Source organism: Procambarus clarkii, chromosome 57, assembly GCF_040958095.1.
Source record: "Procambarus clarkii isolate CNS0578487 chromosome 57, FALCON_Pclarkii_2.0, whole genome shotgun sequence".
NCBI lineage: Eukaryota > Metazoa > Arthropoda > Malacostraca > Decapoda > Cambaridae > Procambarus > Procambarus clarkii.
In genome coordinates this window covers 18,598,279-18,670,367 of record NC_091206.1, presented here as the reverse complement: position 1 = coordinate 18,670,367, position 72,089 = coordinate 18,598,279, and the positions used below count along the sequence as shown (strand labels likewise).

The window sequence follows — 72,089 nt, the reverse complement described above, 5'->3', positions numbered from 1 at the left end:
CCGAACACCAACGCTTTACCGTTACAATATATATATATATATATATATATATATATATATATATATATATATATATATCATTGTGTAAATGACAGTGTTTGTGTGTGTGTAAATATTTACCTATGTGGTGAGTACTTACACACTCTTCTCAGCTTACGGTTTATTTTCATATATATTACGCATCCTTTACCAACAAAATAAGGATAACAATTGGCCCCTCGTCAAAGTTATCGTTTCCCACGGCCCAAGTGGCGTGAAACAGGTCTTGGCCCTGGAAGTACAGCTCCTTAAGGTCCAGTGGTTCCTGGAAGTTACCTCAGGCACCTTGAACCTGTTTGCGGCCGATCAGCTGATGTACGAGCAACTGAGAAGGGGAGCAGTGAAACTGACTTGAAGTGAAAATAAAGATGAAAGTTTCATCTTAAAATAGAAAATGGAAGTATCGCACTAATAATTGGGATGAGCAATTTATACGAGAGAAAGAGACAGACAGACAGACAGAGAGAGACATAAAATGGACGTTGAAAAATATATCAAACAAAAAACAGTTACATATTAAATAGGAATTTCATTAAAGATAATTTTAATTATTTCATTAAAAAATAATTAAAAATGATTTCATTAAAATAATAATTATTTAAAAAAGCCATTCTACCAGTAATCATAAACACACAGGAAAAAAAATAGTTCCCATCAAAAAAGGCGAAGAAGCTCCTTGGAGCCCGTAATGAACTCTGCGAAAATGCTAATCTCTTTGGCTGCCTCAGCACACATTAAAAAAAAACATGTTTAGATGAGATTTAATGAGGTGTTAAGACAAGAGCTCTCTCTCTAGTCTGATTAACTTGCATAATTAAATGGTCTCAAGGAGGCTTACACCCTCCTTTTCATTAGCTGTAACTTACTAAGGTGTGTATTGCTGAGGAGTAGCTGCTCCTGTGTAGTGAACTAGTAGCTCATGTGTACGGAATTATAGCTGCTCCTATTGCCTGAGGTAGATACTCCTGTGTATAGAAGTAGGTGATCATGTGAACAGAAGTAGGTGAGAACTGTGTGATCCTGTGCAGAGAAGTACTTGATCCTGTGCAGAGAAGTACTTGATCCTGTGCAGAGAAGTACTTGATCCTGTGCAGAGAAGTACTTGATCCTGTGCAGAGAAGTACTTGATCCTGTGCAGAGAAGTACCTGATCCTGTGTACAGAAGTGGCTGATCCTGGGTTCAAAAAGAATAGCACGGAAGACACAGCACAACTCTCAAGGTTGTGGTATTTGTCTGCTTATATTCTTTTTGATTACTTAATAGGAACCTCCAAGGATGTTGACCTTTCTGCAAGGGATAAATTCCTGTGTTTGGAGAATTATTTCACAGAATAAATTCAAGCTTTGCAAAAACAGACGCAGACACACACACACACACACACACACACACACACACACACACACACACACACACACACACACACACACACACACACACAAACACACACACACACACACACACACACACACACACACACACACACACACACACACACACACACACACACACACACACTCTCACACACACACACACACTCACACACGCGTATGTAAAATATATACACAATAATAATCTTAGTGCTTTCTCCAAACAGTATAGGCTTATAATCAATTTATAATCCACTATTTTAAACTATATATTATATATATGTTTTGTTTTTATCTGGATCCTTCACCAACGAGCAACGACCAAATCATGATCACTCCTCATATTTTTAACCTTACCTTTGAAGCAAGAAAAACTCTATAAGGTCAGAAAACCGAGCTCCTCATTACAGACAAGATCATATATTCTATATATTTTTTTTTAAATTTAGGTGCTGATTGCTACCTCGCGCGGACTTTGACCTGGGATATCCCCCTGCACGAGGGGTCAGAGGTCAATTTCCGTCACTTTTGAGTCATTTCCTGAGCGAGTTTTTCCTTGCCTGCATGACGCGAAGTCCAGGATTCACGATTCTTTGCCGTTTGGGTTGAGTCGAGAATGAAACAGAAACAATGACTACGTTTTCTCTGTGAATCTTAAGTAGCAAAAATGTTTGGGGATCAAAAAATATAGAAAACATTATAGAAATAGATATATTTAGTATAGAAGATCAAAACATATATAAATGTTTAAATATATAAACTAGTTTTAATATTTATATGGTTTCTGATTAGTTTTAAATAAATATTTTTTAATAGATATTTTCGATAAAATAAATGTTTTAAAGTAGAAAGTTATTTAGTTAAATATGTAAAAATCAATACTGTTAGAAGTTTCTAAATTCCAGCTTAAAACTATAATTTATGGGCATATAAACAATGGAGCCTCTGTTTCCTCGCGTAATGAGGCTCCATAATACGCCAACCCTCTTGTTTGTTGTGGTGCCGAAAGCCTGAGGAATAATTATTTTTAATAATATTCCTATATACTCTTCTGTAATATTTCATGCAGTTAGTCAAATTGGCTTTACATAATTATAGTAGAATGATCAAGTAAAGTTTAATTAACTTTTTTTTATTTTATGGATTAATTATTCAAAGGTTTTGCAACAGTTAAATGCAAATGAGATTATTATTCTAATATTCCATTGGTAAAACAAATGAGACTTTGTTATTGCGTTATGATCAAATGAGAGATGAGATTATACCGCTGCGAGATCCAGCATCTTGACATCTTTTTCTGCACTAACATCTCTCCATCTCTCTCCCTAACTTACGCAACTCTCCTCTCTCGTCTCACTCTCTCCCCTCTCTCGTCTCTCTCCCCCCCCCCCCTCTCTCGTCTCTCTCCCCCCCCCCCCCCTCTCTCTCTCTCTCTCTCTCTCTCTCTCTCTCTCTCTCTCTCTCTCTCTCTCTCTCTCTCTCTCTCTCTCTCTCTCTCTCTCTCTCTCCCTCTCTCTCATATATATATATATATATATATATATATATATATATATATATATATATATATATATATATATATATATATATATATATATATATATATATATATATATATATATACATATGTTTCAAGACATTCTTAAGAGTAACAGCGTCAAGACGAGTAAAAAACACGTTTTATACATCATTACGTTTACCGTAAGACTCTTTACCGTTTAGGTCACCATTTATAGGTCAGCGTCTGACGTCACCTTCTGACGTCATAATGTATAAAATGTGGGGCTCGTTGTCCCCCTAGAGGAAGCCCCCATCAATCGCAACTCTGTAATATTCCTCCATGATTGAGCTCGCAAAAGACCTCCTGAAGTGAGGTAGCAATGACCCTCAAACTACCAAGCAATTTGGGGAATCATGCAGGAATTACCAACATTTGGAACTGAAAAATGCTCACAAAATCATTTTTCTCTCCCTTCAATTTGTGACCTATATTTTCTCTTCTACTTTATCCTTAAGCTTTTTCTCCCTCTATAGAGATTGAGCCAAAGTGCTACTCTGCATATGGTGCTTTGTCTCATTATCTGTAGACATTATACCTGCAATTGCTGTCGTTAACTATTATGAAATAATTATCGTTAATTATTATGTAATTATTGCTTATTATTATGTAATTATTGCGTATTATTATGTAATTTTTGTCGTTAATTATGTAATTATTGCCGTTAATGATGTCATTATTAGCGTTAATGTTGATAATTATAATGATATGCTGCAATATATTATAATTGTCGTCATAATTTACTGTTATTATAATTTATTTCAGTTATTATAAGTATTTATTATCGTTGTTAGGAGGATATGTGTGCAGGGTGGGTATACTCGTCTCTCACTGTATGTGCATTGAAAGTATACTCGTCCCTCGCTGTACATGCATTGAGATTATACTTGAGTCCTAGACGCTATTCAGGACTGAAGTATACCTTATGGCTGGCTAGTATAAGGTTCAGGGTAACACCCCCTCACAACCTTTCACCAGGTGATTAGATTCGAACCTCATACCAAGCTATTAATTTATTTCCCTAATCATTATAAATGAAAGTTAATCACTATTACCCGATATATTAATGACTGTCGCACCGTACCTTTCCATTAGCATAATTTTAAAATTATGATCACTATAACTATTCACATGATTAATCCCTATTGACTATCATCATTATTTTCATAATTATAATTGAACATATTGGTCGTCATTATGATAAAAAGTCTAGGTTGTCTAGCCAGCGTCAAGGTGACAGCGTGTCATCCAATTCCAGCTTAACATTTCAGCCACTGGCAATTCCAGCCACAATATTTGTCGAATTGCAGAGAATAATGGCATCCTGAGCCTCGTGGATTTTATTAGATCATAAAAGTTTTAAAGAGAAAGTGAGAGAGAAGGCCTCTACTGCCCTGGAGGATTGGGGGGAGGATGGAGGGTGCTGTCTGGAGGGTTGGAGGGGGGTTGTCAAGTGGAGGGTGGAGGGTGTTGTCAAGAGAGGTATGTGTTGACAGGAGTGTGTGGGGGTGGGGGAGATGCTGACAAGAGGCTAAGTTATTGTACAAATTGGGATGATTATATGAGAGCTAGGATTATGGTAGGTGTATATGTGGCATGTTAGCAAGAGACTGAAGATGTTGGAAGGAGCATGTGGATGTTGGCTGGAGCATGTGGAAGTGGGCTGGAGCATGTGGATGTTGGTAGGAGCATGTAGATGATGGTAGAAGCTTGTGAATGTTGGTAGGAGCATGTGGATGTTGGTATGAGCATGTGGATGTTGGTATGTGCATGTAGATGTTGGTAGGAGCATGTGGATGTTGCCAGGAACATGGGGATGTTTGTAGGAGCATGTGGATGTTGCCAGGAGCATGTGGATGTTGGCAGGAGTATAAGGACGTTGACAGGAGCATTAGCATCGGGGTGCTATGTTGGCACAAAGAAAGGAATTTCGGAAAGATTGTTGCCATGTTGAGAATAAAGTCGAGTGTCTGAAAGATGGAAAGAAATTGGGTTTTAAAAGAATGAAGACGTAAATATAAAATAGGAGGTAAACAAAGCGGAAGAAGGAACAAGTGAGAGGGGAGAAGAGACAGGGGGGGGGGGGGGAGTTATGTGGCGTGTGAAGGTGATGGGGCTGTTGTGTGTACTTGTGTCTGAAGCAGTTGTGTAAAGAAGGCTTGTACCGGCATTGCATGAAGATATTAAATCAAAGTTACCAATACTTTAATGTCTGTACAACTTATGGTTGTGGGATTAACTATACTGACTTCTTCGCCTCATTCAAGCATTGATCCTCCTGAACAAACACTGTTGTTGATACTCCTGCCAGGCAGGAGTGCCTCGGCCAGGCCGGAGTGCCTCGGCCAGGCCGGAGTGCCTCGACCAGACCGGAGGGCCTCGACCATGCCGGAGTTCCTCGCCAGACTAAAAGAACACTACACATTTTACCCTGTCAAGCCCAAAATAAAAACTCACTGTTGAATGACACGTTAAAAGCTATAATTTTATTGCTTTTAATAATTTTATACCTTCGGAAACAGCAAAGCGAAGTTAAAGCGAACGAACGTGAGGTTTCGTCTTGTAGCATTGACAACAACTTTTTTTTTCCTCGTCCTGCTGGTATTCTTTCTTCAATTTAAATTAATCATTGCATCATTCAGTCGATTGGAATCATCTTTCCCCTGAAAGGCATTCACGTTCCCTGTCAGTCACTCACAAGTCATGATAGGTTTCAATGCCAGACGAAAGAAACTTTGATCTTTCAACTCCATCTTATAACAAAAAATAGTTTTTTTTTCTCCTTTGAACATTTAACGCTTCCGCGAGCTTTTATTTAAAACAGTCAATTCTTTATTGACTTTTTCTTTTACTTCCAGACTGACAGAGACCTGGGGCCAGATTCACGAAGCAGTTACGCATGCACTTACGAACATGTTCATATTCTCTCAATCTTCGGCGGCTTTGTTTACAATTATTAAACAGTTAATGAGCTCCGAAGCACCAGGAGGCTGTTTATAACAATAACAACAGTTGAATGGGAAGTTTCATGCTCTTAAACTGTTTAATAAATGTAATCAAAGCCGTCAAAGATTGAGGAAAGATGTACACGTTCGTAAGTACTTGCGTAACTGCTTCGTGAATCTGATCCCAAGAGTCAAGAGAATGACACATCTCTGATATACTGTTGCCACCTGTTTCGTCAGACGAACTTGTTCCTTAGAGTGAGCACATGTTCCGTTGTTTGAGCCTGTTTCATCAGATGAGCCTGTTCTGTTAAATGAGCCTCTTCCGTCAGGTGAACGTGCTCCGTCAGGTGAACCTGTTCCATAAACTGCCCCTGTTCCGTCAACTTTCCCTCACTGGTAGCGCCAGGATCTACCGTTACCCGTCTCATAAAGACCTTTTGTGCCCTCTGTAATGCTTTTGCACTACCGCTCACAAGATGAGTATGGGGTGCACAATAAACTAGCCGCCTTCGGCGGCAACAATAAAAAAATCAAACCGTCTCATCTACAACATACTCGCTTGATGTTCACATTTCAATAATTATAAACACAACAATAATCATCATCTATTGCTTCCTGCAGCCAATAATTAGCATCCAGATTGCAACATTTTGTTCAGATATAACGCCTCCCCACCAGCTGAAATCACTAAGCTGCGATATTATATATATTGCTATTAGAATATCGTCTGCGCTCACGTGGATGGATTGGGATAGTGGTATGGGATAGAGGGGGGAAGGGCTGGGATTGGTTAAGCATTTTTAGAGGTGAAGGGGTAATGGGAGAAGGGAGAGGGTAAGGGTGGTGGATAGAAACGGGGGGGGGGGAGGGGGAAGGGGTTGAGTGATACGGACTTCATCAAAGCGCTTTGGTGCGTTCATGTGCGAATTTGTAATTAAGTGTCAGAAACAAATGACTGGTGTGTGTGTGTATGTGTGTGTGAAAAAAAGTTATGTATGTTGTCGATGGTGTCTGTGTGCAGGCTGGGAGTGCTTTGCTATACACTTGAATTATTGATGGTGGGATTGAATTTGCTATCATTATATTTTTGTTTCCGTGTTTGTGGAGGGGAGGCGGAGAGCACGGGGGGGGGGGGGTAGGGTAAGAGAGTGATATGTTCAAGTTTTTCTCATCTTTTTCTGATAGAAAAATAAAAAACTGTGTTTTGCTGATAGATTTGTCTCGTAAGAGAGAGAGGCATGAACTATGGTAACTGATTGAGGGAGATGAAAGATGACTCGGCGGGGACATATCCCAGACATACTAAATACATGTTCAAAATATTTTTAAAATACGCACGCCTACAAACAAGAGGAATGTCTTGAAGGACGTCTTAAACGTATTTATGAGATAATTAGCAAATATATAAAACTTCAAATGGGTCTGGAGTCACTACATTAGACTTACATACGGGATGGCGAAGCAGGTTAGGTGTTCATACATGCAGACATTGACAGTTATCAACTGTTAGAAATGTACATTTTCTACATTACATTACATTTTCATGGGTAGATAAGGCTCGATCACCATGCCTCCCTATTCGTGATAAGGTACATGATATCCGTTTCAATCTCTATAACTTCCATGCCCACCAAGATTCAGCAAGCATATTATCATTAGAAGGAAAGAGGTTTGTTTACATGCCTGTCAGGATGAGGCTCTAAGCCAGAGGCTGGAAGCCAGAGGCTGGGGGCCACCCATGATTGCTGGGGAAATATGTTGGATGTCCCGTTTTGGTCTGGAAGATGGCGGCGCTTTCCTGTGTTGGCTGGCCCTTGACAGATGGCTGGGCTGGCCCTTGACAGGTGGCTGGGCTGGTTCTTGACAGGTGGCTGGGCTGGTTCTTGACAGGTGGCTGGGCTGGCTCTTGACAGGTGGCTGGGCTGGCTCTTGACAGGTGGCTGGGCTGGCTCTTGACAGGTGGCTGGGCTGGCCCTTGACAGGTGGCTGGGCTGGCTCTTGACAGGTGGCTGGGCTGGCTCTTGACAGGTGGCTGGGCTGGCCCTTGACAGGTGGCTGGGCTGGCTCTTGACAGGTGGCTGGACTGGCTCTTGACAGGTGGCTGGGCTGGCTCTTGACAGGTGGCTGGGCTGGCCCTTGACAGGTGGCTGGGCTGGCTCTTGACAGGTGGCTGGGCTGGCTCTTGACAGATGGCTGGGCTGGCCCTTGACAGGTGGCTGGACTGGCTCTTGACAAGTGGCTGGGTTGGCTCTTGACAGGTGGCTGGACTGGCTCTTGACAAGTGGCTGGACTGGCTCTTGACAAGTGGCTGGGTTGGCTCTTGACAGGTGTCTGGGCTGGCTCTTGACAGGAGGCTGGGTTTGTTTGATGTGCGGTGCCTCACTGATGCCCAGTCTTTTATTGTCGTTGTATCTCATGCATATTTTAGTGTTGTTTGTTTGGATATCTCTGCTTGATGATCTGGTTGTGTGTAGAGACAATATGCACCTTGATTGGGCTTTGCTGTTTGTGCAGGGCCACATCAAGATGGCACATCCTAAATGTGACCTCATTGAATAATGAGAGATTGCTTAACGCTGCAGTGGGTCTATGGGCCCCAAGTAACGCTCGGGGACTATATTCGGTTGCTTCACTTTATATTTACTTTCACTCTTCCCTTGAAAAATGTTAACCGGGTCAACAAAACGCATCCCTTAGCGTTAGGTCTTAAACAAAAAACTGTAAAATTAACATTGGAAAGTAAATTTTTCAGCTTCCTTCTCGTGAAGAAAAACACAAGAAAATGGAAAAGATTCGTTTTAGAATAACTGAGCACATCTTTTCTGTCATGTTCAATAACATAAAAGAAATGCTAATAATATGTATATGTGCGTATATATATATATATATATATATATATATATATATATATATATATATATATATATATATATATATATATATATATATATATATATATATATATATATATATATATATATATATATATAATTACACACAAACAGCAGGAGGAATGATTCACTTCATGACTAACAAAACTCGACTTGTCTCAGCAGCAATAACAACTTCGGGTTAAGAAACAGGTAATAAAGTCAAGAAGCTATGCAGGTCGCAAGCGTCGCTGCCAGATTGAACCCAGTTTCTCATCCTCCTGCAATTGGAAGACGCCGCCATCAACATATTTACCACCCATTGTTTTATTGAGCTCGTGAGTGCTCTCACCTTTCATAAGTGTTTGTGTCTGTGGCAATTACTCTCTTTGTTTTTCTAGCTGGAAACCTAAGGTTCAGTGGCGTTAAAAAGGTTGTTTCTAAATCGATACTCTAACCTGAAGGATATTTAATAAATGAGTTAATTTGATGCTAAATTCTTGGAACTGATACATTTATTATTATACTATTTTTGAATTAGTTGCGTGTGTGTGTGTTATTTGATGCTAAGCAATAGTCATATTAACGAACAGTTCGTTGTTCTCGAGAATGGTAGAACAGAGCCAAGATGCTACAGTTTGAACGTCTTGTGTTGTGGTTTATGTTTTCTTCGTCCATGATGTTAGGCTTGGTGGGGAGCCATCAGACCCTGATAATTCCCTCCCTCCCTTCCTTTGAACCGTGGAAACTGCCGAGTTATGAGTATCTGCCAATAATAGATTTAGATATTTAAATATATGTATTACAGGCGGAGTGGACATTGTACAAAGTCTGCAACCATATGAGTTCGACCCTCGAAATAACTATATAATATATATAAAATAGGGGTACCACCTCTGGTGCAATTGTAAGGACCCATAGCCTCGAAGAAGAAAATAAAGAGTACTCAGAGAAGACCTTGTGGATTCTCACTGAACACTTTAATCCTTTCTTCTACCACCCCTATTATATATATATATATATATATATATATATATATATATATATATATATATATATATATATATATATATATATATATATATATATATATATATATATATATATATATATATATATATATATATATATATATATATATATATATATACCTCACCGGCTTTCAATAGAAAGACCGCCAATTAACACACATCCTGATATATGAGACAGATTCTTTCCTATCGCTCTCCGTCGGCAATTACCGTAGAAGCTGCCCTTTATGTACTATTCAACTTAATGTGGGAATTGTGCAGCTGGTCATTACTCAAGCATCCATAGCTTACATTTTAATTAAATTCATTTAAAATCTTTAAAAACTGATTTTGCGTTTGTAATTGACTGTTTATTAAATATTAAGTGCATTATTCATTTATTCCAAAAACCGGGTTAAAATAACCACCTCTCACATACCATCATAATTATAAATAATATATATTGGTTAATATAAAAGCGGGAAGGCCATAAATAAAGAGAAAACAAGATACAAATAATAAAAAATATAACCTAACGCATTAAAGTATAACAAAATAAAGGTGTAAGAGAGGTAGCCAAGTCTTTTAAGAAATTAATAAAAAAAATATAAAAAATATCTCCCTGGTACGAAAAACTCGACACTGCCCAAACACTCGAGCAACTGTGTCGTCACATCTTTGGATACTTTCTGGGGCGACACAATAGGCGGCAAAGAATACTTGCAGATTTTTCAAGTCGTGGAGCAATATACAAAGATCTTGAAGACTTCGGGATGAAAGAGTGGAGAAAGTTTTCGGCCTTGATATTAAAATTTATCCACTTGACTCGGTATATTCTCTCGGTGCATTTGTGTATTGTATCCACTTATACAGTTTCTTCACTTAGAGCGTCCACTTTTAATCTACTCTTGTGCACTGTCCACTTGAACTGTTTCTTAAAGTTCTGGGATTTACTGAACAATCAACCACAGAAGGTGATTGTAGTGCTTTTCAAATGCTAATCTAACTTATATACATAAATACATAGATACAGATTTACGTCTGCCCTACATAAAGTGTTCGATGAGTCTTTTACATAGTGTCATTAATGTAGGACTTAAGGATACATCATACAGCTTGCTGCATACACTAGTGCTGACTCTAAAAGGTAAAGCATTTCACTAATACTCATACACAGTAGCAATCATCAACTACAATAAACAAGAAGGTTTCAATAACTTGAAATGTAAATTATACTGAGTAGCAGTATGATTATGCGATTGTCGTGTAAATGTGGTACACATTATATATATATATATATATATATATATATATATATATATATATATATATATATATATATATATATATATATATATATATGGCATATGTATTTAGAGTCAAAATTGGTCTCTGTATGCTCTTCATTCCTTCTCTGAGGTTATGGGTCCTCACAATTGCCCCAGAGGTGTTATCCCTATATGTATAATAATCATCCCCCCTCCTTTCAACCACACCAAAACCCTCTTTCCCCCCCCCCCCCCCCCCCCCACAACTAAGCTACAACCTCCTCGACATTCAATTAAACCACAACCTCTGCCTTTCCTAACCAAACCACATCCTACCCCCTCACAACCAAACCACAACCTCCCCCCCTCACAACTAAATCACAACCACCTAACCAAAGCCTATTCTCTAAACAACCCCAGCAGAAGACTGTCCTCCAGAGTCCTACCCCCACCCCCACCCCCACACACACACAGAACACAGTCCCCCACACAACCCCCCCCCCCCTCCGTCCCTCTGCCCATTTTGATAAGCCTAACAGGAAAGAGAGAAGAATGAATGTTTAAAATGCAAAGTTCTCTTATCATGGGCAAAATCTTAATCAAATTACCATAGAAATGCGTGTACCATAAAATTGTGAGTCTCCTGCTGGGAATCTTCCGTCTTGGATGATATTTATAAATTTAACTTTTTATTTTTTTGAGGTGGGGTGGAAGGGGGGGAGGTAAGATTCGTTCACTAAAGACAGAAACATTTTTTTGGTAAATATCCACGTATAATGTTATGTATCTATATGTTTGACATTTATTGGTTTTCTAGTATATATATTTCAGATATTTATTGCTATTGTGTTATTTTAAGTTTTAATTATATTATTATTATTATTATTTATTATCATTATTATTATTAAAGTTTTATTTTATTATTTTATTAATACTACAGCCTAGATTGTTTTGTAGCAGAGAGCGAGATTTTTCAAACTATTAATAATATATTATTATATTGCAATTTACACATGCTTCCTGACACAGCGAAATTTGCCCGCAATCTAAATATATTCAAATGTAAACAAATGCCCAAAATCGCGAGTGTGTGTCTGAGTATGCCACATAACGAATAGGGCTGTTCAATCGGCACTTTCTTCAATGGTCCCAGGTTTGTTTCTCGGGTAGGATGAGAAGTCTGGACACGTTTTATTACGCCTGGTGCTTTTTTTTTGGGGGGGGGGGGAGTAAGGCACCTGTTTTAGGTTGCACCTTGGGAAAGGTCAGTTATGTATATGGAAAACCATATACAATGCAAACATTGCTTGTAATTTTTACAATGTATTTCGAATACTCCAGTAAAGGGATAAGTGAAAATATAAAAGAAACTTTATGTTTAAAAATATTAACAGATTAAAAAAAGAATATTATGAATGTTGCTGATTTAAGCACCTCAGTGCACACCAAAAATTAACATTACAAATCTCTGATGAAGTGAAATGACTCAAAAACTACACTCTTTTTGCAATGAGTTTTTTCAAGCTTTTCATAGACTAAACAGATGTAATTCTTTTTATTTCTATGATTAATCTTTTTATGAATATGTATTATTTATTTATTTTAGCTGCTTAGAGAACTGCAAATGCAAAAAATTTATTTAATGATTGCATAAATGGAAATTTAGCAAGCTCAAAGGATTGACGAGAGACTTACATTGTTTTTTTGGTTATGTGTCGATTCGCAAATCTTATCTAATAGGTAGATGAACGTTGATTTAAATCGTCAGCAGTGACCTTGTTATAACGACAGCATACATTTTATGAATAAATAATCGTAAATTGAATGTAGTGTGGATGTTGACCACAATAGTGGAGGATGAGGTGGAGGGTTGTGTGGATGTTGAACAAACTAGTGGAAGAATCGGTTGAAGGCAGCTGGGTGGTTGGAAAAGAGTGGGATACACTAGTGGAGAAGGGTTTGTGGGAGCAGAAAACACAAACACACACACACACACACACACACACACACACACACACACACACACACACACACACACACACACACACACACATGCTGTAAACAACCGATGGCTCGAAAGGCAGGATCCTAGAGTCAATGCTCGATCCTGCAGACACAAATAAGTGAGTACAAATAGGTGAGTACATACACGCACATAAGTACACACACACACACACACACACACGCACACACACACACACACACACACACACACACACACACACACACACACACACACAGTCACACAACAGTAAACGCTCACAGACAAAGTACACACACCAACAAACACGCCAACCAACACATCTAAATACCTAAAACTTCACTCACCAATAAAACACACACAAACACGAACAAGCACCCACACACCAAACACACTTACACCAAACACACTTACACACCAAACACATTCACACACTCACACACACAACACAAGCACCAAATACACTCACACCAAACGCAAGCACACGCCTGCAAACACATTGACACACCAACAAACACGAGCACACACACATGAATAAAAATAAACAGCTATATGGTTATATATATAAAGCCTCGACTGTGTTCCATGTAATGATGAATGGTTTGCCCAAATTTACACAAATTGCAAGCAATTTACTTTAAATTCTTCACGCTCAAGAAATAATGTATTTTTGGATACCGGAATCGTTGGTTTCACTCAGGATTTTCTCTTTTATTTATTTTGCCTTTATTCTTTCACACTCTGAAGCCATATTTTACCCAATTTTACCTCCCTAATAAATCTAATACTAAATTGCTCTTTATGACTCAAAAATGAAGATGTTTGGCCACACGAGACGCATTTTCGCTAATAAAAATATTTTGATCAAAGAAAATAAAGCATTTTATTCAACTTTATCTTATGTAAAGTTTTTTAACACAAAGAATTTATCTTTTACTTCTGTGTTCGTTGGCATTGTCCGGGTAGTAAGCGGCTCCCGGGATTGGGTCAAATTGCTTCTGACTCGAATGGCTGAAACCCCACGTTTAACTGCCGTATTACTCGCTGTTGATATTCTACTATGCAGTAAACGGTGAAGGAAAAATAAGTTTCACATAATCGACTTAAATAATGTTTTTTAATATGTGGTCTCTTTCTCGCAAGCACGTGTGTTCTCCACGTCCTCCCCCTCTCTCTCTCTCTCTCTCTCTCTCTCTCTCTCTCTCTCTCTCTCTCTCTCTCTCTCTCTCTCCCTCTCTCTCTCTCTCTCTCTCTCTTTCTTTCTCTCTCTCTCTTAAAGTGAGTGAGAAGCAGCCCCAGAGCGAGTAACATCAGCAGGTGAAGTAGTAGTATTAGCAGCCCTAGTTCGCTGAACCTGAAGCTGCAATACAGCGACAGCAACAACCTCATCACCATCAACAACAACAGCAAAATCTGCAACATCAGCAGCATCAACAACAACAGCATCAAGAACACTGACGAACAAAAGCATTGCAAACCATTCTTCCTCCAGCTCTCAGTTCCACGGTGTCTCATTATTCAGAGGATTGCTTTATTTACAGATTGTTGGGCTTCGTGACCTGTGCTTCCGAATTGCAGTCCCCGGCTTTTCTCCGGTCTGGCTTCAACTCTCCCTCAGCACATCTATCCCGGGTAAATGAAACCTGGGATACAGATGAAAATCAAGTTGGTAAAAATCCTCTAGCACATTGAGGAGGGATGGAGGGGGGAAAGGTGAGAGGGCTTATCTTGAGGTCATCTTGAGGTTATCTTGAGGTTATCTTGAGGTTTTCATGAAGTTTTCTTGAGAGGATTTCGGGGCTTAGCGTCCCCGCGGACCGGTTCTCGACCAGGCCTCTATTTTGTTACACACATCCCCCAGGAAGATACCCGTAGCAGCTGTCTAACTCCCAGGTACCTATTTACTGCTAGGTAACAGGAGCATCAGGGTGATAGAAACTCTCCCCATTGGTTTCCGCCTCCACCGGGGATCGAACCCGGAACCTCAGGCTTCGACAAGCCGCCGGCTTCCTGTCCCCGTTCAGGCCACTAGAGAGAGAGAGAGAGAGATGGTAGCTCGCAGGTAAATTCTGGTAAATACAATGATCTACCGTTTTCAATGTCAGTGATTAATAGTGTCGGAACTTTCGAAAAAAAACCTTTTGTGTTTTGTTAGGCGAACACGTTGAGTAGAGAGATTGGAAGACAGGAAGGAAGACAGAGAGAGAGAGAGAGAGAGAGAGAGAGAGAGAGAGAGAGAGAGAGAGAGAGAGAGAGAGAGAGAGAGAGAGAGAGAGAGAGAGAGAAGAGCTCTACTTAATAATGCTTAGAAACAAGCATTACAAATCCTGCTGCCCAACAATGAGCAGGAACTAGGGATGTGGATTAAGTTGTAGCGCAACGCGACAGCGACGTACCAGCGGGAGGGATTAGGGAGCTGTGAGGTGCGTCAGCCAGGGACCAGCGGAAAGGATTAGGGTGAAGTTGCGAGCGACCGCGAGGGACAGAGAGGAAGGATTAGGGTGTAGTTGGGTGCGACAGTAAACGACTCGAAGTGGTGCGACAGTGAAGGTCTAGCAGAGAAGGATTAGGCGTCAGCCAGAAGCGACAGCGGGAAAGATTAATTTGTATAGAAATGCGACAGCGGATGTGATTATGCTGCAGCAGGGTGCGACAGCAGAATGGATTAGGATGCAGAAGGGTGCGACAGAACAGAGGGAGAAGGTATGAATATTGTGTATGAAAAAATAGAAAAAAATTTACTTTCAACAAGATATCGAGAGACATGACGGAACTGTAGTATGATAGTAATATTCTAGCCTGAAGATACTAAAAACACGAAAACACAAGGTTTGTGTCAGATAGACAGAGAGAAAGGAAGCTCGCTTGGCAGAATGTGTGCTACAGAATGTGTCCAAAACCTTACTGCATCACATTAGCATAATACAAATGTCCGAAGGGAGTTCTTGGAAGCATCTTGGTGGATATCAAGATGTTGTTATAACACCTAGATCGAAAGAGGATGATAATACCAAAGCCGTATTATGCCAATTTGCCGAAGGGCAACGATGTCTAAACAGCCGTACATCCCAATCACCACGTTACCAAAATCGCAACTCATTATAAAACGTGACTTTAACATGTGGAGTCCTTGCCAGTGCCGTTATGCGAACACATCTGGGAGTCAAACGAGTGCATATTACGTTTGAAGCGTCAATGACAATCGCTTCACATTACGACACTGATTGGTCACGGTATTAGGGTGAAGTATTAGGGTCAGTATTAGGGTCACAGTATCTGTCATTATCAGTCCTAAGAACACAAATGGAGATAAAACTCATCTCAAATATAACTGCATCTCATAAAGATCAACAATGCATTGGGTCAATCTATATCTGTTCTTGTTTACAAACCTCTAAAAAACACCAAGTACACAAAATCATTTGCAAATTCCTTGTTGAATTGGTCCGTCCAGGACCAATTCAACAATGGTCCGGGACGGATCGAAACCTCGTAGTTTCTCCTTTTTCTGATGTGTGGTTTGGTCATTATATCTTCAGCCACGTTATTGTGACTCATCGTCTGCAAGTTCTCAGCAACGAGAGTCATATATAGCTACACTTATTTCTCAAACAACAAAGCGCTCTCGTTACCAAACGCCGGTATAACACATTTACAACAAGGGAGCGTTCCCAAAGCATCAGCAGACACGCTCAAGACTCATTAACAACAAAAACAACGACAGGTATATTCCCATGGTCGATGACGCACAGGTGTAACAGCAGGGACTCCTCAACGATTTCCTAACTAGATGAGGGTGAAGTGAGTTGAGTCATTACGTACGAGACTGTGTCTGGTAACCGTACCTGTGAGTGAATTACCAAGGGAGAGCGCCAAGGTAATAATAGCACTTCGAAGTGATCAGGATAAGGATTTTGGATGGGACGTGGGGGAGAAAGGAATAGTTCCCAACCACTTCGACGATCGGGAATTGAACGCCGACTTGTATGAAGCGAGACCGTCGCTCTACCGTCCAGCCCAAGTAGTTGGGCTGTCGTACCTGTGAGTTTCTTGAGGTTTTTCTGCTTCCTGACGCTTCCGGGAACGGCACTCTGAAGCTCGTCCCATGCATACCATATTGTGCTCGCTAAAGTAGACGTTGTTATTTGCAGAAGTGCTTGACCACGTGCACAAACTTTCGTCGTGACGACTAAAATAACAAATTTAGATCAAACGTTACCATGTATTAGCCCGCGTATACATATATACATACGTACATACATACTCACGCACATGGATAGATACAGACATACACACAATGAGGGTTCGCCCGTGGGCTAGTGATGAACGTCTTCATATCACGACTAAGACACCAAGGCAGAGACAGAAACTATTTGGTCAGTGTATCCGTCCACCTGATACTTCTGTTCACCTGTCTGTAAATGGATACCTTGAAGCTAGACAGCTGTTGTGGGTTGCATCCTGGAGATATGAGTGTACTCACCTAGTCACGTGTGTGTGTGTTCTTACACATACTTATCTAGTTCTTACCTAGTTGTGCTTGCGAGGGCTGAGCTCTGGCTCTTTGGTCCTGCCTCTCAACTGTCAATCAACTGGTGTACAGATTCCTGAGCAGCAGATTCCGCTCGCAGCCTTCAGGCTGCGAGCAGCCGCGTCCAACAGCCTGGTTGATCAGTCCGGCAACCAGGAGGCCTGGTCGACGACCGGGCCGCGGGGACGCTAAGCCCCGGAAGCACCTCAAGGTAACCTCAAGGTAACCACCACATACATCACTTCCTAGTGCATTCCATTTGTCTACTACTCTGACACTGAAAATATTCTTTCTAACGTCCCTGTGGCTCATTTGGGCACACAGTTTCCACCTGTGTCCTCTAGTGCGTGTGCCGCTTGTGTTAAATAGTCTGCCTTTATCTAAAAAATATATTTCAGTACATTTCATCATCAACCCGTCCTCAGTCAACCAGTCCTCCAAATAAAGACCCAAAGTCCATTCCATGAACCCGGCAAACCCCCTGTTTATGAATGAAAAGCTTTTTACACACGATTTACAAATGATGACGTTCGAACACTTCCGGAACAAGTGATTCATTGACGAATTTTGTTCAAACCACAACGTTGTAAATGCTTCACACACGTACTACAAATACAAATAAACGCCAACAGAAACTAAACTCTTAACCTAACCAGTGCTTAAATATGTACAATATGGTAATATAAAATAATATTAATTTATATTTGAGAAATTTCCTATTTTGAATGAACAGCATGTTAAAATTGATGATTGCGTCCTTGGGGTCGACTACTGGATGGAATAGACTTGGTCTGAAGACGGGTTGCCTCAATCTATTTTCATTCCATCCAGCGGTCGACCCCAAAGACGCATTCATAGATTTTAACATGCTGTTCAGTCAAAATAGAAATTTTCTCATATATAAATTAATATTTTATATTAGCATATTGTGCATATTTAGTCAATGGTGAGGTTATGTGTTCAGCCTTTGTTGGCGATTATTTGTATTTGTGAAGTTGAGGTTCGAATAGAGGTCGTCAGCGAAGCTTTGTTCGAGAAATGTTCAAACGTTATTAGTTGTGAGTCGAGTGTAAACCGCTTTTCATTTATAAACAAGAGGTTTGGCGGCTGCACGAATAGGACTTTGGCCTTTATTTATGAGGACGGGCTGTTTATCATACATTTACTGGAAAGGATTTCCGACATTTCCAAGTTTTTTTTTTTTTTTGTTGAGAGGGGAGGGTAGTGGAACAAATGATTTTGTACATGTAAATAGTATTTGTATTCGGTCGGTAGTGGATGAAAATTATGCATTCTATCCGCCGGTAAATACGTTATTCAGTGATAAGTACAGGTTAAAATACAGAAGGTGTATTATACAGACAGAAAAAATTATGTGCATAAAAAATATAAAAAAATATATTGTATAAGAATACAGACAGTTGCCGTCCCAAGAGCACAACCAAAATTTACAATCATTACAATTTCTAGGAAAATGCGAGAACAGGTGTTCCATTTAAAGTAACAAATACTCTTAAATCCAGAAAGTCATAGTTTTAACTGGAAAACATTGTCGATTGAAGTCAATCTCAGTAGAGCCTGGGCGGTTGTGGCCTTGATCCGTCCAGAACTGACAATAATATATGGCAGTTAGGGCTATTAGGGCAATTACTCCCAGTCCAAATTGTTGAGTCCCTTGCAGAGAGTCCTGACAGGGGTGGTGATGGCGGGGTCTCGGTTGCATGGAGACTCACACCTTGATAGTTCCTCACTAAGGCTCCTGACAGGGAAGGGGGTAAGCGATGGTGGCCGGGTACATGGAGAGATACCTCGGGTCCTGAGGCTAGATTCACGAAGTAGTCACTTAAGAACCTGTACATCTTTTCTCAATCTTTGGCGGCTTTATTTAGAATTATTAAACAGTTAATGAGCTCCGAAGCACCAGGAGGCTGTTTATAACAATAACAGCAGTTGATTGGGAAGTTTTCCTGCTTGTAAACTGTTTAATAAATGTAACCAAAGCCGTCATAGATTGAGGAAAGATGTACACGTTCGTAAGTGCTTGTATATCTGCTTCGTGAATCTGGGCCCAGGTGAATTACCCACGTTCCTAAGGCGACGAGGAATCTTGTTGACGGGTTTGGCATATTTTGGAATTGTTTCTTACTTTTAGGTCGTTTACTTCATTTGTGTCTTCTGTTTCCCCAATGATATCAGAGTTCAATGATTTTTTGGAAGTATTCTTTGATTTATGTGATATGGAGTCAAGCTTGCAGTAATTAGACCATTAATTATTCACTGATTATCTGTCTAATTATGTCCTCAAACGAGTTTGTATAATTTACTAAATTTTTTTTTATTTTTATGGGCAATTTGATTTGGCTTCGTTTTACAAAAAACAAATACATGTTATTTTTGTTACCAACTTCAGGGACCATCAGGCGACTGATCTCGGTGTTGTCAACCATTGGTTTTATTAAAGGTTTTCTTGTTGTTTGTATTATGTTGCTCTCGAGAGAATAATAGTTAATGTTGTATTTTTCTCGGTTTTGTGTGGGCCCGATGGCTACCTTATATTGGTTCTCAAGTTGTTATTATTCCTGTTTTTCTCTTCATGATCATTAAGGAGTAACTACCAAATCTCTGTCATGTCTGTATGAGTGTTATTTAGTTGATAATTGCTGCTGTATTTTCCGACATGACCGTACTCACTTATTTGTGGCTGCGGGATCAAGCTCTTAGCTCCTGGATCCAGACTCTTTAGTGGTTGATTGTTTAATATACTGTCTACCGACATAGTTTCTCATATCAACTATATATGGCTTTTTTCTCTCGGAGCGCACACATCACCAGGACGCAGCCCACAAAAGCTGTCTAGCTCAAAGGTATCCAATTTACTGTCAGGTGAACAGCGGTATCAGTAGGAAGTAAGCGATTCCCAAATTATTTTTGTTCCGCCTGGAGACTTAATCCAGGGGTCTTGATCGTGAATCTACGACATTCATCACAGCAGCCCTCGTCTGTATCTGTGTGTATTCACCTATTTGTACATGCGGGGGTTGAGCTCTGCTCTTTCGGCCCGCCTCTAAACTGTCAATCAACTGTTACTAACTACTAACTTTTTTCAAACACACACACACCTCTTGGAAGCAGCCCGTAACCGCTGTCTAACTCCCAGGTACCTATTTACTTCTTGGTAACAGGGGCATCAGAGTGAAAGAAACTCTGCCCATTTTGTTTCTCGCCGGCGCCGGGAATCGAACCCGGGCCACAGGATTACGTGCCCAGCGTGCAATCCACACAGCCACCGGCGCCCCATTTTGATGTGTGTGTGTGTGTGTGTGTGTGTGTGTGTGTGTGTGTGTGTGTGTGTGTGTGTGTTCTTCTACTCACTTGTGTGTCTTGTATTTATCTGCAGTAGCACTAAACTTTGCCTAAGACAAGTTTTATTACATATGTTCATCGGAGAAGCTGAAGTTGAACTTTTTTTTTCTCTCACAAAGTCCTTCTTTTAATAATTCGTACTTCGCTTCACCAGTGACTCTAAAGCAAACTAGCCTTTAATTCCTCGTGTGTCGTTACTTTTAAGGATAACCTCTGTCTTTACTTCAGAAGACATCCTAAGAAATAAATCCTAATTTTGCTTGTCCATATTAGAACCTGTAATTACATCTATTATGAATAAACCTGTGAGGCAGTAACACTAGAAAATTCAGTTTAGAAATATTGTCAATTAAATGATATAGAAGATCTGATTTGTTTGATAAATGAAGAGATGTGACTGTTCAAAGCTGTAATTTAGACCCTTTGGCTTATGTATGATGTTCTGTCCAATGAGAGTGAATGTGAGCAGTGTCCTTACTGCTCTGTTTGGTTTTTATTATAAACTGAATATTTACTGTCTTGTGTGGCAGTGAATTTGTGCAACATCCTCACTTACCTGTATATTAGCGGTATGTATATTATTCTGATAATATAACAGCGTATATTTACCAGTATGTGTGATAGATGTTGTACGAGCAGCATTCTCGCTACAATGACTCTTATTAGGCAAAACTCCACAAAAAAAATCTTGGAAATTAATGTTACAATCTGCACAATGACAAGAACTCACTGCTGGTAACTTGTTCATCCAGTTTGAGTAGTGTATCGACCTTCACTAAGATTGATAATTGCTTCTAGAGAAGCAAGCAAGAAGAAATCCCACGGTGCTTCTCTCCGTGGGATTCGATGATCTCTGTGATGCTGACAAGATTAATTTGAGTATGAGCATGAGAAATAGTATCGTTCACATTTAAAGTCCTCTGTAAATTATTGAATTTTAACATCAATCTGATCTAAGAGTTTGTCTAAACCTTTCGATTATGAAACAAAAAATTGCGCTAAATCCATTTTTCTTTTACTATTACCTAAGTGCTGTACTGAATGTAAATTAGCAAATTATAGTCACCTAAGAATAACTATTTCGTTCCGAATCTATATTTTAAGAGAATTTCCATAGTTTGTAAGTCCAAGGTTCGTGACCAAACAAGTAAATAAACATGAAGCATGTTTATTTATTTATTTATTTATTTATTTATTTATTTATTTATTTATTTATTTATTTATTTATTTATTTATTTATTTATTATATATACAGGAGTTCTTTTGTTGGGTAGGAAAGGTTCATAGGCCAGTCAGGGTTGGGTTAAGCTCCACAAAATTAAAAACAAAAAAACGGAATCATTTCTTTCTTCCCTTTGCGATTTTCGTGAATTCTAGTCGAAAATATTGGCTGTGTTGTCCGCGAACTTATTTCAATTTTTCGTTATATATTTTTTCTGAGAAATAAAGGAAAGTGAATGGTTAGTGAGGAAATTATAAGGGTAAAGGGAGTGGATAGTAGAAGGGAGGGAAGAAGAGAGGGGGGAGGAAGGTGAAGAGGGAATAGAGAGAGAGGTGATACGAGAGAGAGGGAGGAAATTTTGATGAGAAAGGGGGAGAAAGGTGAAGAGAGTAGGATTGTGGAAGTTTGGAAGATATGATGGAGAGGAAAGGAAAAGCGTGCAGAGGATAGAAGAGGAGAAAGAGGAAACAAGAGTGGGAGTGAGGGGGTGGGGTTATTGGGGAGAAAAATAGGGAGGAGAGAGGGAGAGGGGAGACAGAGTAAGATAGATGAGAGAGAGAGGAGAATGGAAAAGAGTGGAAGGGAGAGAGAAAGAGAGAGAGACCTAGATACAGCCAGGTTCCCACTCACGTTTTCTGTATCATATTGTGCATCCTCTTATCCGATCAGCGAAGCTAAGCAACACTGGGTTTGGTTAGTACTTGGGTGGGTGACCGCCTGGGAACACCAAATGCTGTTGGTGACAATGTTTTGCTTTTGTGTAATATAGATCTTTTAAAGAAAGGGTTGATATCTTCCGCATAGTCGTAGCTTAAAGGCAAACCGTTTGCATTTGGAGTCAAAGGTTCCATTTAATTAAGATCCTATTTTTCCGTGACGCCTCTGGTCTTACTTAACTTAAAAAATATATCAGCATGCATAAGCTAGAATTGCCTAAGCAGGAATGAACTTAGGAAATTTAGCTCGACAACTTTTCCGTGTGTGTGTATGTATATGTATATATATATATATATATATATATATATATATATATATATATATATATATATATATATATATATATATATATATATATATATATATATATATATATATATATATATATATATATCTCGCCTCTGTAATACAGGAATATTACTCATCTATACGTTATGTAACGTACTCACTTTAGTAGATGAATTAACACAGAGATAAACCCACAATCTGACAACGCGAGTAGACGCGTTCTTATTTTGTTCATTGATGTTCGTTAACTATTACTAAGTGAAAGACATAATGAACATTTTGTTTTATTAACTCTCACTGACTATTTCTTAGTGGAAGGAATCGTTGACATAAGATACACACACACCATTTCCTCACTATACTGCGTAATTAACGTGTGTCTATAAACAAATCCTCAACTAACTGACTTTGGAGAGAACCCTTATGCTTCCACCGTCCCCAGGTGCTGCCAAAGCGGTTTGTCTCTCTTGCGTGATCGTCATCTTTAAGAAGGATAGCGGAGTGGGATAGCCAAGCGAACTATCATACTCATAATGACTCAGAAGGTTCCCACGCCTCTAATAATACCACATATAAATCACCATTATACCTATTTATAGCTAACAACCAGACATAGGCGCCAGTGTTTTGGGGAAAAATGGCGATCCGGGAAACTCATGTTGCTTAGGATGTTATCAAACTGTTCCCGTATACCTCAGTGTTTTCCAGGCAAGTTCTCTATCTCTAGAAAGATATGTTATCCTCCCTGGGGCCAAATTCACGAAGCAGTTACGCAATTACTTACGAACGTGTACATCTTTCCTCAATCTTTGACGGCTTTGGTTACATTATTTAAACAGTTTACAAACATGGAAACTGGCCAATCAACTGTTCTTGTTGTTATAAACAGCCTCCTGGTGCTTCGGAGCACATTAACTATTTAATAATTGTAAACAAAGCCGCCAAAGATTGAGAAAAGATATACAGGTTCGTAAGTACTTGCTAACTGCTTCGTGAATCTGGCCCTTGATGATTATCGTCTTGCATGTTCTCTTCATGCCTTTACTCTCCTGCGCATCCTTTTGATGATTATGGCCTCTTGTATATGTCAAGACATTATGGCCCTCTTCTGATATCTAAGGCATCCAACATGTCTTCCTGAGGACTATGTCCTTATGATTGTAGTGTCATGTACGTCCTCATGATTGTGGCATTGTGTGTGTCCTCTGTGAACGTAAAAACCATGCTCACATCTTTTATTTATGATGAGTACTTAAGGCCTTCAACTCCTAGAAAGAATATTAGCTTGACTTGCGTCTTCTTTGTTGGCCAGGTCCGATTAACACAAATACTTGATGTTTTGGCTTGGCTGAAACTTGGCTAACCCACTGCACAATATGTAGGGGAAACTGATGTTCAACCCAGCTTACGTAAGACAGACTAGAAAGTTGACCACACACTAGAAGGTGAAGGGACGACGACGTTTCGGTCCGTCCTGAACCATTCTCAAGTCGATTCAAGTCGATCGACGGACCAAAACGTCGTTGTCCCTTCATCTTCTAGTGTGTGGTCTGGTCAACATTCTTCAGCCACGTTATTGTGACTCATCGCCTACAGACTAGAATGTATGTATGATGGTTAGCACTGTTAAAGGACTGGAATCACCCTCCCTGGTTGAGTGTTCTGTGTCTCGTTACGCTACATAATATATCCAACCCTATCCATGGAGGATAGAAGAAAATGTAGTATGCTGGTTGGAATTATATAAATGAATAGCCATAACGGTGGTAGAAATGAACCTAAACTTCGTTAATCTGACGTAATTAATGTTCACTCTCCATGAGAACAAAAAATTATAATAAAGTTAGCTGTGAACGGAGCGTCTGATGTTCAACCACCGACCGATCCGCGAATATAGTTGGTTAATAAATTGGCGAATTATCACTATTATTTTCCCATTACATAATGTTTTATACGTCTTACGGCGAAAGTCTTTTCGTAAGTCAGACATCAAGGCGCAGCAGGATTATCTATGTTCGTCCAGGAAAAGAAATTATCCTCTGCGCCCGACGTTGGCACAAAAGAAATTAGTCTCGGAGACCGTTCTAAATGTAAATGTTGAAAAAAAGGAAAGTTTTAATTGTGGTTTGGGCACACGTATGTGGGGGTCGTCCTCTGAATGAGCAGTGCTACTACGCAGCCTTCAATCATAACGTCTCCTCCGCCTTCTTTGTCAGTCATGCCTACCTGCAAGGGTGAGAATAAACAGTCATTCTCGCCCTCAAGGTAAAGGATTTTCATACTCAGTCGTAAGGAAGAAGTTAAGTAGTCATACTTTCCTTCACGGAAGCAGATGAGTAATTATACACGTCAAAAGAGCAACGTGAGGAGGCATAGGAATCTCATGGGATGGTTACCTTGAGGTTACCATGAGGTCCTTCCGGGGCTTAGCGTCCCCGCGGCCCGGTCGTCGACCAGGCCTCCTGGTTGCTGGACTGATCAACCAGGCTGTTGGACGCGGCTGCTCGCAGCCTGACGTATGAGTCACAGCCTGGTTGATCAGGTATCCTTTGGAGGTGCTTATCCAGTTCTCTCTTGAACACTGTGAGGGGTCGGCCAGTTATGCCCCTTATGTGGATGGGTGCATGAAAATTCAGAAAAATGATTTAAAGCTTTATATGCAACAAATCTGTACACTTGAGTGATAACTAAAAGGCATTATTATTATTGTAATATTATTATTTAAATATTATCATCATTATTTCTATATCACCAGTGTTAATATTATTTTATTTGAATTATTTGTGCAATTATTATTTTTGTTTGCCAGTCGGTGAAACTTACAAATGTTTATTATTATTATTATTATTATTATTATTATTATTATTATTATTATTATTATTATTATTATTATTATTATTATTATTAAATTATTAACTTTCATGATTTTATGATTATTATTCAATTTTATGATAGTTAAGACACACAGAATACTTACCACTTAACTCTGGATCATGTATACGAAGTTTCTCCCATGACTTCTCGTCATTTTTGCAAAGTATATCTGGAGTTTGATCTTGTTAAACAGAATTCCTAATGGCATTCCTCCAGTCAAGGTATGGATTCGTGAATCATTAATTGGCATTTCGACAATCATGTGCAGATCGACTACTCTCACGATACACTGTTTTGCAAAAAAAAAAAAAAATAAATAAAAAAAGTGTGAAAAACAAAGTGATGAAAATTATGTTAAAGTTATTCAACGCTGCCTGATATGTATATCTATATATATATATATATATATATATATATATATATATATATATATATATATATATATATATATATATATATATATATATATATATATATATATATCTATATATATCTATATATATAATATATATATATATATATATATATATATATATATATATATATATATATATATATATATATATATATATATATATATTAATAATAATATGTCGAACTTAATGACATGAATACAACTTAAAAACGAATAATCAAATTTTGTATTAATTTGTGCAAGGAATTATTTACAGGTCTAAATTGGCATCTTCCTATCACTGAACTAAGCAAACCAAAATTAATTAGAAATTAAAGTAATTCTCGTTTCATTAGGTGAAAGCCTAAAGAAAAAGATGTAATTGCTAGACAAATATCATCATTTTGTTCTACTACGTTGATGGAGGTCAACATCGGCTTTCGTTGCTGTAATGAGTGGAGATCTCCGTTGTCCACCGCGGTTCATTATGGATGTCCCTTTCGTCCTTTGTGGGGCCTGCCCTCTAGTGGGGGACCCCACCAACCTCGATCCCTCGCGTGAATTGCTGGAATTATTCCTGGTCTGGGTCCAAAACTTGCGTGCGAATACGAGGCTGAGGTCCTGGGGCTTCGAATCCCGCGAGTTGTATCATATAATTCCCGGTTTGTGGAGCATATTTTCAGTCTAACCTCCATGTCGGGTTCACTATGTACAAGTACTAAACATGAATTTTCTCTTCGGGGATTGAAGCCAGTGATCATGTTTGGGCACCAAAGAAATTCTTAATACTTTTTACTAGCTTTCATCGCCATTATATTGGTAAATAATACTGTAATCGTGCTTCATTTACAACCATTCGATGACATCACCGAAATAAATCTAAGTAAACCGCGTAATCTAATCTAGGCCCCTTGTACGGAACACATCAAAATTTTACCATAACAATTAATGGGACGAACTTCACTTCATATTTCATATTTTACCAATATTTGCTTTTCCGAAAGACAATATCTGGGCCTCTATATATATATATATATATATATATATATATATATATATATATATATATATATGTATATATATATATATATATATATATATATATATATATATATATATATATATATATATATATATATATATGTATGTGTGTGTGTGTGTTTGTGTGTGTGTTTGTGTGTGTGTGTGTGTGTGTGTGTGTGTGTGTGTGTGTGTGTGTGTGTGTGTGTGTGTGTGTGTGTGTGTGTGTGTGTGTGTGTGTGTGTGTGTGTGTAAGTGTGTGTGTGTGTGTGCACATGCGTAAATGTCTACATGGCAAAATAAGAAACATTTTCCAGAGGATAAGAGAGTGAAGGTCGCAATAATATAGAACGTCATTGTCACGGTGTCTTGTTGTGTGTTCCCAGACAATTGAGTGACGATCATGGTATTTAATCAAGGAGACCAACGAGGCCACGCCGAGGCGCTGAGTCGTGGCTACCTGAGTGAGTCAATGTTTGAGTGAATGAGTCAGTGTTTGAGTGAGTCAGTGTTTGAGTGAGTGTGCGTTTCAATGAGTGAGTCAGCGTTTGATTGTGACGGTGTTTGGGTGAATGAGTCTGTGCCAGCAGCCTGTCCACATCAACATAGCCCAAATGAGTGAGTGCATCTGTGAAATAATCCAGAAAGTGATTAGAAGTGTAGGAAGTCGAGTTCGTGTTGAATATATCCTCAGTAGGAACCAAGATGCCAGTACTATTATCTTCAAGAGCCAGCATATATACCAACACGTCTGTCCGCTATATCTCACGATTTACTTACATTTGGAAGTAGAGAATTCATTCTCATTATTGCATTATGTGTCTGAAACTGAAAGTGGATTATTATCAGCACTAGAAGTTCCGTCTGTAGCAGTGGAGCATTCTCAGCTTTGTACGGTTATTTTGGAGCATAATGGACCTCCCTAAAGGTCAGTTTGTAAATGTAATGGAGCATTATCGGCCTTGTAAGGTTGGTCCAGAACATTGTCGAACATTATCAGCCTTATAAGGTCAGTTTGGAGTATAGTGGAGCATTACTAGCTGGAGAAAAGTTCAATCTGGAGTTTTAAAAGAGCATTTTTAACCTCTAATGAAATATCAGAAGCGAAAAATTAAACATGTTTGAATATTATTTTTCTTCTGCGATTTATGTTTACATTTTCTTCTATCTGAGTTTTTTCTTGCACTGGACTATTTGTGTACACTTGACTATCGGACTCACTATAGTTTGCAAATGAGTTTTCTTTGCGTGTCTTCTCATATAAATTCTCTATATAATGAGTTCTGAATCGTTCGTCCTTGAATTGCAAAACGGACTGCCTAGCTCCTGGCTTGGTTTCCGGTCGTGTGAGATTTTTGGAGCACTGGTTAGTGAGATTGATGTGAAAAAGGAATATTTTTCTACCACATTAATTTATAATACTAACCAGCACATGTGCATTTTCTTTTGTACTCCATGGACAAGTTAGAAATCTGTAAGACTTCATGTTTTGTGAGTTGTTGAACACTGCTTACATAAATGTTAGTCTGTTATACACAGGCAGAATTATAATTTCACTAAGTACAGAGTAGAAGGTGACTATTGTGCATAAGAGCAGTCTTGCAATATCATTCATATGTTCTCTTACAGGCCTCGAGCGCATATTTTAATATGGTAGTATGCGCTGAACTGTCATCTAGTTAATTATAATGCCAGTTTGTCGCTAAATATAATGAAAAAACTTTGTCCGATTAGTCAGATTTTCTCCACTAAATATATACAATTGCCAACTAAATCCACACAAAAGACATACACACATGCAAACACCAACACCGAGGTAAATACACGCAGAGAGATGCACTACACTTCCACAAAAATGGTAAAATATATACACTCACAGGAATCAAATTTATTCCCACGTACGTGCTATCAGACAAAAATTTTGTTATATCATGTATTTTTATTTGTTGAATATGACTAATGTTTTCAGCAGCAGTATGATATTAGGTTTTAACAACATTATTTGTTAATTTACATTAAACGTTGAGTAATTTGGTAAAATAATAAGGCAGGTGCACAGTGTAATAATAAATAATAGTAATTATTAAATTTAATATTAAACTATAATTAAAAAAGATTTTGCATTATTTCGGACTCATTAATATCCATATCTTGTTTAGAGATGCGTAGATAATTGCAAATGGAGATAACAGTAGAATTTCTCAAGTCTAGGATACATATTGAATACGAAGGTGATGTGTATTTGTGTATACAGAGTTGAGATACAATTGTGTGTGTGTATATATATATATATATATATATATATATATATATATATATATATATATATATATATATATATATATATATATATATATATATATATATATATATATATATATATATATATACACATATATATATATATATATATATATATATATATATATATATATATATATATATATATATATATATATATAATATATACGAGCAAGGCATATGTGATACAGATGTTTATTTCCAAAACCAAGAGACTTGCTGCAATGTAGGTCGTCTTGCGATGTAACTAGAGTCAAAGGATTGTTATTTGCTTAGCTAGACGAACTAGAGGGTTCAGTTCCTGAACTGATTATGTGCCTCTGTAATCCTTGTCGATGTCTTTATAACGCTGAAAACAGAGTAGCTGCATTCTGCCATAGTGTGGCAATCAGGTGAGTTGTTAGAAACCGCTAACTTATCAAATGATCTGAGTTATCACATCACCGCAATTGTCACTGTCTACAAAATTTAAATTTTTTTAAATTTTGCCCCGAGGGGCGAGTTTATTGGGCAGCGCCACTCATCTTGTGAGTGAACATACCGCCATAGCAGAATGTACAACACTCCCCAATAGGAAGAAAACCCGCTGGGTTGTTCATCCTGTCACTTGTACCCAGACACAGCTGGGACTTGCTTAACTGTCTCAAGTGAACAGCTCCTCAAACAAGAAGATTAACATTTATCAACCCTTAAAAGCTTACGTTATCTTGCGGGTGCAAAATGGGGAAATCTTTTAAGAACAGTATCAATATTTGACAAATAGTGTTTTCCTAACTCAAACAATGTGGGGTTTATTATTCTACAGTTATTCCTAATGTCTCTCAGGTGTTCACATTCACGTAGATAGTGGTCAAGGCGGTGTCCATCACTCTCACCACAGATTCTGCAACTTCGCTGATCAACTGTTGTTTCCATTCCAAATCTCCATGGATATTTGTATCCAAGACGGATTCTCGCTATTACAGATTCTCTCACTCGTCGTCCTCCTCTTCGGCCATACTGATTGGGATTGCCAGCTGCAACCATGTTGTACCATCGTACAGATTCACTGGTTTGTGCTTCTATCCTCCTTTCCTCAGTTACCTTGTCACGGTGATGTTGCCTGATAATACCTCTAATTTGTAGTTGAGTCTTGGGTATGAAGTATTCAATATGGTCTCCTTCAGCGCCTTCAGCAGCCAGCACATCTGCTCGTTCATTCCCACATATTCCAACATGGGAGGGGATCCACAGAAACTTGATGACTCTTCCCTGATTGGTAAGTACTCTCACAGCTCTCTTGATTTCAGCGACTATTGCAAGATTTTCTGCCTGATTTTTACTTAGGCTTTGCAGTGCTGCTTTTGAATCGGTGCAAATCACTGCACCATTAGTGTTCCGTTCAAGAAACCTTAACGCCATAACAATGGCAGTTAGCTCTGCTTGCGTTGAAGAGGCATAGTTCTCAATACGTGCTTTTTCTTCATTTCTGCGTTGGAAGGTATTATCCTTGATTACCGTGTATGCTGCACCAGCCCTGCCATTGATAGGATTAGATGACCCGTCAGTGTAGATTTGATCTAGTTCATCTCCGGCTTCTTTATAAATGTCCTCGAGATACTTGTGCCTCATTTTTTGTGGTATCATGTTGGATTTTTTCATTGCCATTTCATTGATGATGATCTTGCATGAGTCATCCTCCCAGGGAGGTAACCTCTCTACAGGCAGGAGCTCACGGGCTTGCTCAAGCAGGTGAAGCTCTTCAAGGTAGCAGACTGCTCTGTGATGCCATTTTTTGCTTCTCCTGTTTCCCCCTGAAAGTAGCACAGAGCTCAGTTTTTTCTTGGCAATATCATTGTAATGGGGATCTCTGGCTATCCTAATTGCAAGCTTAGCATTCAGCTCCTGAATTCTGCTTTTAATACTGGGAAGGGACAACTCCTCTCGTAGATTAGACGTTTTGGCAGTTCTTGGGACTCCAAGAATGATTGTCATGGCTTCATTTTGAATGCTTTCAAGCCTTTTCATATCGGTTTGGGAGTAGGTGCACAGTACTGGTGCGGCATAGTCTATGACGGAGCGCACATAGGCTGTGTACATCATTTTGAGCACAGTACAAAAAAATAGAGTATTTTAAACACAATGGAAGTCTTTTGTTAACTGAAGAAATATCTCAGTAAATTTGACGAATTAGTTGCAAATGTAATTTATTTCAGAGAAATTAAAATTTGCAAGTTTAATATAAAATTTCAACTTTACATATTAGGTCAATAACTGGTAAATTTGATTGCAAAAGGGCATCTGGTGTTGAGTATTTGTTGAAATCTAATATACGCAACAAGAATGATAGGATGCTGTATATCGAGAATCGTAAGCAAAAAGAATACTAATCCTAGTTTGTAACATTACCTTCTGCTAATGAGACCTAATTTCAGCTATGTTGCTCAGTTTTGGTCACTACTACAAAGAATAGACGTGAATCATTTTGGTAATATACAACGAAGAATAACAAAGTTAATAATGAGCACTAGGACCCATGCCTGTCTCTTGAATTGGTAGTAAGATTATCTTGAATGAAGTAAAATTATATTGAATGAAGAAGCAAGGAGGCAATATGAACGAAACGTACACATGATGGAAATATAAATAAGACATGTAAACGTGTTTTAATCATCAAATCATGAAGTTAAAAAAACAGATTTATACTTAAAAACATTTAAATAATTACTCGTAATCAACTAAATATAAATATTCTTTAGCAGATAAATTTTTGGGGAGTAAATGGTATATGCCTTCCAAGAGTCATTAGGCCTCTTTCATTGCTTCTGCGTCGTATAAGCCACTAGGCCTACCCCAACCTACTGTCTCCTGAGCCAATAGATCCAGTACAAAGTTTCTGCTTAGAATGACCCAGTAGGCTTACTGCCGCGTTTTTACCTCGCATGGGCCAGTAGGCCTACAGCAACGATCATGCCCCGCACGAACAGGCAAAACGGCCTATCGCCATTTTTTATATATAACGCTCCTATGTCATATTGATAGGAATTTCTCATAGCCTTTAATAATATAGTAAGTGTTCCAACTTTTGCTGTTAAGAGTTAGTAAAACAGCGACCTTGACATAACATTACGTGTAAAGGAAGTTAAGCAGATTTGGCACAAGGGTGACACAGGACTGCATACAAGTGTCATACAGGTGCCATACAGGGGCCATAAATCGTCTACTATCCATTCAAACTACATTTTGGACATTGTAACCCTGATGGAGAGTCGACCTAATTCAAGAGACGGCAAGATATAGCCAGGTTGCAACATAATCTCATTTTGCCCTTCCATTGTGTTTCTTTCTAATCCTTCCTTTCTCTCTCCTCTAATTGTCTTTCGTCCCCAACCTTTACACATTGTCAGGTTTCCCTTCCAAGCTATTCACTAGACTTTTATCTCCGTTCTCTATAACTTTGCATCCATTGTCTTGCATTCCCTCTTCCCTTCACTGTCAGATTTTATTTTTCTAGTTAAAGCAATACAAGATCGTATTCATTCTCTCTCTCTGTCTCTCTCTCTCTCTCTCTCTCTCTCTCTCTCTCTCTCTCTCTCTCTCTCTCTCTCTCTCTCTCTCTCTCTCTCTCTCTCTCTCTCTCTCTCTCTCTCTCTCTCTCTCTCTCTCTCTCTCTCTCTCTCTCTCTCTCTCTCTCTCTGGTACTACCTGGTACTCCTTTACGAACCTCCCTATGGGCATCGTTTGACCCCTTCCCCCCTTTCCCAATTCTTATCTCCCCTTAAAACTCCTCCGCTTTCATCTTATCCCTCTCCCATTCCTTCCCCCTCAGCATCCCCCTGAGGCATAACTACCGAGGAAGGAGGAGGAGACGAGAGATGGAGGAGGAGAGGGAGAGAATTCATTGGCTCCAGGCAGCCTCGGACGAGGTATCCGGCTCGCCCTGCTGGGCCAGATAGCTCCCCGGGGCCTCCTAAGTTTGATTGGTGAATTCCATGTCCAAAAATCTCGACAAAAGATGAAGGGAAAGGAAGTTAATATATATGTGTGTATATATATACATCTATATTTATATGTGTATATACGTATATGTATATACATGTACATATGTTTGTATACTTGGGCAGCAGGAGTTCTTTTTAAGCATATTTGGCTAAATATGATCATATTGCTGGCATTGTTGATCATATAGCATAAGCTTCCTATGCTTCTAACTATTTTCGTACTCTCGGGATTAAGATAGCAATCAAGTTATCGAAGTTCATGGTAAAGAAACTCTAATGATTGAAGGGTATATTTTCTGCAACGTTTCGTTCCACTCTGGAACATCTTCAGTAAAGGAATGAATTTGCAAGATTGATGAAGATTAAGCCACTCAAGAGGTGGCATTGGCATGAATAGCTCGTAAGTGGAAGATTTTTTTTGTAGTGAATGTACACTGTGTGCTGAGGTAGAATTTAAATAGTCAGGCTGCTATCTTGGGGAGGATACAGCGTGACAGTATTTATGAGGGTTCTGCTGGACACTTTTTTTTGACCAGAAGAGTGGCAGAATATGCAAGGTTGTTGTTGTTGTTGTTATTAGATTCAGCTACTCAGAACGAAATGACCATGTAGCACGTAATTGAGTTCGGTTATTCGCGATAATCTTGTTACTGTGATATATCGGTCAAAGTTTTAAATGGAGGTAGGGGGCTTTCTTCCTTTTCTAACGTTTCTTTTCCGTTTCTGTTTTAGCGCACTGGTTTTAGTCTTGTTTTGATAATTGTATCTTAATGGAGTATATATATGCACAGTGTTCACAAGTGTGTTCCATTCTTCAACTGTTTTTCTAATCATTGTAGTCGTTGTGGATTTTGCATCTAATGCAGCTGCTATCGTTTGATTAAAGTTGAGTTTGATGTGCAGGGCTTCAGATGCTTCACATTCCAGTAAGTAGTGCAATAGTGGCGCCTCTGCTTCTGTTCCACAGATATGATACTCTTTAACTATTGGGTTTATTACCTCCCAGCAGCACTTGTAACCAAGTCTGAGTCTGTGTATGGCTACTACAATGTCTCTGGATATCTTCTTGTCAAGCTTGAAAGAGTAGTACCCAGAGGCTTGTTCGTACCATATCGCAGTGGATCTTCCTTCTGCTACCTTGGCTCTGTGGCGACTTTTGATAGTTGGGACTAATCTTTTGATAGTGAAGTAATCACACATAGCTGAAGAAATAGGGAAATAATGGGGATGGGTGCCGATCAAACACTGGGTAAGTAAGGTAAGACGATGGGAGGGGGAGAACTGGGCATAATTAACTGTCTATATCGGGTGCTATGTCACCATATATCACCGGATATATGGTGATATATCCCAGTGAATGATTGGTACCCATTTCCATTATTTCCTGATTTCCTTACTTATGTGTAATATTAGAGATAGATTAAATTTATCTAAATTCAAAGGTGAATTAACTACATACAAATTAGGTAAAGGTGGACATCTCGATCAATTTAAAAGTATAAAACAAAGTTTTCTTGATTTGGTCAACATCATTCGTTTCGAATTTAGCGCTTAATTACAGTGTTCGTTAAGTGCACGCAGGGTACACATCTTGCCAGCCTGTTACGGGAAGCTATCATGGTTAAACAGCGAGATACGTACGATGAATGAGACGAAGAGTATAGAGGCGTGATGATGGAGCGTCCTATGAGGCAGTCCACTTGGGGATTCAGCCAAGGCTCTCTAAGGCTTCGTGCATGCCTGACTGTGATGATGATACATGTCTCTTAACGTGAAGCAGGATCTGCGGGTCCTGCGCCCACTATCTGCTCCGTAATGAATGTGTTACCATCGTGAGCAGAATATACCAACGAAGACTTTGTCACTGCAGAGATGCTCTCTATAAATTTGTAAGTTTAAAATATATATATATATATATATATATATATATATATATATATATATATATATATATATATATATATATATATATATATATAATGTGTGTGTATATTTATAATGGGAGGTTATAAATTGTGGATTTCTTGGAGCTCCTCTGCTTCCGGACAGGAACCGAGGATAGAGCAGGCATTTCCCCTCTGAATTGCAACACTCAGACGCTGAAAGGGAAAACTGGCAGCTCTTCGGTCTCTGATGGTGTCAACCAGCCTGGAACACACGTCTTTCAGACAGCTCAAGGCGCCTCCTTCCCCATATTTTTGCTTTTTTATTTAATGCGATAAATGAAACTATGTGTATACACACATACGCAGGAGAATAATTTGAGAGGTATCGAACAGTAATAAACATTCAAGAAACAGGCAAACAGCGAGTCATGGTGTAGTAACAGCAGTGTCACGCAACACTTGACGTAAATCCTCCTCTCCCTTAATGTCTTCTGCTTCTCTCCTCCTCTCCCTTTCTCTTCCTGTTTTCCTTTACCCAATATCTCTCCAGTCCTAAACAGAAACTACTCATCCAGTTCTATCCCTCAGTCAACATCTTTTCCCTCATATATCCACCCACTTCCATACACCCACCCCTCCTCCATATAACCATCCACCCTCATTCAGTCGTCTACCCTTGCTCCAGGTCTATCCCTGACACACCCTCCACATAAGAAAAACAACAACAACACATCCAGTGATATTCAGATCACCTCTCAGGGATTGAATATTAGGGAGAGGACTTTTTACACGCAATGTTGCTATAATACGATTCTTGCGTGACATTTTGACGAGATGATGAGGGTTTGCATCATGTATTTAACTGCCAATTCGCCTCCTGAACGATCTACAACTGATTACGGCTACTCAGTAATAGAGAAAAGGGCGGGGGGTCATGACATTTGTGTGTTGAGTTATAACATCTAATGAGTGATGAGTAGCAGAGATTATGTTGATGATAATGTTGCTTCTTTAGAACCACCACTACTGGTAATGGCACTAATATAATTTCTAAATCTACTAGCACAATTAGTAGTAGGCATCCATCAGTCTCCGGAGACTATGGAGTTGCGCTCAGGTTGTCGGTCTGGAGTGGCCTCTCCAGGGTGCAAAGCCAGGGTTGGTTGATATGGAGGAGAAGCTGGTACCCATGCAGCAGGTCCCTCCTGCTGCATTACAATTATTAGAATTAACACTATTGTAATACAATTAACAGTATTGTAATACAATTAACAGGGTATTGTAATACAATTAACAGGTATTGTAATACAATTAACAGTATTGTAATACAATTAACAGTATTGTAATACAATTAACAGTATTGTAATACAATTAACAGGGTATTGTAATACAATTAACAGGTATTGTAATACAATTAACAGTATTGTAATACAATTAACAGGGTATTGTAATACAATTAACAGGTATTGTAATACAATTAACAGTATTGTAATACAATTAACAGGTATTGTAATACAATTAACAGGTATTGTAATACAATTAACAGTATTGTAATACAATTAACAGGTATTGTAATACAATTAACAGGTATTGTAATACAATTAACAGTATTGTAATACAATTAACAGTATTGTAATATACAATAATAAATTTACTTACTGCTGTGATAGGAATATCTATATTCTCACCCCCATCTACCCATTGGGCAACATTGACCCCACTAGAACTACTCTAATCTTCGCTTACTCAAACATTAAATTCATTAGTTTATTTTTATTAGGACACATGTGTCAACAACTTCGAATAAATTGACCAAAATACGTGCAAGAGAAGAGAAAATGCCTCCTGCAAAAAATTTAGATTCAAAGGCATGTCTCACACTTCATCTCGTCCCTTCAATACATTCTAAGCTGGTCTCTATATTAGAGGCTTCCGCACTTGGGCAGAAACGCTCCTCCGCCTTCAAAGGGAGTCAGCCTCAAGCACTACTTTGTATAACAATTTTGCCATAATGTTTAAATGCAACAGATGCCTCATGAATTTGGGGCAAAGCTGATGTATTTCGCGTGTATATATCATACTTTGTGTGGCTTATGCACACACTTTATGTGCAGTTTATATACTATTATCTACTGAAAGAAAGTGTTATACACTTGTACTGGACTGTTATGCGACGGCCTCCCTTTGTTACTCCTTAAATCTCTCTTTTTTGCCTCCTAAAATCTCCCTTTTTTGACTCCTTAAATCCCCCGATGATCTAAGTGGATGGACACAGTTCCTTCACTCTGTTCTCATATCCCGCCTCCAAGACTGCCTCCGTATCCCTTCTAAGTGCTAAATAGTCATATTGGCGTAGCGCTTTTTCCTAACAGTTACATTATATGCTATAATAAAGCACGATGTTTATTATCTCAAATATTTAGCCAGATGTAATTTAGCTTAAAGCTCAGTTAAATCGTGAAAAGCATATTTTTTTTTACCTGCAGTTAAAATTTATTGATATTGGGGGTGAAGAGAACACTTTGAATATTTTAGTATTGACCTGGAGAGAAGTTATTAAACAATTAAAAATAGTAAAGCCCAACAAATCCCCAGAGGAAGGTGAAGTATTTGCCAGTGTTCTTAATGATTGTATAAACGACCTTACCGAGTTCCTGTCTTGCATATATATTTGTTCCTGAGAGTCGTGAAAATTGCAGGAGTAATGGAGGGTTGAGGTTAGAACCTCGTTGTTTAAGAAGGAAGGATTGATTACTTGTGTGGAACTATTGATCAATTAGCTTTATGACTGTTGTGGGAATATATCTCAATCGATAATCACAAGAGCAATACATATAATCTTGAAAAATATAGATTAGTGAAGAAATCGTAATACGGCTTTACTAAGGGTCAGTCATTTGAAAGAAATTTACTCTCGTCTTTTATCAGACTTTTTAAATTATTACTGGAAAACATTGCAAGTTTATTGATCACGACATTAGCTGAGCCTTTGATACTTTGTCTCACGAGAGAATAAATACAAAGATAGAAGCACATAGTAATAGATTGTTTTTCCTAAGAAAACATTGGGTTAGCATGACTAGAGTTAAATCCGAGTTGATACCATTGTATCCTGAGTGCTCTGTCATGAATCTGACCAGATTCCGATTGATTGATTGATAAAGATTAAGCCACCTAAGTGGTGGCATGGGCACGAATAACACCAGACTCCCATTGGGTGATGTTAAAATACTCAAGGATGCACATATTCCCAGATAAGTGTCACATGCAAGCCACCAGGTTAGGTCAATAATATTTAGATGGTTACCATTTATAGAATATTTGAATTGCTGGAGTGGCAATGTTTAGGTCGCCAGCCAATTGCCAAAACGAGCATTATAAATGTGCGTATTTCGGATGAGGCAAATGTTGAAATTGCTCTCTTCGCGTAAAGTTAACATCTATCTGGTAGTCACATGTGTAGTCACATGTGGGCCCTCTTGTTTGGTGGTTTATTCTTGAAGGAGGGAGTTGTAGAGCAGCTAAGGGATGTGTGCATTTTGTAAGACAGTTAAATATACACCGACCGGCCATATCTCTTCTGTGTTGTAGAGTCAAGATTCACGGCATTGTGTAGGGTGGATTAACTTTACTTCTCACAATAGGTCTCTTACACTCTCGTGCGTTTTCACTTGCAATTTTATATAAGCCTGTGGTCAGAAGACTTAAATTAACAGAGTGCATTAGGTGATTGATCAAATTTGAGGGTTGTAATTTGTATTTCCATTAAATTATGGAGGGAGGATTATAACCTTCATTTGCATTCTTTTAAGATGACAATTTAGGTAATTATTGTTATTATTATTATTATTATTATTATTATTATTATGTATTATTTTAATGTAATGTAATTTCTCTCCAATTATTATCATATATTATTATTATTATTATTATTTATTTTGACATTTTATTACTGTTTTCGTAGCAATAATTCCATTTTCTTAGCATTAGTTCTATGTTATAGTCTTTATAACCAGTTTCTTGTAATGATCACTAATTTCATATAATATTATATAACTTAACATATAATATAATCACGGGTTCAGCTGTTTCTCTTGTGGACATCTTGTCTGGCACCTGAGGGGAACCTTGTGGGAACAGCATCTGTGGGAGAGGGAGCGAGACGTGGCTTGGCACGTTAATATGTTATGGGATGGCAGAAGCCTGCTCGTGTTGGGACCTCCGGTGGAGGAGGTGGCTGCAGGGGCGTCGAGGCAAGAGATGAGAAAAGGGGAAATGACGAGATTGCAAAGGAGAATGAGAGATAAGAAGGGAGATTGAGAGAAATAGAAGAGAGAAAGAGAGAGAGAGAGAGAATATGGGGACGTTTAAATGCAAGACGTAAGAAATAGGAGAGAGAGAAAAGAGGTTAGATTTTCAATGGGGAAATATAACAAGCAAGAGGCAGCATTTTCAGGCTGAACAAGTTTCTTTGGCCCCATATATATTATTGTTTTACTAAGGAGAAATATTAAAATCAAGATCGTTGCCAAACTTAAAATTTAACCTTCCCTTCTGCCAGACAAGTCCACATCACAGTCGAATAAAAACTTGATGGTATTGAAGGTTATCACGAATTAGGTGTTATGAGTTATATGCCTTTATATTTTATGAGTGAAAAAAAAAAAAAAAATATATATATATATATATATATATATATATATATATATATATATATATATATATATGTGTGTGTGTGTGTGTGTGTAAATTACCTATTAAGGAGAGTCTAATATCATGTTCGTTAATTTTGATAGGCGGCAATGTTCTTTGTCTTTGTAATGCCTTGAAGTGTTATATTTTATTAATTAAGAACTAGCAAAGGTATCAGCCATTGCTCTAATGGTGTTCTAGGATGACATCTTCACCTTTTTATATAGCCAACCCTCCTGGGGGCCCCAGAGCCTTTACTGTAGTTGCTAAAGTCTGATGTCTGTAACTGAAGCTTCAAATATTATATGACCATGCGCATTCGATTATTAGTATTTAGAGAACATTTGCGAAGCTTTTTATGAGCTATGCTTTGAATAACCCATCCTGAGGCAGTACTCGTTGAAACCGCAGCCAGCCACACAGGTACATTAACAAAATTGAGTTAAATGCATTACCAACAGCAGTATTTTCTTAAGAATAATTAATTTTTTTCATATACTATAGTTTTGTTTATAACTAGTCCTTGGGCTGGTCCGGCTAGATGCCTTGACGCTATTGACGATATGGGAAGTTTAAGCTGACAGTGGGGAAAGCTTTATAAAGGTGTGTTAAGAACACAGAAAGTGAGTGAGGGAGTGATCGAGTAAAGTTCGAACAAATTTTGATGTGTCATGTATTTTTCACATAATTTATTCACTTGCATCTCGTCTGCATCAACAAAGGCCAAATGTTCATGCCATACAGCTGTCAAACCCACTGTTAATGAATAAAACACACTTAACACTCAACTCAAAACTGATGACGTTCGAATATTTCTCAAACAGTGCATCGCTGATAACCTCTGTTCGAATCCCATTTCCTTGAATGTTTCATCCCACGTACTTCAAATCCAAATAAGTGTCAGCTGGACCAAAACACACAACCTAACCTAACTTTAGCTTAAATATATACAATATGCCAATATGTAATAACATTAATTTATATATGAAAAATTCCTATTTTGAATGGTCAGGAAGTTAATAGTGACGAATGCGTCTTTGGAGTCGACCGCTGGACGATATGAACATAGTCTTAGAACGTGTTCTTAACTTGGGGTCGATGACAAGATTACAAGCAATGAGGCAACCTGCCTTCAGGCGAAGCTCGTTAAAGTGGCGGTCGACTCCAGAGACGCATTCATCTATTTTAACGTATTGCGTATTAAACCAGTTTTACTCAAGTGTATAGTTAGGTGTAGGTTAGGCTTGGTGCTTAAGTTCTGATGGGAATTATTTGCATTTAAAGTACGTTGGTGAAACATTCATGGAGTTGGGACTCGAACAAAGGTCGTCAACAAAACAATGTTCGAGAAATGTTCGAATGTCACCAGTTGCGTGTTGTGTGTAAATCGTTTTTCATGCATAGACATGGGGGTTTGGCGACTGGATTGATGCACATTTGGCCTTTTTGAAGAGTTCGGACTGCACTGAGGAAGGGCTGCAATGTGGATGGGCTGACATTTTGCAAACAGAAGAGTAGTAAAGCAACTTTTGAGACACTCATCGAACGTAGCTTCTATTACATTTACTCTGTGATCGCCCATTGATCAAATGGAGTAGTTTACCACATTGGGTTTAACCATATTGGGTTCAGTTCCATATAACTGTGGCGACTACATAGCGAACATAGAGCTACACAGACTGACACAAAGTTTATTCCGGCTCGTCACTGACGAATATCGGATCTCTGTTTCATCTTAACTTTGTTGAATTATTTGCCAACCTCGCAAAGTTTCAAGGTCCGTCCTGAGTGATAAACCCATACGATACCTTGAGAAGCTAATAATCTCCGAAGCCAAGTGGTTCACTTGCCCGCTCGACCACACCCACCCTCTTGAATCCTGCCTGCGGCCTTCACTCTGAGTGTGTGGCTCAGTCTCTCCCACGGCCGCATGCATATATACTGTGTACTCGGCTAGGTGTGCTTGCTGGGTGGAGCATCAGTAGTTCAATGCTGTGACTCACTTCACTCACCCGAGTGAAGTGAGTCACAGCATTTTTATTGTGTGGATGTGTGTGTGTGTGTGTTCAGCATTAATATACGCACCTAAATGAGCTATAGGACCGAGCGCTACCTCCCGAGATTGGCTAACCCGATTGTTAATCCACCTGTTTTTCATCATATCTACTTTTAAAACTATTGTTGTTCATTCTACTATGTGTCCCTTAAGTGCATGCTCTTTTCTCCCTTCCTTTCCGCTTAAAACGCTCTTTCCAACATTTCTGTGACTCACTTGTGCAAGTGCGTATAAAGCGTATGAGTGTACGCGCGCTCCTCAACATGGCCTCATGCATATTGATGGTTTCGCGTATATGTACGCAAGTGTGTGCGCAAGCGTGTGCGCAAACGTGTTCCTCAAAATGCCCGAGTGAATACTGAGTGTTTTGCGTATAACGCATGCGTGAGAGTCCGTACGCGCGTGATTGCGTGCTCTCCAACGAGGTCCCATGAATACTGAGCGCTTTGACTACGAGAAGGGTAAAAAGTAATAATAGGCAGCTGTCACCTTAGCCTACATAACTTCACTCGACTACTGTAATCACCAGTTCACTATACACCTCCTTCCGTCCACCTGCCTCTTAGCGGCAAAATCCGTCATTGTTGCGTATATTGGCCTGACGCAGCGTACCATTACCCCCTGCTGTCCTCACCCCCCCACCCCCCCTTTCCCCCTGTATTAACACCCCTCTTCCCCCTCCCCCCTCCCCTTCTCCTCCCCCCCCCCCTTTCTGTTTACACCCCACTTCCTCTTCCCGTTTTTTTGTTCTTCTCGTTCGTCTTAATTCGTTTTCTTCCTCCTCCACTGTTAACTTCGTTACCATTTTGTAGTACTAATTTATATTATTATTACCATTGGGAAATGTTATTTTATTACCATTGTGTAATATAGTGTTTTGTCCATTGTGTAATGATATATGATGTTTCGACAATTGTATAATATAGTGCTACGAACACTGTGTAATATAGTGTTCCTACCATTGTGTAACATAGTGCTACAACCATTTTGACATTTAAACATCAAGAACTATTACAATGATGATTCATTATTAACTAGTATTATTAATCTCTCGGACATTGTGCAATACGTCTATATTCTTTTAGCCTTAATCGTACCCAAAGTGTATCGAGTACATTGTACTCGATAAGTACACTCTATTACCCGAAAACTACACTGTATTACCCGTAAAGTATATTGTACTTCGCGACAAGTACATTGTGTTTCGCGACAAATACACTGTTCTACTTGAAAAAGCCATGCAGATAACCAATTGCTATCTAATTGTAGACAGAATTGACACACCACTTCGTGTCCGAACACAACAATCGGTGTCCCAGAATAGACACAACACGTCCCGGGATATAGACAATACTAGATGCCCCCATTATAGACATAACTTTTGGTGACCCAGAATGGGACACAGAAATACATTTTCCTAAGGTGAGCAGCAGGCACGCGTCTGCAGCCGTGTTCTGCTTCAGTGATTTAATGCAGGTTTACTGGCGTCATGAATCAGCTGTAAAACGTGTGTTTGTAAGTTAAAACGTGTCCATACTTTCTCTGGACGACTTACGGCGGGCAAACATGCACTCGTAGACTGTGTACCTTACTCCTGCTGTGGTGTGTGGGTGTGGGTGTACTCACCTATTTATTCACCTATTTATGGTTGAATTCTTTATGGGCTCACCATAGCCCGTGCTACATGGACACTTCGTTCTGAGTAGTTAAATCTAAAACAACAACAACAACAACAACGGTTGAGCTCTGGCACTTTAGTCCCGCCTCTTAACTGTCAATCAACTGATGTTCAGTTTCCTGAGCCTATTGGGCTCTATCATAACTACACTTGAAGTGTGTATGTGTGTGTGTGTGTGTGTGTGTGTGTGTGTGTGTGTGTGTGTGTGTGCAAAAGAAGTTGAATGAAAAGGGTTGTCAAGAAATTCAAAGCACATGAGTGAACTTGAATATACATGGGAGTCAACAAGCTATATAAACAAGTGAATGAACAAATTAATTGAACAAAGAAGTAAACAATTAGAACGAACACCCAGCAATAAAAAAACTAAAAAAAAAATCCTCATACCTCGTACATGAAATGGATGTTTTTTAGTATCACATGGCTAGATCTCGACACGAGCTCTGTAACCCTTCTTAGTGTCTAGCGAAGCTGCATAAATGCAGATGAATGTTAATTAAAATAAAATTCCCATCCGGCAGCCAGTACGCATTAATTAAGACGGTTCCGGAAGATACTCAAATGCAGGACTCTTAACACAGCTGCGTTATTTTACGTTCTAATACTGCATTTATGAACAAATTCACAAGGGCCGTGATGAGGACTCGAATTTATGATCGTTTTGTCATTTTGACTCTGGATAGACATTGTCGCCTCCTCGGGAGGTGTTTGCGATTCGTGTGTGGAAAATACATATTTTTCTTTCAACTAATTTCTCAATTCAGACTCAGATAACACATCAAATACGTCGTTAATATATAATAAAATAACAGTCTGGCTGAGACTGAAATGAGACGCTTAGGGCTAGTCTCCCCCATCTTTGCATTATTATTATTGTTGTGGAAACGTGCCCAACTTAGTCAGGTCGAAACAGTTGAAGAGAGATGTGAAGATCAACACTCTGCCAACACCCGATGCGGTTACACTAAGCACTCGCCGAGAAAAGCCAAAGAAGAATCACTGTTTACTTGTAAAAATCAGGAAAACAGAAACAATTACTGGGATTCTCTGATATTAGCTTTCCCAACACACGCTCTTAGACACATATACAATGACGCGCACACATACACAAACACGCCCACATAGAGATATATGTGTACATATGTACATGTGTATTACATGTACTTACTCATGGATACAAATATTGTTTTTAATTATTATATTAGGTACATCTGCATTTGTGCAGCTGCCCTAGACTATATGAAGGGCGGTATAGTGTCAAAAAGCTAGCTACGTGATGCTAAAAAATCCCCATCACACAGGATGGTTAGTCATACAGGGGCATGTGATAAGCAGTTTGCACTGGCAGACTCCGGATGCATTTTGAGGATATCATCAACACAAGAGTGAATAAGGTAGCAGTGGTAATACAAGTCCCCATCTCGCAGGATGGTTAGTCATACAGGGCCATATGATTAATAGCCTGCACTGGCAAATTTTGGGTGCAATATGAGGATATCTTCAAAAACACGAGAGTGAATAAAATAATTGCAAAGCTTTAGGTACCTCATGCCAACTGGTCTGAATGGTCTATTAACTGGGCATTCAGTGATGAAGTGTGAGAGATCATGCCACAGTTCCAGCTCACAGAGTTCGCACAATATTTGCGTGAGAGTGAACAGATGAAATCTAGGAAGTGAGAAGACCCCATATGCTGCTCTCCAATGCATTATCAGGGCGCGTACATAATGCATGCGTTTATTACCGGCGTGTATCAAGCCATTAGTCTGTTTATTCCAGACTGATCAGTAAACTCAGTGACAAAGAGGCAAAGAGCGAGAATACAGTTACATCCGTAATTCTTGCAATTGAGGCCAGTGCAAATACAAGCAACAGGTGAGGAGCACAAACAGCATGAAGTGAAAGATACAAACAATAGGAGATTAAGTGAATAAGCAACAGATGAAATAGATGAGGAAAAGTAGATGAAATATTTAAGCAAGAGTAGATGAAGGTACAATCATATATGAAACATATTTGTAACAGAAGGTGAAAGATGCGAGCAACAAATGCCTTGAAGTTCAGTGGAACTACCGGAGGAAAACCTGGCCAACCACTGGACTACAAAAGAGGCTTGGTAACACTAGAGAACGAGAAGACATTGGTAAGGGTCGTATACAACTCCCAGTACACAGCAGGAAGTACAGGAGGGGTACGCTTTAAACATAAACTAGGTTTGTGAAGATGTCGACGCCATCTTTTGAGTGCACCCGACCCCAAATTATTTTCGGAGGGGAGGTATGATAAGGTCAACTCCATCTGTTGAGCACAACCGACCCCATTTTCAGTTCTCCCGGTGGAAGGCTGTGATCTTATTGACCTCTGTGAAGCTTCCTTCTTACTAATCACATTTTACTCCTTAGAAGGTACGTAGGTGGTATCTTGGTCGACAGGAATCAGTTCACTCAGGGCAGTCCTGAACTCATGACGTGTTCCAGTGGAAACAAGTGGCCGAGTCGGTGTAGACAGTGATTTGTCTGTGATACTTGATGAAGTAATGGTCATTTGACCGACGTACCTTGGGATGGCCAAGTTGAGTTACGAAATGGAAGTACTGTCCGTCTATTAAGACTTCTTATAAGCCAGTGTGGAAGCCTGCCAGTGTGTTGCTGGAGACCCCTGCCAGTGTGTTGCTGGAGAGTAGAAATGGTGTTTTGACACCTTGACGTTACTATGTAGGACTGGCCCATGATTTACTGGGAAAGGCGAACTAGCCGGTGTGAGGACCATAGACGACTGACTCAGGGAGGGAGCCTTGAGTGGTGTACGATAGAAGATAGAACTGGAGTCGCCGGGGAAAAAAGATTGCAGAAGTTTTATAGTGTCCTGTGTGAAAGTGACACTTACAGTGTTATGTTATGTACATATGTATATATATAGTTAAGAAGTACATTTGGTGATGGTTCTGTATAGTGTTGTTTACCCCCTTTTTCCTTTAGATTGATTATTACTGCAAGTTCTTAATAACTTACATATGACTCGCGGTGGGATCGAGTAAGTGGCACTAAGGCCCCATATACAGTTTGATAAGTAAAGAACCCGGTTACTGGCTATGTGAGGCCGTACCAAGTTTGAAGGTAATAGAGAAGGAAGCAACAGCCTCAAATGGAGTTTGAGGCAAGATACTAAAACCTTATCATTTACCCTGAAAGAAAGCTATTTGGGCACAAGTATTTGACCCAAAATTATCACAAATGTGGTGAATAATATGCAAAAGTACTTCATGAAGCAGCACTTAAAGAGGGCAATAAAGCGGCGAGGAAAGAAAGAACCGGAAACTCCGGACACAGTGTTCACCCAGAGTGAGTTACACAATAAGTGTATAGCATAGACGCCACTGGGAGTCTGTGGTTACTCCTACATAGTTAAACTGCGTAGCTTAACTGAAGAGTTACGAATGTTAAAGAGGATGAAATTAAACTACAATAGGGAGACTTTGGATCGGCATGGACTTTCCAACATAGAGTCCTGTAGGGCTTTTGAAACATTAAGTCCTACGTGCAGGTTTCAGGGCTTTCCAAACATAGTCTTGTAGGAGAAAGGCGGTAACAACGAACGATTTGATGGAATTTGATGCCCAAATATGTCCAGAGATCACCAATAGATAAATTATGACACGCGAGAAAAGTAGATTAGAAGAGCACAAGTAAATAATTCAGCAAGCAATGCAAGGCAGCCTAGAACAGAGTAAAATAAAAATTACAATGGTAGAATACGAAGACAAATAGTAAGTGGGAAAAACGAAGTTAATAAACTAAAGTGAGTTGATAAACAGATAAACAGTTTTAAAATATAAACAAAATATGTCTACAAATGCACTAAACGAAAGAGGAGACACAAAACAAAATAACAAAACTCGTGTAAAATCTTGAAAGACAAGAATAAGAGAACAGTAGGATAGCAGAGGAGGTGAGAGGAGAAATGGAGAGGAGAGGGGAGGAGAAATGATGAGAAGGGTGTGGAGGATTGTATGAGCAGCGTAACTCTGCCGTGTAATAATCATCATCATCAATCGACGCCGCTTCAAATATCAGCATTTTTCTACGGCCAGGTACAGCAGCCAGAGCGATGCAACTGCAGCCACAGTAAACATGGCCTCCATAATGGTTCTTACACAACCATTGTTGCAGTGTTGCACAACCTTTAGCTACTACCCGCATGAGGGGATTTCACCTCTGCCACGAAAGCCGCGTGGTAGACATCATCCTCTCCTACACCCGAGGTTAGGAGGCTTCATTACCTTCTAGGATAAAGGGTAAGAGGGGTTCATTAACTTCTAGAATTTAAGGTATGAGACCTCATTACCTTCCAGGAATCAGGGTATCATTCCCCCCTCTACAGAGAGACACACAGACACCACAACTAGAGATATTTAATACAGGGCATGAAATACGAAGACAAAAGAAGTCATAATAAGTATTTGTTTTATGACCAAGAAAGCTCCATAATAGAGAGGTATCACAAGACGGACTAGCGTGTCTGCATGTCATGATGGAACATAATGTCTGCCATGTCAGAACGTGACCAGCATCCTGACATGTCAGGGGAAACCAGCGTGCATGCATATCAGAACTGACTAGCGATTAATGCCAGGACTGAGTGTGACATTAACCATCAGAGTACGACCAGGCTAAGCATTAATTTTCGAGAATATTTGGTATGTAATGATAGCTGGGAAGACAATTTGATTGGTCAAAATGGTCCTGCAAACGATACGCGTCTTTGATGATTAGGGCCGTGTTATGAACTGGAAAAATATATATACCAATCAATCAGTTAAACAGAAGATCAGGAAGGTGACTATTGACAAGGTCGTATGCTACTGAAGTAGTTTACTGACGGGGTCGTAGGCTAAAAGACTTTGTCGAAGGATACAAACGAATTCGTAGTCTGCTGACGAAGTCGTAGGTTACTGATTTTGTCATAGTTTATTGATGCGTTCGTTGGCTAATGACCTTGACGTAGGCTACTAACTAGGTTGAAGGGCTACCAGCGCATTCGTAGGACTACTGAGTTGGACGGTGTGAGAAACGACGCTTGGAGTCTCGAGCAGGACAGTTCGGGCACGAAGGGCGTTGGAGCGTGTGACATATAGGAGCTTCCTGCCTGCTGGTGTGGTGAGAGTTACGACCCTAGGGGCGGAGTGAACAATGCGGAGGTCAAAGAGCTCATTCAGGTGTGACGAGATAATCACACGAGGCGTTGGTGCTGATGGACCAACTCTTTCAGGTATCGGAAGGAACCTTGCTGGGCTAAACGGCTCGGTGCTTCAAGTTTGCTCATTGCCCAATTTCTCTCTCTTTTTTTTTCCTATGAGATTTTAGTCATGATAAATATGCTGCTTTGTGAGCCTTCATGTTGCAGTTATATTAAATACCTCACTCAGTACTGAAGATCAATCTCGGTCAGCCTCTCAAAGGATTCATGCTGAGATAATCGCTTTAGTCTCGCTACTCCCTATCTGCGTAAACGTCATTTTTCTGACAATTTAGTCATGATTGATATGCTGCTTAGAGAGAGACGCACCAGGAGATAATTGAGCGGTTTATGTAGCGGAATGTCACACTGCTAATGGTGAGAAAATCAGCCGGAAGCTTTTGTTAGCAAAAATAAGGAACAAGACGTGGCAGATACATTGCAAGACATATAAAATTGCTTGTATTGCCAGTGGGCTGTTTGGACCGCAGATAGAATCGGTATCGGCTCGCCATGGAGTCGGTTAACTTTTCTAATCATATCTGAAAACTTCTTTCACTCAATTACCATTTTTCCAACGTAAATATAATAACCTGGAAACACAATATGAGTTTGGACTCATTCGTAGTCGGTGAGGGTACGACTAACAACCATGTCGTTCACATGGGACATCGATACCACCCAGAGTGGTCAAGAACTTCAGCAAACAGAAGACACAAAAGATGACAAGGAAAACCATAGGTAAAATATCATGACTAAATATACTTTAATTGGAGGATGAAAGGTTGAGAATGTTGAAGACTTAACTGTCAAATTTGGGTGTCTCAACAATGTTCCAGACAGACCAATCAACGTATAGAATCCTCACTAATGCTCTAAACTAACCTTCCAAAGCTAAGAATACGACCCAAATGCTTTAGGCTTTCCGACCAATTTTCAGTGCTCCAATAATACTCCAGACTGACCTTCCAATAAAGAGAGTGAAAGAGAAAGAGAGAGAAAGAGAGAGAGAGAGAGAGGTGGATGGGGGAGACGATGCTGATGAGTTCACTCTATTTTTTTCATACACAAAAGAGGAAATGCCAACTGCTACAAGGCTCATAAATCACTTTACAGCAATTTACTCCTAGAATTGACAAGAACAGCTTATATTCATAGCATAGAAAACATAAACGTTGGTGATAAAACGGCGTGATATTGCACCTAACAGGGGCAAACGGATGAGAATAAAAAAATACTGTGCTGAGTGATAAAGTAACATAATAGAGATCAAATTGTTTGAGTTTTCAGTGGCGATGATATGTCACCTGCTATACCTAGAAAGCAAAGCCACCAACTAACGTAATCCTAATGCACGTCTTTTACCTTCTCTCTAGCAGAGACTACAAACCCATACGTGAAGCACAAGTTTTCCCCATCATGAGCATGGTCCGTTCACCTGGATGACTTACACCACATAATTTTTCCTAGTTTGGAAAGAGGTTGAGAACCTTATGAGAAAACGTTTCTCAAGTGTCGACCTGCTTTGTGTTAGACCAGTCAGAACATCATAAACTTCAACATCGGAAATATGCTAAAGGCTTTAGTGTTGTGTGTAAAGCCAGTGTTTTCAAGGATCCCCACCTAGCTCATATTAGTGGTCAACTAGAAGTTGGCACCCACAACACAAGGCGCTCAAACATCAATACCATAATGTTGGGTGATTCCATTCTCTAGACCATCACTACATCAGCGATCATTCACTTGCAGGCCGACTCACATTTATAGCATGATTTCTCATCATGTGAAATCATTTAACCGGCTCGATGAACGCTGTAGCCCACAGCTGGCTCCACCATCATCCAGTTTCTAATAAAATTGAGGCCTGATAATAAATAAAGTATATTACGAACAAAATATTAATACGTTACTAGTGGCCAGATCTCAGGTGAACTGATACAAAGTAACGATCTTTAGCCTGCACCAGTCCTAACGAACTCTGGTCCTAGTTAAATAAAATATAACAAGTTAAAAACTCCTACAAATGACTCGGGACCTTAATAAAAGATCTTGAATCAAAACTAGTGACTACATCACTCCTACTAAGACATGAGACTGCCTGTACCTAACATTATTGCAGATTTCATGGCGTGTTCAGGACTCACACGCAAGAAGTGCAAAACATGAACTTGATCAATTGTCTTCAGCACAAAAGCTTGTTTAGAAATGATGGTTAAGATAGGAGCGGGAGAGAATGCGTATGAAGCGATTCATAGATCACCTGATAACGCGCAGCGAGTCTTTGAGGGCTGTGCCATCCTAATCGCAATTTTCATAAGAGTTCCTACTTCGTCCCTTCTTCCTGCGTCAGTCCCTCCTGCGTCTGTCACTCCTGCGTCTGTTCCTTCTGCGTGAGTGCTTCCTGCATGAGTGCCTCCTGCATGAGTGCCTCCTGCGTGAATACCTCCTGCGTGAAAGCCTCCTGAATCAGTGCCTCCTCAGTTAGTGCCTCCTGCGCTAGTTCGTTCTGCGTGAGTGCCTCTTGCGTCAGACTCTCCAGCTGGGCGTGTTACGCTACTGAGGCAGCGTGCGTGTCATCGGTGTATGAACACTAGGAGCTGGTCGACAGGGAATTCATCAACTGGAGGGAAGTGCAAAAAGGGCCGAATTACTAAGGTTCTCGCCGATTACGGCCGTGATCCACCGCGTAATATTGCCGTGTGTTAGAGACGGAGATGGATACCTTGTTGGATAATGCCTTCGTAACGCACGAGGTAATATATTTTTGGTGCTTCGAACGCCAGTGCATGTTCTTGCCTTGTTTTTTTATTGTTAAGTTTTCCTGCACAATCAGACGCCCACGCAGGGGAAACATTCGCACACACGCCAACGGCCATACCACGTTGAGAACACCGCTTCTCCTCCGTTCAGCGAAGTTAAGCAACGTTGGGTTTGGTTAGTACTTGGATGGGTGACCGCCTGGGAACACCAAATGCTGTTGGCAATAATATTTTGGAGCCGGTCCGCCGAGCGGACAGCACGCTGGGCTTGTGATCCTGTGGTCCTGGGCTCGATCCCAGGCGCCGGCGAGAAACAATGGGCAGAGTTTCTTTCACCATATGCCCCTGTTACCTAGCAGTAAAATAGGTACCTGGGTGTTAGTCAGCTGTCACGGGCTGCTTCCTGGGGGTGGAGGCCTGGTCGAGGACCGGGCCGCGGGGACACTAAAAAAGCCCCGAAATCATCTCAAGATAACCTCAAGAAGAAAACACACACACACACACACACACACACACACACACACACACACACACACACACACACACACACACACACACACACACACATCCTGAAAATACAAAATTCTCAAGAGCATTGACAGGGTGGACAAGGATGGATTATTTAACACGGGTGGTGCACGCACAAGGGGACACAGGTGGAAGCTGAGTACCCAAATGAGCCACAGGGACATTAGTAAGAACTTTTTCAGTGTCAGAGTAGTTAACAAATGGAATGTATTAAGCAGTGATGTGGTGGAGGAAGACTCCTTTCACAGTTTCAAACGTAGATATGATAGAGCTCGAGAAGCTCAGATATCTGTACACTAGTAGATTGACAGCTGAGAGGCGGGACAAAAGAGCCAAAGCTCAACTCCCGCAAGCACAACTAAGTGAGTACAGTTAGGTTACCTGCTTAATACCTGTTTGATGGGGTTCTGGCAGTTCTCCTACTCCCTAAGCCTGGCCTGAGGCCAGGGTTGACTTGTGAGAGTTTGGTCCACCAGGCTGTTGCTGGTCCACATACCTACCACAGCCCGGCTGGTCCGGCACTCCTTGAAGAAAACTATACAGTTTTCTCAGTTCAGTACAGGTTAGTACGAACACACACACGCGCGCTTTCAAACACACTCACACACACAAAGGCCAGGAAGGCGGGGACCAAGCGCTAATGCTCGATCCTGAAGGCACAAATAGGTGAGTACACACAAACGCACAGGTCAGAACAGGCATAAACATATAATTAATTTTATTACGTAGTTTAAAGCTTACTGCGCGATGAACGATTTCAATGCCTCAAAGTAGTGATCCTCCTCAATTTACCGGAGGAATTATCTAATTTGCTTTACTATTTCTCCTCGAGACATTTTACCTACCAATATTTATCTGGAAAGCTAACAACGTGCGACTGGCCTAATGCAGAAGGACCACATATCCGAAATAAACAATTCTTGAAATTAAGTGCTTTTGCTATATCAGGGGGGGGAGGGGGAAAGCAGTTTTTTAATCTCATTACTGATGTAATACGACCATAAGCCCACACACATTAAAAGTCCACTACGGGCTCACCATAGCCCGTGCTACTTGGAACTTTTTGTTCCAAGCAGCGAATCTTAAACAACAACAACAACAAGCGCGCACACACATCCTACTCCATCATCTGGTCCAAACCCTCTTTCTCGTCAGGTTTCATTGAGCATTCGTGTCTTCTGATATAAATGGCAAGTGCTATTAGACAATCTTATTAACAAATAATTCAATGTTTGCACCTAAATAATTGTCTTACTCTATATATCGAATATGAAAGTAGACTGGATCAGGAGAGTTATTTTGTGATCAATAGAGCAAAAGCATCGAGTAAATAGACAAGTATATTAGCACTATCAACGAGTTTCCTCATTTAGACAAGGATCATGGTAACAAATCCACAAATGCCTTGACGAGGGTTCGAACTTACGAACATCCCTATCTTAAGATTATCCCCCATTATATTGTGGATTTGTTCATTTGTCACGTAAGTTCGAACACTTATTAAAGCCCTTGTGTATTTGTTAATTTGATATATCACGCTATTGTCATTTCTGTGTGTGAGTATCATGTTCTTTAGAGTGTATTAATGTTCACTATGAACTGTCTATATAACCATATATATTGTACTCTTAAAAGTCACTTCCGGTACATAGAGTATAGATATATATTAACACGTATTAACAAGTTTTAACAAGATAGGTAAGTTTATTAAGCAAAAGAAGATAGTAATTAGTGCTAACCTACCTGACAAATATGCATCAGTTAATAAATAACACTAATACTCGGAGATAGACATAAATAATTCGTTAAAACATAAAATTATTATATGAATAAATGGAAGTAAAAGAGCTAACATGCATAAGAAGAAAGAACAGTGTGGGGTTATATTTGGTATATCCATGAGGAATATAATAATTTAATACGAAAATATAAGTTACGAGACATTGACGTCGAGTTAAATAGACGCTTCCCGGAATGTCTCAAGGTTAGCTGGGAAGCTTACTAATGATCAGTTGCTAAACACTTCCGCTTGAACCATCCGTGAGGAGCCTTGTGAGTCAAGGCCCAGCCCACCACCTGCTGCTGCTGCTGCTGGTGGTAACGATGGTGGTGGTGTGTGGGGGTGGTGGTGTGTGGGGGTGGTGGTGTGTGGGGGTGGTGGTGTGTGGGGGTGGTGGTGTGTGGGGGTGGTAGTGTGTAGGGGTGGTGGTGTGTTGGGTTGGTAGTGTGTAGGGGTGGTGGTGTGTTGGGGGTGGTATTGTGTGGGGGTGGTGGTGTGTGGGGGGTGGTGGTGTGTGGGGGGGGGGTGGGGGTGGTGGTGTGTGGGGGTGGTGGTGTGTGGGGGTGGTGGTGTGTGGGGGGTGGTGGTGTGTGGGGGGTGGTGGTGTGTGGGGGGTGGTGGTGTGTGGGGGTGGTGGTGTGGGGGGTGTGGTGGTGTGTAGGGGTGGTGGTGGGGGGGGTGTGGTGGTGTGTGGAGGTGGTGGTGTGTGGGGGGTGGTGGTGTGTGGGGGTGGTGGTGTGTGGGGGTGGTGGTGTGTGGGGGGTGGTGGTGTGTGGGGGGGGTGGTGTGTGGGGGTGGTGGTGTGGGGGGTGTGGTGGTGTGTGGGGGTGGTGGTGTGTGGGGGGTGGTGGTGTGTGGGGGGTGGTGGTGTGTGGGGGTGGTGGTGTGGGGGGTGTGGTGGTGTGTGGGGGTGGTGGTGTGGGGGGTGTGGTGGTGTGTGGAGGTGGTGGTGTGTAGGGGGGGTGGAGGTGGTGGAGTGTGGGGGTGGTGGTGTGTGTGGTGGTGGTGTGTGTGGAGGTGATGTATAGTGTTGGTGAGGTGTGGTTCTGGTGATGTGTGATGGTGATGTATGGTGTTGTTAATGTGTAGTGATGTTTGGTGGTGGGGATATATGGCGTTGGTGATGATTCGTAGTGGTATTTGGTTGTGGTGGGTGGTGATTTATGGTAGTATAAATCACCACCACCACCATGGTGATTTAAGCATATCAAAAAGTATATCAAAAAGCCTTCTGGGAGGTGAAAAAAAATCGGCTATTGATAAGTGGGACGATGAGTAAAGAAGAAAAATATCAGGTGTGACTTAAGATTTTAATGCTCATAATAAAATAGCAGCAGGGATTAGTATCTGATGACTCTTTACCAACAGCTGGGAAACCTGATGACTCGGTGGTCATGATCGCAATAGAGCAGGATGACCTTCTCGCTCTTTGCTTTGTTTGTAAGATATAAGTTACGGGGTCCGACCACTCTTCCCCAGTATTGCTTAAACAAAAAAAAGTATTGCCCTCTGTCTTACACACTCGCACTTGTATATATAAAGAAACACGTCAGGAAAACAAAATATTAACTCTCGACATAGATGCTAGCAAGGCCATAGGACACGACTGCGTTTGACCTAAAAAGAAAAACTCAATAAAGTACGAATTCAGAAGGCAACTCCATAACAATCTCTGATCAATAAATTTGGCCACTAAACAAGAAGAAAGCTTGGGTTGCTGTCAGTACGTAGTGAGAAAAATCAGACATCAGCAGATAACTGTTTACACTATTCTATGACCAAACAACAGAAACTTGTAAATAGTTTCAGTTGTTTGGTTTAAATAAATAAATAACTTCCATAAAATGACCACTCATAGATGGCTATTTTACGAAAGCGCTATAATAGAGCGCTCTGTCATCAGCCTGGAGAAGAAACAATTACATATCATTTGTAGAGTAATACACTAGACGTAAACATTGATGAAACTTTGTCCCTTACTTGACATGTGAAAGATGTTGCAGCAAGAAGCGTAAAGAACTAGATGCTATGGCGTGTTTAACATTCTGCAAGTAACAAATTACATCCATTATTGAATACTTGTTACTAGTTTACAAGTCGGACCATATTCTTCCTCTAACTTTCTTGAACAATTCAAGACAAGGTCACATAACAATAGTGAACTATACAGTCTGACTGACGGACATTCGGACTCTCTAACACCGATTAGATTTTCCTGTTGAGTAAAATCAGCACAAAATGAGTAAAACTTCACAAAATACTAAATTTCTTTTCTCTTAGCTTCACTTCCACTCTTTATTTCAGTAATAAACTACAAATCAAGATGTGCTACAGATGGTTAAGCGATACATATTTATTTGCCAACAAAAACAAAAACTATTTCTAAACTAATATACAAAAATTGCAAAATAGTGGAACCCGTTTTGACAGCAGGATGGCAACATTGCCACATCAACAATTCCTAAACCCGTAAATGACCCAAAATTACTCAATATATCACAATTAGCATAACTTCACCTGATTAACAGTGTAATAAACATGAGGAAGCATAGATTTTCTTTACTAAATATAACTGTAAAAAATAAAGTTCTTGCTTACAACAACAATTGTCTAAATAACAAAACGTAAAAATTATATGTAATATAATAACACCAATTAAAAGAGATAATATTAATAACTATAATAATAAAAACTATAAAGTGAGACCCGAGATATGCTAAATTTTCTTCAGCTTGCAGAGTATATATGATTGAGTACTATCATTAAGAGTACTCAAGCGAGCTAATGACAGAGACGGAGCGCAGGAGAACGGGAATACGAAACAGACTTAAGAGAAACATTTAATTTTTTACCTCCCCCAAAACAACGTAGATTTGTCATAATACATGTAGTTACTGCTACGATTACTCCAAAAAAAATCACTCTCTTACATACACTGAATTATTATTTGCGTATGAATGTGTGTGTTCATTATATTTACTCACAGGATCAAGCTCTTGGACCCTGCCTTCCTAGCCATTGTTTGTCTGTGTAACTGACCCGATCTTCAACCTATTCTGCTCCCTATCTCACATATACACACATTTCCCAAAGTATGCAGGCCGTAGGAGTTGTTTAATTCCCATTTACCTAGTTATTGTTACCTAACAGAGGCATCAGGTGAAAGAAAGTATGACTAATTGCTTGTTTCATTTGCCTCGTCCGGGGATCAAACCCGGACCATTTGGACTACTACTACTACTACTACTCTGTCACTGTCCGCTCGGCCGCGAGAACCTGTGTGTATTTACTATTTGCATTTACAATATGTGTCTGAATAATCGAGCTATTTTTCCTCTATTATGTCTACTACATACATTTTTCTTTAACACACATACACACACACACACGCACACACACACGCACACACACACGCACACACACACGCACACGCACATGCACACAGACACACACACACACACACACACACACACACACACACACACACACACACACACACACACACACACACACACACACACACACACACACACACACATACACACACACACACACATCACACACACTCATACACACACACTCACACTCACAAACCATACACAACTAGCGAGACCAAAGAGCCAGAGCTCAATCCCCGCAAGCACAACTAGGTGAGTACACAACATACCCAAGAAGCACCCATTAGCAGCTGTCTAGAACTCAGATACCTATTTAATGCTCGGTGAACAAGGGAATCATGTTAAAGAAACTGCCCATTTATTTCTGCCTTGGCCGGGAATCAAACCGGGGCCCTTTGGACTACGACCCCTGAGCTCTTTGTACTGAGCCACGAGGCCCTAACGTGTGTGTGTGTGTGTGTGTGTGTGTGTGTGTGTGTGTGTGTGTGTGTGTGTGTGTGTGTGTGTGTGTGTATATGTGTGTGTATGTGTGTGTGTGTGAATAACTGTGAATGTTTGTATGTGCATAATTGTGTGTGTGTTATCACGGAACACGCACAATGTAAACTGCCTGGCTTACCTGGACTGCATGGTAAGTGCCAGCAATTACGAGGGAACGACTCTAAACATCCGGATAATTACGGCAATAACTCAACAAATCCTGAAAAAAAAAGAAACACATCAGCTGGTTCTCATTTTCAACTAATGTCTTCTCGTCCTTTGTTGAAAGTTTTCTTTTTCTTAAACTTTAGAATTATACAATGTCAATGTATTTCTTTCTACGACAGCGTAGTACGTACGACCATTCTACCATTACGATTACGTAAGGGGCCCTGACAGCTGAGTGGACAGAGCTCGGGAATCGTAGTCCTGAGGTTCCGGGTTCGATCCTTGGTGGAGACTGAAACAAATGGGGATAGAGTTTCTTTCTTCCTGAGGCCTCTGTTCAGCTAGCAGTAAAAACCTGGGAGTTAGACAGCTGCTACGGGCTGCTTCCTTGGGGGTGTGTAACAAGTCGCGGCTTGGTCAAGGACAGGGCCGCGGGGACGCTAAGCCCCGAAATCCTCTCAAGATAACCTCAAGACAACGACTATCATGAAATATTCCTAGGCATCGCGAAGTGAATGTTTTATATGTTAATGAATTAGAGATAACAGATTTTATGTTATCTTTTTAAGGCTGAACTCAAAATTTAAAGCTTCTATCGTTCGTATAATATCATTGCTTCCATCTTTACTTGTATTACATCAACTTTTATTGAGACTTTGAGGCTGGCTTTGGCTTCATCAACACCTACAGCGTTCTATTTCCCCACTCCTCTCTCAGCAGATTGGTGTCTTAGTATCACCTACTTTAGTGTGCATGTGAAGATCATTGGACGATAGTGTTGTCTCCCATTTGGAATATTATTCTTCGTTTTCCAGCTGCCTGGAAGGTTTAATGCTTCCAAGGAACTTGTGTTCCTTCAAGCACAGGGCTTCGACTCCTTCTCTTAGTAGCTACATTGATGTCTTGTCTCACCCCGCTTTCCCGAGAATTCCCAGCGTCAAGAAACTGTCGAACTTATGTGCCCTATACGAACGAAGCATTGGATCCACGATCAGAAAACGGGACATTTATATTTACATTTATATTGTATTAATATTGTATTTAAATTGTACATTTACTTCGTTGAGTCCAGGTGATCATGAAGCTAATTAGTGATACCTGCAGGTGCGACGTTACAGTATGTAGGGTAACGTAAGGAAATATCTGGAGAGAGCGCTAATGTTGTTGTTGTATTAGATTTAGCTACTCAGAACGAAGTATCCATGTAGCACGGGCTGTGGTGAGCCCGTACGGGAGCGCTAAATTGAATTGTTGAAGATTAAGCCACCCAAAAGGTGGCACGGGCATGAATAGCCCGTAAGTGGTGGCCCTTTTGAGCCATTACCAGTATCAAAAGCTGATATTGGAGATCTGTGGAGGTGCAACTGCACCCTGCGTGACGGGAGATGTCTCCCGTCAGAGCGCTAAGCCATTACGTCTATATATATAGCACTTGGAAGGGATGTAAGGATAAGGATTTGGGAAAGAGCGGAAGGAATGAATGGTGCCCAACTACTTACAAAGTGGAGGATTCAGCTCCGACCTGCAAGAAGCGAGGCCGTCGTTGTACCGACCAGTCTAAGCACCATGTCTGAGACGGATGATGATTGCCGACGATGACAGATGCCAATCACGCTTAATTAATGGTGATGGTAGTCGTAAGTGGCGGTGGTAAATGATGGCGATGGTATTTGATGGTGGTGGTGATAATTGTTGAAGGTGGTAGTTAGGAGTTGGTGGTAATTGATAGATAGAAGTGGTTGATAGCGATGACATCTGTCTGTAATTGATATTTTAGTTAGTGGCTCGAATAGTTGCCAGTCGCATTATGTATGCAAGATGATAGCAACCCAAGCTATATACGACCAACTCTTGGCGTTAACAGCGTCAAACCCCACTAATATAATAGAAACCAAGTCACTAGAAAAAAACAAAATAAGGATCGCTCACCACTGAATAAACAACTGATGTGACTCTCAAGCTGCCCGCCCACCAGAGAAACAGTCAACGGTCACCAGGTACCCAAGAATGTGTCATCGACAAGGAGACAAGTTCATCAACATCAACCTCAACAAGTTCAGACTCCGCCTGAACTCCTTCACTGACCTCAGCTTGGGCGGCTTTAGAGACATTACTTTGAATAGAAAAGATTAGTTTATATATATATATATATATATATATATATATATATATATATATATATATATATATATATATATATATATATATATATATATATATATATCTTGATGCTTCTATATTGGAGCGGAGTCTTGAGGTGGGTAGAATATAGTTGTGCATTAATTGGCTGCCAATTAATGCACAACTATATTCTACCCACCTCAAGACTCCGCTCAAATATAGAAGCATCAAGAAATATGGACCAATAGGCTTTCTACAAACACTTCTATTCAATACCCATTGTTTCGTGTTCTGTCATGTGTTGATGAAATTAATACCCTATTAATGCCACCTCTTGTTCTGTCTTGTGTTGATGAAATTAATACCCTATTAATGCCACCTCACCCCATCCACCTCACTCAAAAAAAAAAATATATATATATATATATATATATATATATATATATATATATATATATATATATATATATATATATATATATATATATATATATATATATATATATATATAGAGCATTAGAATTTTGACTGAGATGACTTGAACTGCGATAATATTGATTATAATGTGATACTGTAAATGGGATGCGACTTAAAACTGGGGAATAATGTTTACAAAACTATGAAAATAATAACATGAAAGTGACAACACTAATGGTAACTACAATAATAATATTAATAATAATAATAATTATGATAATAAACACTCTTTTCCCCTTATTCAGTGCCTAATTCTGCAAGCAATGCATAATATATATATGGCTAAAATACAGGACCCCCAACCCAAACATGAGAAAATAGAGGGAGTGCAGACGTTTCGGTCCATCCTGGACCATTATCACGCCATTTAAGACGTCGAAACGTCGTTCCTTCCCTCATTCTCAGGGGTGTAAAATGGCGTGTAACTTTTAGGTAAGTCATTGTGACTTACTGTGGTGAAAATACTATATCGGTGCCTCAAAGGATAAATCCTCTGAAACATTAATTACAACTCCCAGCTGAACCTTGGTGTTGCTTGTACAACGCTCTGCAGGTAAATTATTTAGAACCTTGCCGGGCTCTCTACTTGTTGTCCCATGACTGAGGTTCTTGGTGACAGGTTCCAAGCACAGAAAAAATAATTGATATAGAAGTTGTTGGAGTGGATAGAAACTTTGGTAGGACTGTATATGTGTGTACTCGCTCACCTAGTTGTGCTTGCGGGGGGTTCAGCTTTGGCTCTTTGGACCCGACTCTCAACTGTAAATTAACTGGTGTAAAGATTCCTGAGTCAACTGGGCTCTATCATATCTACATTTGAAGTTGTGTAGAGAGTCTGCCTCCACCACATCACTGCCTAATGCATTCCATCTGTTAACTACTCTGTCACTGAAAAAAAGTCTCAGAGTTTAGTGTGTGTGTGTGTGTGTGTGTGTTTTCATGTATGTCTCAACGCATATGTGCGGCTTAGTTCATGCATGCAAGTGTTTAAATTTGTGCATTAGTAAATGCGCTCCAGTTTACAGGTATCGTGTCAGGGGAACTGGCACGTCAGCTTATATTAAATATGATTCCAAAGACTATTTTTACAATCTTTAAGTCTGTGTATAATCAAAGTAATGTAAACAAAAAATATCCCGCTGCGTTATCATCAGTGAATAAATTTGTCAAACAACCAGTTAAATCAAAGAAAAATGTAATACTTTTGCTCTAAAATATAAAACATTCTTTTTTTTTAAATCTGATGAAAATCCTATGAAGCTTCATTTTCTTCTCGGGGTGACGGGTCAAGATAATCTATTTCACCAATTTTCTCAGTATATTGTAATAATTTTGGCATAAATTATGCCTATGCTTGACATTTTCATATGTTGCTGATAATGTTTAAATTGTTTTGAATAGACCTCTCGTTGAATAAATTCAGGTACAGTTAGTATCTGATAACAGTGTCGTTAAGGCTCAGAGCGTGATACGCGTTCATGCATCAGTATTATATAATATCACCTTTTGTCAATAATCTGTGACCTTCCGTTGCTTACAGTCTCCTCCCTGATAATACAAGGACACCCACTGGAAGCAGTAATTTGATTTTAGTTTATATTGTACCACAGACGTCGTGGCCATTCATTTTCATTGTTAACCACTGTATAAAGATTTTCTTCTGTCCTCCGTGGACAGTGGGAAAGATCTGTCAGACATCATAAAGTGTTGTGAGTTATTAAGCACTCAATACACAATTTTTCTGAGCACTCTTACACAGATAGTGATTGAAATGTTTTATAAATACTAAATAGCATATATTCTCGTCTGTCTTGCATAGACAGGGGTTAGAGCTCTGTTCTTCTACATATTGCGTTGTGCAGTGCATTATTGAGCTCTCAACCAGTACATATTGTGACTACACACTCCTCTAGCGTCACCATCTAGCAGGAGAAGCACTTCCATTCTCTCCAACGTGATGGAGATCGTTTTGGAAGCAATAATTTAAAATCCTCTGTGGTATATGTATTTTATTTCCTGTAGCTAAAAATCAGAATTTCTGTGGTTTAACATTATTAAATATCTTCGGTTGATTTTATCTGCGATTCTACGAAGATTAATGCGATGTGTTACACAATTTAAACGGTTTGTTTTCTTGGGAGGGTCACTAAGACCACTACAATAACTTACTGACCAACCAGGAAATATCCTTCAGTCCTGAAAAATATTCAGAACTGAAATAAGCCCTCGTGTATAGCCCGAGGTATGGGATCCACCTCTTAGTGTACACATATTTTCCCATTTTCACATATGTACACTTAGTGTACACATAAGCTTTGTATTTCCCATACTGAATTTTTCGTTCAAATTCTGACACGAAAGGTATTTCCTATATAATGAATTAAATGATGAAGCTTTTGACATAGAAGCTTATCACTGAATCAATATTCGCTTTTATAGATTCACTTGCATAAAAGACACGACAAAAAAGGTAGAGTAATGTAAGCAACACAAGAAAAAAAAGTATCGAAGGCTTTTAAGGGAGATGAAAAATATATTTCAATTTCCCCCCGCCAGATGGTACTAGTTTGAGTGTCGTCACCACAAACATTCCTCACTTCGTGTACGTATTACAAGTGCACACGAGTTAAAGGACGTCCCCTCGTCCTCCCCACCATTCCCCACTCCCCTGTCCCCTCGTCCTCCCCACCATACACAACTCCTCCGTCCTCTTGTCCTCCCCACACACTTCATTGGAAACGCGGATGGAAAACATTATATCTCTCATTCTTCTGGGTGGTGCACGCGCTTTCACATTAATTATGATGCTGGTGTTTCTTAGTTGGTAAGTGGAATTCCCTTGATGGTCGAGCTTATGTTGATTGGCTTATGTTGATTGGGTTATGATGATTGGGTTACGCTGATTAGCTTTTGTTGATTGGGTTTTCCAATATTGTTCAGCCGAGGGAAAGAGCTAATATATATATTTTCAGTAGTTAGCATTGTCAGTGTAAAGACATTGTCGAAGAAAACCATGATACAATAGGGGAAGCCTTTTGAGTTTATAGACAAAATAGTCATAGGCTAAGAAAGTGCTGGTAATTTAATATTGTAACGAGTTCTATTCAGAAACAAAAGCAAAATCGGCTATAAGCTTCAGATAAATAATGAAAGGCTTGACTAATCAATGGGATTAGTGTATATTAACTGAGATCACTTTATACAAAATGAAATCGGGATTATATAATGTAATTATGGTATACATTATATACTGAAGAGTATTACAGGGAAAATGCATTTTTGTAAGAGAGAACATGGGCACAGTGAAGAGCAGGGGCACAGAGGAGAACATGGGCACACATATAAGTTGACTAAGTGTGGTAAATATACACATACTAGGCACTGTGCCCATACATAGGGGCACAGTGATGAACAAGAGTAGAGTGGTGAACAGGGGTACAGAATTTGGACACAGTAGAAAAAAATGAAAATACACACACACACACACAAACACACACACACAAACACACACACACACACACACACACACACACCCACACACACACACACACACACACACACACACACACAAAATATATGTATATAATGATGCTATTTATGAAGAGGATAGGAAAGAGTGCCTAAGGTCGAAGAGATATTGCGTGAGGACCCCCCTTGACCCCTAGCAGGATAAACGGCCATACCACCAACACTAATTGTCCTCGTGATAAAAAGCATCGTGAAATATTTTATAACTTGCGAAAATAGATAAATATTCGTGACAGCAGCTATTAACCTATCTCTAACACGCACCACATATATATACGCACGCACGCCTGATGAACTGTTTACATTTGTCTCCTGTCGTGTTAATGAGTGTTTGTAGCTGTATCTGTTATTCTGTGTGTGTGAGTCATTCGTTCGAAACAATTGTTATTCCATGCTTCTTTCGCTGTGTACACAGGTGAGGTGCTTAATTTCACACGTCTCTCTCTCCTGTAAGGACCGGAATAGACATATATATATTCATTCTCTCTCTCTCTCTCTCTCTCTCTCTCTCTCTCTCTCTCTCTCTCTCTCTCTCTCTCTCTCTCTCTCTCTCTCTCTCTCTCTCTCTCTCTCTCTCTCTCTCTCTCTCTCTCTCTCTCTCTCTCTCTCTCTCTCTCTCTCTCTCTCTCTCTCTCTCTCTCTCTCTCTCTCTCTCTCTCTCTCTCTCTCTCTCTCTCTCTCTCTCTCTCTCTCTCTCTCTCTCTCTCTCTCTCTCTCTCTCTCTCTCTCTCTCTCTCTCTCTCTCTCTCTCTCTCTCGGGGTCTCGGATCCTGTAGAAAGTTATGCAGGTGATAAAGTTACGAGTTCTTGTTGGATATGCCTCCGTGTGGCCACGGCTCCTGCTTGACCGACGGAATGGGTCATGTATATGGCTGCCAAGGTGGATACACAAGTTTATTCCGACGATAGTTGTCTGTCATGTCTGCATGGATGTAGTGTGATTCCATCCGCTCGACCCGCAAAGTGAGAGAGAGAGAGAGAGAGAGAGAGAGAGAGAGAGAGAGAGAGAGAGAGAGAGAGAGAGAGAGAGAGAGAGAGAGAGAGAGAGAGAGAGAGAGAGAGAGAGAGAGAGAGAGAGAGAGAGAGAGAGAGAGAGAGAGAGAGAGAGAGAGAGAGAGAGATTCATATTTATTTTCCGCATAAACATTAGGACCAATAAGCATTCGTGGTATTGAATCAATACAAAATTTCAAAAGGATTCATCTTCATGTGTCTCGATCAATATTATTGCATATTATTTAACTTCTCCCTTATTTAAAATTCAAGAGTTTAAAATATCTTAATGAATAGAGGCTAAAAGATGTTTCAACTAACAAGAAAAAAATATAAATAACCAGAAACTTAATACCACAATCTTACAAGAAAGATTAACGCAAAACATGTCATCTGGCAGCGCTGAAACAACTTAAAACGTCTCAAGGAAGATTGGCAAGCTGCGGATAATAAGTGACAATAACGTGCACGAAAACTAATAACCCGCCCCACATAATAATGAATGTAAGTAACGCTGTTATTGGATGTCCTCACTGGTTATTATGTCACGGCATTGCCAGGCAGCGAGAGGGTATGTGGGTGAGAGGGTATGTGGCATGCACGAAGATAGCGTGCATGTTCTTATAGTATGCACGAAGATAGCGTGCATGTTCTTATAGCATGCACGAAGATAGCGTGCATGTTCTTATAGCATGCACGAAGATAGCTTGCATGTTCTTATAGCATGCACGAAGATAGCATGCATGTTCTTAAATCATGGTCGAAGATAGCATGCATGTTCTTATAGCATTATAGCATGAGCAGGGGCCAACAGTCCCTCCATGCCGCAACAAACTGTGCACTCTACCAAAACACCATTTTAAAAATGTGAATCGAATCATTTACTTTTCGAAATAGATAACATTATTTTTGTCTGAGTATAGAAAAATGAGCATAATCAAAATATTTTACTACTTTCACGTGTGGCATACAAACATAAAACATAATTAAGGATGGTAAAACCACCCAAAATTCCTATATAACAACTAAACACTTCACCATAAATATAAGATCAACTTACCTTATATAAAAAGGCATCAAACAACACACGAATTAAAATGCAACTATCGCCCCCGTATATAAGTGAATTTAGCATTCAATCCAGCCAACAGCTGTCCTTAGATGCTCTGGAAAACATAATTACGAACGATTCTTCTTGCTTGTATCATGACGTTTAAAGAGGGTTGAACTGACTCGCAACATTAAATTTACACCCATAACGAGGTTCATAAAAGGAAGTGACCCTGACAAGTGCAATTTTACTCGGTAAATTACATAATAATGCGAACGTTTCTTGATCTTGATCTTTGAATTAGCAATTAATAATTACTGAATAAAATTATTATCGCCCATCCTAGCTTCATATATAATACATTTGTATGTTTTAATATTTAAACGCCACTGCAACACATGCAGACAAGTCGCTGATAATCTATCAATTGTTATTGAATGATTCAGCAATGCTCAATCTCAGTAACATTGAGCAATAAATATCTTGCATACTAAAAGCAAGAACACGGAGCACGAAGTAATGTGTATATCTTGCTCAACACAAGGTCAGAACAAGAAGTAATGTTTATATATATATAGACTCCTTCTGAAGATGTATTAATATACAAAAGTACTCAAGGAAATTCCTGTTTCAATTCTTCCTCCGAGGTCTGACACTGTCATATATATATATATATATATATATATATATATATATATATATATATATATATATATATATATATATATATATATATATATATATATATATATATATATATATATATATGTATATATAATATTTTGCACACCACTTGGCCAGAGCATTAAAAATGTGCATAACTTGCAAAAAGGGAAAAATGCTGATATATCCATTGTACAGAAAGGTACATAAAAAATGAGCTTCCTGGTTGGTGAAGACCTTGCTAAGCTAGACGCGGTGATGGTGGTGGTGGTGGTGGTTGCTGCTATATTGGTAGTAATAACGGTGGTGAGGTTGACGGTAGTGGGGTAGTTGAGGTGACTTTGGAGCGGGTGATGTAGTGATGATTGTGATGTACTTACCTAACTCTGCTTAGTTAACAGTATCCACTTGGGGTGTCATGTTGAACCCGAAGCGTTTTTTTTTTTATATATATTTTACTGACGTTCGAGTTCTAATTTCATATTGTGGATGGAGGTGGCTTCAACGACTTCATCTTTTGATGCCTTTCACTCTTTGGCCAGCCGTGTAAAGTTCAATTATATCTTCGATTAACTTGCGTTTTCAACTTAAACCTATGTTCTGTTGCAATATTTTATCATTTCAATTGAGCTGTCCTTGTCTGCCTTGTGTTTCCCTTATGTCGCCTCTGTTTCACACTCTCCTCTGATAGTGTGAAATTGAGTTACCTTAACCTTTCCTTACATTTCAGTTCTTTTCATTAAGTCGTAACTTCACAGGGTGCGGGGAACTTGCCGGTACCGAGTATTTTATAGTTAGTCTCATATAGTCTATGTAGATATATGGTGGTGTAAAGGGGTCATTTATAGTTGTAGTGGTGGCACGGGTGATGGTAGTGGTGGTGGCACCAGTATTGGTGATAATATTTATGCTATTAAAGTTGTTTGGAAGTGGTAGTAATTGTGGTGGTGGCGACGATGGTTGTGGCGTTAGAGATGGTGGTGTTAGCGATAGGAAAGATACCAGTGGCAGATAGGATAACAAAGGTACGAGGAGTAGATGTGATGAGGATTTGGGAAGAGGCTGCACCTCTCTGAAACTCAAGCCAGCCAGCCAGCCAGCTAGTCAACCAGCCAGCCTGCTAACCAGCCTGCTAGCCAGCCTGCCAGCCAGCCAGCCCGCCGGCTCACCTGCCAGCCAGCCAGCTAGCCAGCCAGCCAGCCAGCCAGCCAGCCAGCCCGCATGCCAGCCAGCCAGCCAGCCTGCCAACCAGCCAGCTAACCAGCCAACCAGCCAGCCAGCCAGCCAGCCAACCAGTCAGCCTGCCAGCCTACCAGCCAACCAGCCAACCAGCCACCCAGCCTGGCAGTTAGCTAGCCAGCCAGCCAGCCTACCTGCCACCACAATAAAGAACCGACCACTCACATAAAATATTTTGAGGGAAGGGAGACGAGCGATAAGGGCGGACCTCAGCAGCTTGATGCCTGTTCTGATAAGTCAAAGGAAAAAAATACACGATGTTAACGTCAGTTCTCGCAGTGTGTCAAATGTCTGTACTCACCTGTGTGTGCTCTCAGGGTCGAGCTTTAGCTCTTTAGCCCCATTCTTTAATTTATGTTGTTTAATGCCATAACTTTTTTCTCTTAATTTGCATTTTAATATTTTTAATTACCCCTGGTATTTTATGTGTCTATTATGCCTAGTTACTCTATTGTCTCTCTATTGTTTGTCTGTTGGCGTTAAGTCTAGAGCTTTTAACTCATTTTTCTCCTCATCAACGTAGTTAAGGGGTACAACGTAGTTATTTTCCGTTGCCAATCTTTTCATCCATTGAGGCTTCCTTATGTACTTTTTTGAGGTAGGGGCTCAACGACGGGACTGCATAATTTAGAATTGGTCTCACGCACGTGGAGAAGAATATACTAAAAGCTGCTTTTAGAAGATTTATTAGCGCTTCTCTGATGCTCTCCAGTTTCGAATGTGCCGTTGGCACTATCATACAATTGTGTCATAGGTAGCTCATTGTAATATTAACCCCTTTGGCTCTCTCTTCTCACATGCTTCAAGGAGGTGTTTATAGCTTTCGCTGTGAGACGCTCTCCATCTCTCTATTTCTGTTCCGTTTCATCACCTTTCATTTTAATCTAATTAATACACCTCTATAATGTAAGTTCCGAGGATATACGGGAGATGGATATAACGTGAAGGGAAAATATGATGAGTATATGAGGTGACGTATAAGTGAGATGCTGGGGATTTAACGCACTGCGGATGTGAGGTGAGGAGGGGGAGGAATCTTCTCATATTCACCTCAACATGAGGTGAATATGAGAAGAGGCGAACGGGAGGGGAAGTTTACGCAAGGTGAGGTAAGAGGGAAAGCGTTCATCCACTGACCTAGTTTTGCGACTTCTGGAACCCAGATTACGTAGAGTTATTGTTACAAATGATACAAAAAAATACAAATTATTCCAGGGCAGCTGCATGTACCCGTGTACTCATGAACTCTCCAATACTCATGTACTCTCCAATACTTATGTACTCTCCAATACTCATGAACTCTCCAATACTCATGTACTCTCCAATACTCATGTACTCTCCATTATTGATATAATGGTCAATTTATCCCACTGGGAAGTTTTCTGTGTCCCTAGTCCCAACTACACAGAAATTTCCTTATTATTATTAACATCTTTATTGACAAAATTTAATTACAATTTTCCCTAATCTGTGGATTTCAATAAGTCTTATTAAAGTGAATTTCCTTTACTACAGCCAATAAACTGATGGAGTTAGCTATGTCACAAGGTTCCCCCACTAAATATATTATTTATATGAAAAACAAGTCACCGCAGAAAAAAAAAGTCTGCAAGTTGCTTAGCTTCACATGCCTACAGGTTCCAGTAATAACAATAATTAAATAAGTTCCTATAAGAAAGATAACTCAAAGAGGTTCGAGAACCTTTAGTGTGATTGGTAATCATCCTTATTCTCGGTGATGAGAAAAATGTCCTTACAAAATGGCATGATATCCGTTCTTTTACGTCCCTCATACGTCCCTTTACGTACACTCAAGATAACCTCAAGATAACCTCATTCCATACGAAGGGATGAGGGGACAGGGTAATCGTATATACTTCTTTGTTTAAGGAACATCTGCAGTTATGCAGCTTCCCTAGACTCTGTGAAGGGTTACATTTTGTGGTACTGAAAATCCTCATCTCGCAGGATGGATATTTACCAAAGACCATGTGATCTGTAGCCTGCACTGCCAACTTTAGGTACATTAAAAGGAAATCCTCAAGAACCCCAGTGTGAATAAACTTATTACAAAGCTCCAGGTACCTCATACCGGCAGGTCTGAATGGTCTACTGATTTGTCATGAAATAATGTAGTGTGGAAGATCATGCTCCAGTTCCTGCTCATAAAGTTTGCACCTGGAGTGCTCAGGATTGGGAGCTCCGTCACTTGTAGCCACCTGCCACAGGTAACGTTAACCGAACCTGATCCTGGCAACCACTGAGGCGACCTCAGTCTGCTGGACAATGTGTAGTGCCCACAAACACGAGTCTAAAATTTATCGCATATCGAATACCGGAAAGGAATCTGATAACACTACACTTCGCACCGAAATCACAACAGCGTGATGCATAAAATAAACAAATCAATTAAGACAGCGTCTGGGATCCTCTCGGACGCAGGTTCGAACCCTCGTCACAGCCCTTGTGGATTTGTTCTGTTGAATCGAGTAACTCCTGGCGTTCTCTCTCTTCGTCAACAGCACTAAGATGTGGTAATTATCACGAGACAACGCTAAGACAGTAGCTAGGACTATATATCACTTAACCACTGGCCAAGGGTCTGATAAGGACAAAGTTTTTCAGAAACATTTACGCATTGAGAAAATCAATGCATGGGCGTACCAAGTGTGCCGGTTCGAATCCTCCTGATGGCTCCTAAGGATATTCCCAAGGTGTATATTGATCAATGTTATCGTAGGATCTGACTGTTTTTCTGTAGGTAGCAACAGCACCTGTCTAGACAGTAGTGAGCCTATTGTGTGTGCTGGTAAGATAGCTAAATAGATATACTATCATCTAATAATAATGGATGAAGAACCCATTGAATTTTCTTCGATTTTACGGTGTGTTTATTTGTACAAGTTGTTGACGGTATGATCTCACAGGAAGAGTGATGCTGCCTAATAAATCCATCCCTTTGGGAATTTTTTTTTTTTTAAACAAAAGTCACTATTATTGTTATTTATACGTATTCATAAAAATAATTGCATATATAGTTTAATAGGTAGATAGATATTTAGATAGATATAAAAATATCAGTGTGTATAGATAATTGTAAATATAGACAATCAACCGACAGTCAGAGAATGATTTATAAAAAGGTTAGATAATAGCAGGAATTCGGAAGAAAAAAATAAAATTCAAAGGGAAGGATGAGAAAAACGGAGGAAAGAGACAGAGAGACGAACACAGGATAAGTCAACAGAAAGGGCAAGTGCCTGATTCCGGCGACCTTGACAAGACCTGACTGGCCTCCCTCAATCCCCCCCCCCCCCTCAGTGGCCCAGTCCCTCAATCCCCCCCCCCCACCTCAGTGGCCTAGTCCCTCTCCCTCCCACCAGATCACTGGACCAGACCAGCACCGGGAAAGGCAGGCTGAGGGCATAGTACCAGGGTGGGGGAGCAAGGCGTGATAGGTTAAGGGGACCGGGTATAGAGACGGAAGGGAGAGAGAGAAAGGTCTGGAGAAGCACTTGGGGGATGGAGGACAGGTGAAATGTCAGAGTACAAGGTGGGTGGGTGAAGACGACCCACGGGTGTGATCTCTTCAAGAAAAAGTGGCAGCAAAGTGGGGTATAGTGTT

The 72,089-nt window shown here is 39.8% G+C and overlaps 1 non-coding gene across 1 annotated transcript; it reads left to right on the top strand.

Moving 5' to 3' along the window:
• Positions 1–52,143: 52,143 nt before the first annotated feature.
• LOC123745092 (5S ribosomal RNA) lies at positions 52,144–52,262 on the top strand. The gene has a single exon (XR_006771297.2). It is a non-coding gene; the product is annotated as a 5S ribosomal RNA (ribosomal RNA).
• Positions 52,263–72,089: the final 19,827 nt, after the last annotated feature.